At 39.7% G+C, this 72,089-nt stretch overlaps 1 protein-coding gene across 1 annotated transcript; it reads right to left on the reverse strand.

Moving 5' to 3' along the window:
- Positions 1-41,271: 41,271 nt before the first annotated feature.
- Positions 41,272-42,143, reverse strand: LOC142165928 (secreted RxLR effector protein 161-like). The gene is made up of 2 exons (XM_075224318.1): positions 42,060-42,143; positions 41,272-41,718 (listed from the first exon to the last, which is right to left on the reverse strand). Exons 1-2 carry the CDS (start codon positions 42,141-42,143, stop codon positions 41,272-41,274), a joined length of 531 nt encoding a protein of 176 aa, XP_075080419.1.
- Between the last annotated feature and the right edge of the window lie 29,946 nt (positions 42,144-72,089).

Below are 72,089 nucleotides of genomic sequence, written 5' to 3' on the forward strand. Positions count from 1 at the left end.
ATAGAAGGGAGTGGGGGTATCGGAAGTTCATAACAAACAGCAGATGCAAAGAGAGAGTAGCCTATTCAATACAGAACATGAATAGCAAAGTAGATAGGAGTGTAGCAACTGTAAAATAAACACATAAGGATGGTATTGAAATCGAAATTAGGGCATACCAGTTTCAGGGAAACAAATAACTGAAAGCTGAAGTCTTGTAAAACAAATTGCAAGCAAATAGTACTAACGATCTAAGAAGAGAGTAGAGTATTGAAAGAGTATCGTAATTGAGAGGTGTGTGTGTAAAGTATTGAATTAGAAGTTTTGAACTGAAAGTTCAAGGTGTCTAAGTGCATAAGAGTCGTGCCCCTTTTATAGTGCAGAAAACAAGTACGAAAAGGTAAGGGAATAGTTTTCAATCAATCACACAGAATCTCCCTTCAGTTAAGGGATTCTGATTTCAAACGGGTAGAGGACAATTAAGTAAAGAATTGGATTAAAATCTTTTCCAAAGTAGTACAAGAATGACAAATACATAGAAACTATTTAAGGAAAGAGTTTGATAGCAACACGGTTTGTGCAAATAAGGAAAGGCAATCAATCATCAGCCAGTAAAAATCAGAAATTGAGTTTTGGTATGAATGAATCCAACCAGAAAAGGTGAAAAAAGGTTTAATTAAAGAAAATAAGTAACAATCAATCGAACCTTATTAAAAGGAATTCAAAATCAAACACAAATTGGAAAACCCTTTTTGAAAGAAGATTTTCTCATATATAAAGCACACAAATATCACGCAGAAAGGAGTTGTCATGTTGATTAGAAAAGACTATCATAGAAAGAGTTCAGAGTAAAAAAGGGATACAAGTTCAGTGTGTAGACTCATAATGAGTCTGAGAGTCCAGAGTTCCAAAGTAGCCCTAGTCCAAAATAAAACTTGCCAAAACCCAAGGCCTAGGGTTTTCAACATTAATTAAAAGCAGATACGAGAAGACAGATAACAGGCTCAGAGGTCTCTTTCAGAGACTCAAGAGAAACCATCATACATGATAGCAGGTTTGAAGCAACAAAGTAAAAAGTTGATTTGAGGAGCATAACGAACATGTTCAAGAAAAGTCGGAACTTAAGCAAGTTCAGAAGAGAAAAGGGTGATATAAACTTAAGAAATAGTAGTGAGACATCGTTAGAACTCCAACAAGATCCCAATAAAACAAACTAAATTAAAGGACTCAGCAAGAAACAAATACAGTAGAAGAACATTGGAAAGTATAGCAAAGAACATGTAGGAAAACATAACAAACATTAACATGTGAGCCTAATCTTGAGGCACAGTAGAGTACAAAGGTACAGAAGAGTCATGTATAGTAGAAAGAAAATAGAAGAACAACACATGCGTGGTAGAAAAGAAAACACACGAGCATAATACACATAAAGAAAATAAAAGGGAGAATCAAAAAGATGTTTTGAAAACCTTTCAGAAACCCTAAATCGAAGAGAAGCAATTTTTGAAAGAAAGATAGGGGAAAATACTTTAAACATCCAGTAGAACACAAATATATCATAGATCTAAGAGAACAAACAGAGAAAAAAACTCGAATAGCTCAGGATTTCAAAGAAACCCTATAAATGAGAAAGGCTTGGAAGAAAATCCGATTTGGAGTCGGCTGAGTTAAAAAAGGTTTCTAGTGCTTGAATAGGCCGGAAAGTCCATAGATCTGTAGATCTGAGAGGATCTGAAGGAGAACCATCGAGGTCAGGCCTCAAGGCTTTGAACAACCACAGTTTGATTGTGGAGGGGGTTTAGTACCAACCATCAATGGCCTGAGAAGCCACAGATTCCGATGGAAAGATGGTAGAATAAGGTGGGAGATGGCTAGGGTTTCAGGGAGCTTGAGAGTGTTTGAAGATATGAAGGGTTTCAAGGCGGCGGGTAAGGTGAGAATGAGGGAGATTAGGGTAGTCGTTTAGGTTTAATTATGGAAGGGTGAGTCTTGGCCGTCGATCTTGAGTGATCAACGGTCTAGATTTTTATGTGGTTGGTGTGGAACGAGTTAGGTCGTTTGTGATTGGGTCGTGGGTTGGATCCAAATTGAAACTGGGTTGGTTTTAATTTGGGTGGAATTGGAGTCAAATTGAGGTTAAAATTGAAAGGAAATGAGGCTGTAATTGAAATAGAAATAGGCTAAATGTTAAATAGCCAATTTTCCTCTTTTATTTGATAAAAATAGCAAAAAAGACTTCAAAAACAAATTAAAAGTACTGACCCAACTAATAATACATAAATATTGATTTAAAAATATTGAAGTCAATTTTACAATTATAGAAATGCTATTAATCTTAAAATATGCAATAATTGCAATTATATGCAATTTAGTCTTTTAAATACCAAATAAATTTGTAAAAATGTACAAAAATTGTCTTAACTATATTTTGGTATAAATAAGGGAATAAAATAAATTATTCACCAAAATTGATGATTTTGGGAATAATTATGGATTTTGTACTTCTAAAATGGATAGTAAATTGGTTTAAAAACTCTTCAAAAGATTGGAAAAATACTAAAACACTTGGGTATGTTTATGTATGCATATATATGCTATTTTAAATGTATTTTGTATATAACAATACATAGGGAAAAATTGGGTATCAACACCTACTCTCTCAAAGGAGTCATCAAATGTTGAAACCTGATTTCGAAAGAAAAAGGGGGTGCGACACTCGTGAGTGAATGGGTGTTCATAATTGGTAATCTTTTCTTGATTCCGAGCCGTGGTCCAGGGGAGGATTTTTGGTCGTTTTCCTATTTTTTGGACTAGTTGTTTGTAGTTATATTTACGTTATGAAATTGATTTGATTAGATTTGGGCCACTCGGAGTTGGATACTCTTGGCAAAAGCGTGATTTCGGATTGATTTGAGCTTGGTTCGAGGTAAGTGGCTTGCCTAACCATGTGTGGGGGAACTCCTCTTAGGATTTTGGTGTTGTTGTTTTATGAATGCCTTGTACGTGAGGTGACGAGTGCGTACATGTGATAATTGTTCGAAAACCCCATTTTCATTAAATAAATATCTATGTTTTCCTTTAAATTGGACAATACTAGTACATGTAGCCTCATGGTTAGCTTAGGAAAAAATGCTTACATTACTTAACTGTCTTATCTCCTTTATCTGCTTACTTGGATTTTGTGTAGCATGTTTAGGGTAGAAATTACCTATTTCTTTGATACGAACTTGAATAGAACTGTAGGCTTTGTTTTGAGACTGTTGTGTATATTGATATGGTTGTGTGTTTGCTTTGGGACTACAGAATAATATCCCGGGAGATCCCCCTGCACATTTATATTTGGGACTACGAGACGATATCCAAGGATATGCCCTGTACCGAATATTTACTTTGGGACTGCAGAACGGTATTTTGGGAGATCCCTATGTACATTTATGATTTAGACTATGGGACGGTATCCCGGGAGATCCTCTACACATTTACATTTGGGATTACAGGACGTTATCCCTCCCTGTTGCTATCTCTATGTACTGAGTTATTTCTTTTTATGATTTCATTTCTCATTGACTGTTAGTATTTTAACTGTACTACCATATTTCATACTGTTTACCTTGTTATATACACATATCCAGTAGGGCCCTGACCTGATATCGTCACTACTCGATCGAGGTTAGGCTCGACACTTACTTGGTACCACTGTGGTGTATTCATGTCCTTTCCTGCAAATGTTTTTCATGTGAACATCCAGGTTCTTCTTCTCAGCCATAGTTCCAGTGAGGCGAGTCGATCTAGAGACTTCGAGGTATATCTTCCGCGTCCGCAGACCTATAAGTCCCTCTCTATTTTCCCTTCAATTATAGACTTTTTCCTGTATTTTTCTTTGTTATTAGATTTCTGGAGTTAGAAACACTATGTATTTCTTTAGCTTGTGATTCAAGAGATTCCAGGTTATGGGAGTGATATGTTCAGTCGGGAGTGTTATTATTTTGTATGATGAGCGGCATTTTAGACTCTTTTATTATATTTACCTGTAAATTGTTAGTTTTGTATCTTTAATTCATTTTCCGCAAATTGTTATGCTTACCTAGTCGTAAAGACTAGGTGCCATCACAACAGTTCACGGAGGGAGAACTTGCATCATGACAAGTTGGTATCAGATTTTTAGGTTCATAGGAGCCATGAATGACAAGCTGGTTTATTAGAGTCTCAAAGATCATTATGGAGACGTTTGTACTTATCTTCGAGAGGCTATGTAACTGTTAGGAAAACTCCACTTTATTTAATTCATTGTCATACGAGATTACTGATATTGAAATTCTAAACCTCTATCTTCTATTCTCTCATAGATGGTGCGGACACATGCTACCGGAGATGACCAGGCACCTGCGCCCTCTACTAGAGCCATTAGAGGCTGGGGCCGGGGTAGAGGCTGAGGATTTATACGTGGTATATCTACAGCACCTGCGCAAGCTGCTATAGAGGAGCCACCAGCAGCTCCAGCCAGAGTATAGGTGCCTGATATGCCTACTGGTACTACTACTCCAGCTCTTCAAGAGACCCTTGCATAGTTCATGAGCATGTACACAACTATAGCTCAAACAGGGTTGATTCCCCTTGCTGCAGCCACATCTCAGGCTGGGGGAGGAGTAAAGACTCCCACCGCCCACACCCCAGAGCAGCGGGTTCAGGTTAATCGGCTCTCAGAGGTTATACTAGTACTGCCTGTAGCCCCAATTCAGCCTGAGGATAGGGCAGCACCTTCAGAGGAGGAGCAGCGGAAGCATCAGAGGTTCAAGAAGTACAAGCCTCCTACATTCACTGGTCTAGCATCATAGGATTCTCAGGGATTTTTGGAGGAGTGCCACTATATCCTCCGCACAATGGGTGTAGCAGGGTCAAGTGGGGTTTCTTTCGCTGCCTTCCATCTTCCAGTGTCAGCCAATTAGTGGCGGCATACTTTTGAGTTGGACAGTCTGGCTGAGGCAGCTTTAACCCACCTGCTCAGCCAGCTAGAGGTGGAGGTCAGAGAGGTAGAGGTCTCCCTAGAAGGGGAGGCCAATCCAGATACTATGCCCTTCCTACCCGTGTTGAGGATGTTGCCTCCGATTCTATCATCACAAGTATTGTTCCGGTTTGTCATAGAGATGTATTGGTTATATTCGATCCAGGCTCTACTTACTCTTATGTATACTCTTATTTTGCCTCGCATTTGGGTGTATCTTGGGATTCTTGGAGTTTCCCTGTTTATGTTTCTACTCTAGTGGGAGATTCCCTTATTGTAGACGGCGTATATCGGTCGTATTTGATTCCTCTTAGTGGTTTTGAGACCAGAGACGATTTATTATTTCTCAGCATGGTAGATTTTGATGTTATCTTGGGCATGGACTATTGTTGCCCAATTATGTTATTCTTGATTGTCACTCCAAGACCGTGACGCTGGCTATGCCAAGTGTACCGCGATTAGAGTGGAGGGGTACTTTAGATCACACTCCTAGTAGAGTTATTTCATTTCTAAAAGTTAGCGAATGGTTGAGAAGGTGTATGACGCATATCTAGCTTATGTGAGAGATGTCAGTATTGATACCCCTACACTTGATTCAGTCCTAATAGTACGGGATTTCTCTGATGTGTTTCCAGCTGATCTTCCAGGCATGCTGCCCGACAGAGATATTGATTTTGGCATTGATTTGTTGCTGGGCACTCAACCTATTTCTATTCCTCCTTATCAAATGGCTCCTCCTGGGTTGTAGGAGTTGAAGGAACAGTTACAGGAATTGTTTGATAAGGGCTTTATTCGACCCAGTGTGTCATCTTGGGGTGTTTCTTTCTTTGTTTATGAAGAAAAAGGATGGTTCTATGCGTATGTGCATCGATTATTGCCAATTGAATAAAGTTACAGTGAAGAACCGATATCATTTGCCTCGTATTTATGACCTGTTTGATCAGTTACAGGGTGCTCGAGTGTTTTCTAAGATTTACTTGCGTTCAGGTTACCATCAGTTGAAGATTCGGGAGCCAGATATCTCGAAGACTGCTTTTAGGACTTAGTATAGTCATTACGAGTTCCTTGTTATGTAATTTGGCTTGACCAATGCCCTAACAACATTTATGCATTTGATGCACAGTGTATTCCATCCATATCTTGACATGTTCATCATTGTCTTTGTTGATGACATTCTGGTATACTCCCAGAGTGGGGAGGATCATGAGCAGCACCTACGGATAGTGCTTCGGAACTTGAGAGAAATGAAATTATATGCGAAATTGTCGAAATGTGTGTTGTGGTTGGATTCCATGGCATTCTTGGGTCATGTGGTATTGAGTGAAGGGATCAAGGCAGATTCGAAGAAAGTGGAGGCAGTGCAGAGTTGGTCCAGACCATCCTCAGTTATAGAGATTCGTAGGTTTTTTTAGCTTGGCGGTTTATTACCATCTATTTGTTGAGGGAATTTCATCTATTGTAGCACCTATGATAAGGCTGACCTAGAAGGGTGCTCCATTCAGATAGACGGAAGAGTGTGAGGAGAGCTTTTAGAAGATCAAGATAGCTTTGACTATAACCCCATTATTGATATTACCTATAGGTTCGAGGTCTTATACTGTCTATTGTGATGCCTCAAGGATTGGCCTTAGAGCGATATTGATGTAGTATGGTAGGGTGATTGCCTACGCATCGCAACAACTAAAGGTGCATGAGAAGAATTATCATGTCCATGATCTTAAGTTAGCTGCTATTGTTCATGCCTTGAAGAACTGGCATCATTATTTGTACGGTGTTCCTTGTGAGATCTATACTAACCACTAGAGTTTGCAGCATTTGTTTAAGTAGAAGGACCTTAATTTGCGTAAGAGGAGATGGTTAGAGCTGCTGAAGGACTATGATATCACTATTTTGTACCATCCGGGGAAGGCCAATATAGTGGTCGATGCTTTGAGTCTCCAGGCAGAGAGTTTAGGGAGTTTGGCTTACCTACCAGCAGTTGAGAGGCCCATGGCTATGGATGTTCAGGCCTTAGCCACCCAGTTTGTGAGATTGGATATTTCGGAGCCCAATCGGGCCCTAGCTTGTGTGGTTTCTTGGTCTTCGTTGTTTGATCGTATTAGAGAGCGTCAGTATGATGACCCTCATTTACTTGTCCTCAAGGACAAGGTTCTGCATGATGATGCCAGAGATGTGACCATTGGTGATGACGGGGTATTGAGAATGTAGGGTTGGATATGTATACCCAATGTTTATGGGTTTCGGAAGTTGATTTTAGAAGAGGCCCACAGGTTGCAATATTCCATCCATCCAGGTGCCACGAAGATGTACTAGGATTTGAGGCAACACTATTGGTGGAGGAGGAAGCAAAAGGATACATGGAAATATGAGCATCATAGACCGTGTGGCTTGCTTCAGCAGATTGAGATCCTGGAGTGGAAGTGGGAGCGGATTACCATGGACTTCGTAGTTGGACTCCCACAAACTTTGAGGAAGTTCAATTCCATTTGGGTGATTATGGATTGGCTCACCATGTTCGTGCACTTCATTCCTGTGTGTACCACCTATTATACGGAGCGATTGGCAGAGATTTATATCCGAGAGATTGTTCATCTGCATGGTATTCCAGTTTCCATCATTCTGGATAGAGGTACTTAATTTACATCGTAGTTCTGGAGAGCCGTACAACACGAGTTGGGTACTCCAGTGGAGTTGAGCAAAACATTTCACCCTTAGACGGACGGACAGTCCGAGCGTACTATTCAAATTCTTGAGGATATGCTCCGTGCGTGTGTGGTGGAGTTTGGAGGTTCGTGGGATCAGTTCTTGCCACTAGCGGAGTTTTCCTACAATAACAGTTATTAGTTGAGCATTCAGATGGCACCGTATGAGGCTCTGTATAGTAGGCGGTGTAGGTCTCCAGTGGGTTGGTTCGAGCCGGGCGAGGCTAGATTATTGGGTACAAATTTGGTTCAGGATACTCTAGAGAGATGGTTAAGGTGATTCAGGATAGACTTCGCACAGCCCACTCCAGATAGAAGAGTAACGCGGATCGGAGGTTCACGATGTTTCATTTATGGTTAGAGAGCAGGTCTTGCTTCGGGTTTTGCCTATGAAGGGCGTTATGAGATTTGGGAAGAAGGGAAAATTGAGCCCAAGGTTGATTGGACCCTTTGAGGTATTGCCTCGTGTTGGGGAGGCTACTTATGAGCTTGCCTTACCTTCCAGCTTGGTAGGAGCTCATCCGGTATTTCATGTTTCGATGCTCCGAAGATATGACGATGATCTGTCCCACGTCTTCGATTTAAATTCAGTCCAGTTGGACAATGATCTATCTTATGTTGAGGAGCCAGTGGCTATATTGGACAAGCAGGTTCGAAAGCTGAGGTTAAACATCATTGCATCGGTAAAGGTTTAGCAGCGGGGTCAGCCGGTCGAGGAGGCGACTTTGGAGATCGAGCAGTATATGCGTAGCCGTTACCCTTATCTTTTCACCACTTCAGGTATGTCTCTATGCTAGTTCGAGGACAAATGAATGTTTTAAGAGGGGGAAGATGTAACGATCCGGCCGGTCGTTTTGAGAATTAATGCCCCGATCCCCTATTGAATGCTTCCCCTTGTCTAGTTATGTTATTGTGATTTGCCGGGGTGGTTCATCTTGAGTTTCAGAGTGTTTTGGGATACTTAGTCCCTAAATGAGAGCTTAAGTCTTAGAATTTGGACCGTAGTAGGAGCAGTGTGAATACGGACCCGGAATGGAATTTCGTCGATTCTGTTAGCTATGTTGGGTGATTTAAGGCATAAAGGCATGTTCGGATTGTGTTTTGGAGGTCCATAGCTTATTTAGGCTTGAAATGACGAAAGTTAAATCTTTGGAGCCGGTAGTGGAATTTGATATCGGGGTCAGAATCTTATTTTAGAAGTTGGAATAGGTGTGTAGTGTTGAATATGACTAATGTGCAAAATTTTGGGTCAATCGGACATGGTTTGGTTGGTTTCAACATCGATTATAGAATTTTTTAAATTCAAGTTCATTAGGTTTGTATTAGAGGGTAATTCGTAGTTTTAGCATCGTTTGATGTGATTTGAGGGCTCGACTATGTTCGTACAATGTTTTAGGATAGGTTGGTTTATTTGGTTGAGGTCCCAGAGGCCTCGGGTGAGTTTCGGATGCATAACGGATGAGAATTTGGGCTTAGGCAAATTTCTGGAGTGCAGAACCTGTTGTTTTCGTACCTGCGGATTATGGACAGCATGTGCAGTGCCGCAAGAAGCGGCTAAGTGAACCGCAGAAGCGGAATTGGACTTGTGCATCAGGGATTGCAGATGCAGCTGGGGAGCTGCAAATGCGGCCCCAGCCAGGATAAGTGATTTCCGCACCTATGATGGTTTTTCTGCAGATGCGATCTTGCAGATATGGTGGACCCCTTGCAGAAGCGGGATCTCTAGAAGAAAAAGGGCCAAATCGAGGGTTTTATCCCATTTTCAATTGTTGGACCTTTGGAGCTCGGTGGGAAGTGATTTATTGAGAGATTGTGAAGGAGAACTATTGGGTAACGAATTCTAACTCTAATTTGGTTCTAATATAATAATATATTGTTATTTTCCTCATCTAATTAAGGAATTTGAGGGTGGAAGTTTGGAAATTGGGGAAAAAGTTCCCCAATGGAAAATCTGAGTTTTGAATAGGAATTCGATGTCGACTTGGCAAGATTTTTGTACGAGTGAACTCGTGAGTGAATGGGTGTTCATAATTGGTAATGTTTACCCGATATCGAGACGTGGGCCCAGGAAGGATTTTTGGGCGTTTTCCTATTGTGTTGCCTTAGCTTCGATTTTATTAGCTAAACTAGTAGTTTGTAGTTATATTTACGTTATGAAATTGATTTGATTAAATTTGGGCCACTCGGAGTTGGATACTCATGGAAAGAGCGTGATTCAAAATTGATTTGAGCTTGGTTCGAGGTAAGTGGCTTGCCTAACCTTGTGTGGGGAACTCCTATTATGATTTTAGTACTGTTGTTATATGAATGCCGTGTACGTTAGGTGACGAGTGCGTACACGTGCTAATTTTGGAAAACCCATTTTCATTAAGTAAATATCAATGCTTTCCTTTAAGTTGAGCAATACTAGTACATGTAGCCTCCTGTTTAGCTTAGGAAAACATGCTTACATGACTTAACTGTCTTATATGCTTTATCTGCCTACTTGGATTCTGTGTAGTATGTTTAGGGTACAAATTACCTGTTTCTTTGATACAAACTTGAATAGAACTATAGACTTTCTTTTGAGACTGTTGTGTATATTGATTTGGTTGTATGTTTACTTTGGGACTACCGAACAGTATCCTGGGAGATCCCCCTGCACATTTCTATTTGGGACTACGGGACGATATCCCGGTTGATCCCCTGTACTGGATATTTACTTTGGGACTACCGAACGGTATTTCAGGAGATCCCCCTACACATTTATGATTTGGACTATGGGACGGTATCCCAGGAGATCCTTTGTCCCTTCACAAAAGAATCTGCCAACATGGCAAACGAATCCATTGAGTTCGAGGGTAGGTTGTGATACCAAATCATGGCTCCTTTCGACAATGTTTCTCCAACTTTCTTCAGCAAGACAGATTCAATCTCGTCATCCTTTAAGTCATTCCCTTTTACAGCACAAGTATAAGCGGTAATGTGCTAATTAGGGTCCATGGTCCTGTTAGGCTTCGGGGCATCGGGCATTCTGAATTTATTCGGGATGGGCTTCGGAGCCGCACTTGATGGGAATGGTTTTTGCACGATCTTTTTTGAATCTACACCCTTCAAAATATGGGGTGCGCCCAGGATCTGATCGACCCTCAAGTTACAAGTCTCCACCTTTTTATCGTTGGCCTTTATCTTCTTTTCTCCTGACTAGATTCTTTAAGTCAATTCCTCGAGAATTTTCATAATTATGGGGTCAGTCCCCAAGAAGCTTTCATCGAGTCATTCTAGAACTAGTTCGTGCTGCATGTTAACTGTTCGGTGGTGTTAAGTATTCTATTTTGACTTTCAAGTTGAGCGATGGCAAACTTGCTGAGCTTGCGGCATCTCGAATATCACTTGGAGGGAGAAGTGCATTATGTGTTCTAGACATGATTAAGCCTGAAACCAAAGAATCTTTCACAAGAAAAAGTATGAAGAATAACGTGTGTTATCAGAAAACTAGAATAAAAACAATCACTATTATTTTTAGCCCCACGGTGGACGCCAAACTATTTACCTTGAAAACGTTAATAACAATTATATTTGATTTGTGGTTCTAAAAATACGTGATTTTTCATGACTCTAGTTGTTATGTGAATAATGCTAAGTGTAAATGAGCAAGAAATAATAAGCAAACTAGTGTGGTCACAAGGTTGAGGGCCTCAAGCTCAGCAATATAGGACCTCGAGGGTAGCCTTTAACGGTTGGTAATGAACAATAAATGAACACAATAAATTAGGAGCAATAAAGCTGTAAAGTAATTGTTGAGCACGTTTAGGAAAGAAAGCAGAGAATGTTCTATTGTATTTAATATTCATGTGTGTTTCCAAGTAAAAGAAAGTCGCCTTGCAAGAATGTTTGGGTCCCCTTTATATAGGAGGGGTGGATCCCAACACAGTACAAGTCTAATCATGACAGAGAAATTCTATTGGTACAGATGTGTAATAGACTTGTATGGGCTTGTACTATCTTTGCAGACCTTATCAGCTCTAACCACACGTCCTTTGGAGTTTTGCCGCCTTTCCATGACAGTCATCAATTTTCTACTGCCTCGAGGTAGGCTGTGATAAGTCTTCGACATTCTTTTTCGAAGAATCCATTTCGGGGTCGAACTTTAGTATTTACTCCGAGCCTCTAGATATTGGGTCTGACATTCCAATAAGGCCTCGTTATCAAGGCCCATAGTATCGACCGCACACAGATAGTCCCCGGGTTTATTGGAATGAAATAACAAGTAAAAATTTGAATTCTTCAACTATTCATTACGTCAGTCATGTTATGTAACCGACTGGTGCGACAAAAGGGGATGCTCAAAAGTCACGTTTGCACGGTTTTTCAAAAAGCTTCAAATTGATTATGACAATTGGCCATCCTTTGTCTTTCCCCAACACGCAGTACTGGCCCATATAAAACTCCAATCCTTTACGCCTTACACTTGATTATATCTCCGAACTTTGAACAACTCTTCTTACTTATTTCTTGTGTTCATCTCTCAACCGATTTCTTCCTCTCCTTCTGAGATTTTATAGCAAGAATGGCAAAAACCTCTAAAACTGTTCCCCAAAAGGAGGAAGTTCCTTCGTCATCATGCTCGTCTAAGAGCAAAACGGTAGTAACACCTCGTATTGAGGAGTGCATTCCCGGGCCTTGTGAAACATTTTCTAATTTCCAGGTCGAAAAACCATCCTCTGTTCTGGGATGATGCAAACCTATGCCTCGATACATCTTCCTAATAACTGAAACTGAGAAAGTGAAGGACGACAACCGTTGGGGGAGGTGGTGCACGTAGAGATTCCTTCATGTGAAGAAGACATAAACAAACACAAATCCAGTTTCCTTAGTGTATACACATATCCTTTCACCTTGGGCCTAGTAGAAGCCTCTTTCCCACTGATAGACCTAGTGATCCTCGATTTCTGCAGACAATACCGGGTGACGCTGGGAAAAATCTATCCATCATTGTTGCTCATTGTTTACCTGATTAGGCATCTCTCAAACATAGTTAAGGGGGTGCCTTTTACCCTTGATCACCTAATTAGATTGTATAGCCCCCGACTTTATCGAGGTGGCCTGATTAAGTTAAAACGTCGATCCCCGAAGACCTTTGTTGATACCATTGACGAGGATAAGGATTGAGGGTGGATGATCCGCTTTGTCCGATTCAGGACCTCGGATCTGATCTACACCGAGAAAATTCCATTCCCTGAGGAATGGAATATGAAACATAGGTAAACATGTTTATCTAATCGGATATATTTTCTTTCCTTTGAACTAACTCCCTTCGATGATGATACTGTCGAGTGGTACCCCGTTTCTATCAAAGATCTCTTGGGCTGGGTCCGACACATCGATTTGACCTGCCCATATGTGAAGCGTGTGTGGCGTGATCTAGCTAAGACCCATTGGGAGGCCAAAACCCATGGTGAGTTTGTATTTCTACCATACTTGAGCTCTTTATAGAAGGTATCTCTTATTATTAATCCCACCCTTTTGCACTTATGCAGGCCTTGGAGAGGCCGTTTTGATGAGGGAACCCCCACTAAGGGAAGAAGATACCCCGAAGCCTGCTAAGGAGAAAAAGAGAAAGAATAAATCACCAGCTGAGTTCTCGAAGCCGAAGAAGGCTAATGTTCAAAAGCCCAAGGTCGATTGAACAACCTTAACTTCGGAAGTACAGAGAGCTCCCGAGCTGGGGGCGAAGAGAAAGACGACTCCCTACTAGCATACGGGGGAAAAGGAAACGTGACTACTTCAGATCTTGCTGAGCCGATGGCTGTTAAGCCAAAGGCTTCTAACCCAGAAGTTGTTGATGTTATCCCACCTCATGCCGAAGAGGCTCTCGAGGGTGGGTAAAATGGTGTTCCTGAGCCGATCGACGGCCAAAACATTCCTCGAGCCCAGGGGCATTCAGTAGATGAGTTAGAGGAGCCCAGTTCTGAGGCTCCTCGGAGTCAAGAGAAGGCCCCTATCGATCCAGTCGGGGTTATTGATGTGTGTGATTCTCCACCAAGTCTAGCATTTCCTCTGAGAGAGACACGCAATGCCCGTAATAGAGAGACTTCCGATACGGTGGTGTCCCGTGGGAAAATGACGTGTTTGAAGGATTCTTCACTTGGATCGAAAGAAACCCCGAGCTTAATGCCTTGCTCGTTTTCGAGGAAGCCGAGAGGCTCCGCAAACAGGTAACCTTCCATCGATTATACTCTGAGCTTCGATCTTCATCTTTTTAATTTTGTTTTCACGCTTTTAGGCTATATTGCTTTACAATCAGACATTTGCTATGCCCCAAGCTGAGTTGACCCACTATGTGGAAGAATGTAGGAGGCTCTCATCAGAGGTTGACGAGCTCAGAGCTCTTTTTACCAAAACGGAGGAAGAGCTCCATGGCCTTCGGGATTGTTTAGAGACGGTGTCTCGAGAGCGAACCGATCTTGTTGAGTAGGTACCATAGTCTTCATATGTTTTTATCTTTGTGCTTCTCCGACTTTAGCATTTACCACCTTTTGGTTGATTTTTGCAGCTTGAGAAGAAAGATGCCCTAATGAGGGAGGGGTTCATAGCCAGGGATATTGAGATTCTCAGACTCAAGCAATGTGTGGATGAGATAACCTCCGAGAGGGATACCCTCCAAGGGAAGTTGACTTCGGTTGAGCACCATCTTAAGGATGCAAAGGCAGATAGAAGCAAGTATAAGGTTCTTCATGCTGAATCATTCACCGTGCTATCTATAGCCAAGTCTGAAATGGATGCACTCATGACCTCATACCGAGAAGATGTTGCTGCTGCAAATGCTCAATCCAAGAAGGTATCTAAAGAGGCCGAGCTTGAACTAACCCGAGCCCTGAAGCATGCCTTATTAAGATCTCAGAGTCAATGTCTAGAGGATGTACATGCAGGGGCATCGATTTGCCTGCTGAGATCGAGAGGGTGAAAGCTCTAGAGGAAGAATCGACAGGTCTTCTTTCTTCCGACGATGGTTCAGCTAGTAGTACGACCAACGGCTCAGATGATGAAGATGAAGGTGAAGTCCCTGAAGGAGAGGAGGCCATCGATATTTTGGGGGTCGAGGGCCAAGCCGTTGAAGACACAACTTCTAAGGGAGTTCCGTCTGGTCAAATGACCTCGGTGATAGATTAGGTTTTCCTTTGTTTCTGTGTAAGGGCCCCTCATGGGCTTTGTAAACATCTTTTACCAATATAATATTTTCTTCATTTGACCTTCGATTTGTGTTGAGCCTCATTCTGCCTTTGTTTGTGAAAAATTCAAGTGTATGACTCTAACGATTAGTCCGAATACTGGACCCGGAACATAATAAACCCCTATGTTTTTAATTGATTAATATGATGCTTCCTAAAGTCCTTTGTTATCCCTCTGACTAAGCTTGTATTGATTTGATGTGAACTTAGGCCACCAGGACTTCTGAGTCCGAGTTGAGTGAGAGCTAGGCCTCGATTTTTGAAATAAAGCTAGCCTTTTTGGGCCTCGTTGATAGTCCTTGAGTGAGAATTTTCTTGAACTCAGGTAGCCTTTGAAATTAGCAACCGGGAGTGTTTGCTTGATCATCTGAAAATAAGGATAGCCCTTACGCTTTTACAAATAGTCCCCGAGTGAGAGTTTGCTCGAACTCGGGTAGCCCTTGAGTTAAAATTTGTTTGAATTTGAAATAAAGATAGCCCTAAGGCTTTATATACAGTCCCCGAGTGAGAATTTTCTCGAACTCACGTAGCCTTTGGGCATAATAGTTGAGTGAGAGTTAGCTAGAACTCGAAATAAAGATAGCCCTGAGGCTTTTTTTGGGTGGCCCTTAAGCTCTTACGCATTGGCCCGTAGGCTGTTTAGGTTGGCCCTTAGGCTCTTACGCATTGGCCCTTAGGCTCTTATGCATTGGCCCTTAGGCTTTTTTTAGATTGGGTCGATGCCACCTCTAATATGGCTAATTTTTTTCCCTCATTTGGCTAAAGACTTTTGAAGTTTTGATTATGCATTGGCATGTTTTACGTACGTCTAACTCTTCGACGACTCAAAAGAGAACCTTGATTATGAGTCGATATGTGATGATAGATGAGTACCTCGGGAGTTCGCTCGAAGGCTATGTTCTTGAAGCCTTTTCATCAAAGGCTGATTCTTTTTGAAGCCTTATTATTGTTCAGAGCTGATATTATTGAAGCTCCTTTGCTTATACCGAGGATAGCTTGATTAACCAGTTCTTTTCGAAATATTTTCAAAGTATTTGAAGGCCTTTAATTTTATGGCGGCAGTCGGACGTCTTCTAGCCGTGTTAATTCGGCCATAGCCTTTAGTCCCCAGGTACGGTGACCTCGACGTCTATATCGAGGAATATATAGTCTTGGCCTTCATATTGGGGTTATGCCCTTCTAAGGCCTTATAAATTAGAGTACGCCTCATTGAGGTCTTACAAGCTCAGTATTGCCTCATTAAGGTCTTATAAGTTTGGGCATGACTTATTGAGGTCTTATAGATTCAATGTTGCCTCACTAAGGTCTTGCGAGCTCAAGGTTGCCTTATTGAGGTCTTATGAATTCGAGTTTTTTATGGCTTCAATGAGCCGACTATCGATGATAGTCCCCGAGTGTTCGAGGATTTTTTGCCCTTGAGCCGTTTTGCGTGAATGTAGTAAACTTCTTCAAGGCGCAAAGTATTTTGATAAGAAAAGAGGCTTTCTCAATTACTTGATGTATGCACACATGTTTTTTCCTTTGGAGGCTCGACTATTCTACATGGACACAATTTAATTGACCATTTGGCCTAATACAACATTCTCCTATCGAGGTCCTCCTAGGCATAGTTCGATTTCTTTGAAGAGGTGACCCCCCTAGGTGATGCCCCCCAGTATGTGAGGCTGATTGAGAAGAAGCCTTGAATACTTGATGAGTTCTCCTTAGGTAGCATATAAATGTTGCCTCGTTAAAAACCTCACCGGTAAAACCCATTTGGGATAAAAATCAAAGGAAAAAAGAGTGTGACGCATGCTTTAAAACCTAAGGTCTTCGAGTCAAATGGTGCTTTGGCGTCTCCCATCGAACACCTATAATAAATTAGTATGAGACATAAAGCGAAAAGGCAGAAGGTTACACCTTAGCAATAATAGCATTTGAGCATCGATATGTTCCAATTGCTTGGAAGCTGCTCGCCTTCCATGGTGCCAAGTTTGTAGAACCCTTTGCCTACTACTCCGAGGATGGAGTACGGTCCTTCTTAGCTTAGGCCTAGCTTCCCTTCATTTGGGTTTCAAGTGTTGAAGGTGACTTTCCTTAGGACTAAGTCCCTAACTCCGAAGTATCAGTGGTTTGTTCTCTTGTTATAATATCTTTCGATCCTCTATTTTGGGCCGCCGTTGGGACTTGTGCAGCTTCTCGCTATTCATCTAGTAGTTCTAGGGATATAGTCATGGCCTCGCTATTTGATTCCTCGGTGGCATGTCGAAATCTAGTGCTTGGCTCTCCAACCTCAATCGGTATCAACGCCTCAGACCCGTATACCATAGAGAACGGAGTCTCCACTGTGATTGACTTCGAAGTTGTTCGGTATGCCCAGAGTCCTTCGGGCAATGCCTCTCTCCATTTTCCCTTCACATTTTCTAACATTTTTTTTATATTTTGGATGATGGTCTTGTTCGTGGACTTGACCTGTCCATTTGCACACGGGTAATAGGGCATTGATAGGATCCGCTTGATCATATGATCTTCGAGGATTTTCATCATCTTGCTTCCTATGAACTGCTTCCCATTATCACATGTAATCTCGGAGGGGATCCCGAATCAGCATATGATGTGGTCCCATATGAAGTCAATGACTTTTTTTCTCTTATATTCTCTAAGGACTGTGCTTCCACCGATTTCGAGAAATAGTCAGTCATAAACAAAATAAATCTAGCTTTAGCTAGCGCCGTTGGTAGGGGGGCGATGATGTCCATCCCCTATTTCATGAATGGCCATGGTGATAAGATTGAATGTAGCAGTTCATCGAGTTGGTGAATCATTGGCGCAAATATTTGGCATTTGTCACACCTTCGAACGAATTCCTTGGTATCCTTCTCCACGTTATCCCAATAGTAGTTTGCTCTGATCACCTTTCGAACCAAAGAATCGGCACCAGAATGATTTCCACAAGTGCCCTCGGGGATTTCTTGTAGTACATAATTGGTATCCCCCGGTCTCAAGCATACTACCAGAGGTCCGTCGGAGGTCCTTCTATATAGTATTCCATTCTCATCGAGTGAAAATTGAGTTGCTTTGGCTCAAAGGGCCATCGATTCTTTTGGTTCTGTTGGCAGCTTTCCGTTTCTCAAATAGTCTACGTATTTATTCCTCCAGCCCCATGTTAGACTTGTTGAGTTTATCTCAGCGTTGCCTTCTTCAATCACCAAGTTGGATAACTGATGACCCCAGGTTCGCGAGTGCATCCGCCTCACTATTTTGATCATGAGGTATGTGGACCAGAGTACAAACTTTGAAGCGATGCTATGGCCTAAAGTTTGTATAATTATCTTTGCATCATGTTTTCTCGAATCTCGAAGCTCCCATTTACTTGGTTGACTACTAGAAGGGAATCGTATTTTGCTTTGATGACTTTTTCTTCTAGGCCCTTGGCTTGTTCGAGACCTGCAATCATAGCCTCATACTCAGCCTCATTATTAGTAAACTTTAAAGTTTTTATAGATTGCCTAATCGTGCCGCCAGTAGGTGGTTTCAGAACGATGCCGAGGCCGGACCCTTTCACGTTTGAGGAACCGTGAATGAAAAGGGTCCATACTCCCAATGATATACCCGTTTTTAGCAAGAGTTCTTTCTCTACCTCGGGCACGAGAGCAGGCATAAAGTCGGCCACGAAGTCTGCCAAAATTTGGGACTTGATAGCCGTCCGGGGTTGGTACTCGATATCATGCCACCCGAGCTCGATGGCCCATTTGGCCAATATATCTGATAATTCATGTTTGTGCAAGATGTTTTGAAGAGGGTACGTTGTTAAAACACAAATACGATGGCATCAAAAATAGGGTTTCAATTTTCGAGATGCACTTATTAATACAAGAGCTAATTTTTCTAAGTGTGGATACTTGGTTTCAGCATCTCTTAGAGTTCGACTTACGTAATAAACAAGGAATTACGTACCTTGTTCTTCCCGAACCAACATACCACTTACAACTACTTCAGATATAGCCAGATACAAGTATAATGTTTCATCTTCCTTTGGGGTGTGGAGCAAAGGCGGGCTCGAGAGATACCACTTTGATTCCTCTAAAGCATGTTGGCATTCCGGAATTCACTCAAAGATATTTTTCTTCTTGCGCAAGGAGAAGAAATGATGACTCCAATCTAACTATCTCGAGATGAATCGACCTAAGGCCGTTATCCATCCGGTCAGCCGTTGTACGGCTTTCACATTGTTCACCATTGTGATATCTTCAATGGCCTTGATTTTGTTAGGGTTGAACTTGATCCCCATATTCGACACCATGAAGCCTAAAAATTTGCCCGATCCTACTCCGAATGCACATTTCTCAGGGTTGAGCTTAATGTTGTAGCTTCTAAGGATATCTAATGTTTCCTGCAAATGAGTCAAATGTTCCTCCGCATGCAGGGACTTAACTAGCATGCCATCAATGTAAACTTCCATAGATTGGCGTATTTGATGTTCGTACATCTTATTAATTAGGCGTTCGTACGTAGTTCCTACGTTTTTTATCCCGAAGGATATTACATTATAACAGTATGTACCATACTTCGTGATGAACAAAGTTTCTTCCTGTCCTCCGGGTTCATTTGAATTTTATTATACCCGGAGTAGGCGTCGAGAAAAGTGAGGGTCTCGTGGCCGGCCGTTGTATCGATCAAGCGATCGATGTTGGGCAATGGGAATGAGTCTTTGGGGCATGCTATATTCAAGTCTTTATAATCCACGCACATTCTTAATTTGTTTCCCTTTTTGGGAACCACTACTACATTAGCCAAGAATTTGGGGTATTTTACCTCCCTAATTGATCCTATTTTGGGAAGTTTCATTGCCTCATCTTTGATGAACACATGTTTTACCTCGGACTGAGGCCTCCTTTTTTGCTTCACCGATTTGAACGTGGGATCGACACTTAGTCGATGGACAGTTATTTCCGGTAGGATCCTTATCATGTCTAAATGGGATCAAGCAAAACAATCAATGTTGTTAATAAGAAATTGGATGAGTTTTTTCCTGAGTTCGGGGGGTTAATCCCGTTCCCAGGTATACCTTTCGATCTAGAAGATGCTTGATCAAGACATCCTATTCGAGTTCTTCGACCGTCAATTTTGTTGTATCCGACTCCTCGGGGGCAATGAAGGTCCGAGGGGTGAGGAAGTCTTCTTCGTCATCTTCGTTCGAATGTTCACAGACCACCAGTTCCTCAAGGGTCAGCCGGTTTCCTGACTCATCCTAGACGGGGAGAGTCGATGTTGGTGCCGTGTCATTTTCCGCGAACATCTCCTTTGCCGCATGTTGTTCTCTGTACACCATTTTTATATCGTCTTTTATTGGGAACTTCATCATCTCATGAAGCGTTGATGGTACCGCCTTCATGTTGTGTATCCACGAGCTACCTAGTGAGGCATTGTACCTCATGTTACCTTTGATGACATAAAACTTGGTTTCTTGAACTGTACCGAACACGTTGACTGGGAGGATGATTTCTCCCTTTGTTCTTTCAGCTGCCATGTTGAATCCATTGAGGATTCGAGAGGTGGCTATGATCTAATCGAGTAGTCCGAGCTGCTCCCCCACCTTCGACCTAATTATGTTGGCCGAGCTACCTGGATCCACGAGCACACGTTTAATTTGAAATTTATTCAAAAGAAAAGAAATTACCAATGTGTCATTATGAGGTTGAGACAAGGTCTCGGTGTCTTCGCCTAATGTGAGAGCATCCTCTGGTATGTAACCCCGCGTTCATTTTTCCCTAGTGATGGATATTTTCTTTGGTTGACAACGGGTCCCTGTGGGGTCTCGATCCCTCCAATGATCATGTGGATGACATGTTGTGGTTCTTCTGGTTCATTCTTCATGTTTGCCTCTCTTTCCCGAAATTGGTTTTTAGCTCGGTTGTTAAGGAACTCTCGAACATGCCCTTCGCTGATCAGTCAGGCTACCTCTTCTCAAAGCTGCCTACAATCCTCGGTCCTATGACCGTGAGTGCCGTGGTATTCGCACATCAAGTTGGGGTTCCTTTGGGAAGGATCTGACTATGCGGGCTTTGGCCATCTGGTATCTATGATTCTACCCATGGCCGATACGATGCCTGAGATACCAATGTTGAAATTGTATTCTGACAATTGGGTTGCCTCCATTGGCCTCAAATGCCTGACAATCCCGGTCTTGCTCAAAAGTCCTCGGGAATATCGGCCTCAATGTACTCCTCGATCATTTCGGTTATATTCCAATTCCTGGTGTCTCTTCGATCATTGAAGTATGGTTGATACCTTTCTTTGCCCGATCTTGACTCCCTTTTCATAGACCTTGATTCTTTTGCTAGGAGAGTGATTGGATATACTGAGCCAGAGGGGGCTCCCAGTTGATTGTCCTCGACCTTGATCTTCGATTGATATCTGCTGTGTACATCTACCCAAGTCACGGCAGGATACTCAACAAAGTTTTGCTTTAGCTGCTTCGAAGCTATCGAGCTTTGCTCTTTCAAGCCTTGAGAAGCCCTGAGTGAAGGCCTGCACTGCCCATTCATCGGAGACCGGTGGTAATTCCATTCGATCCATCTAGAAGCGAGATACAAATTCCCTCAGCATCTCGTTCTCCCTTTGTTTGATTTTGAAGATGTCGAATATCCTTGTAGCAACCTTGATGGCACCAGCATGTGCCTTCACAAAAGAATCTGCCAACATGGCAAATGAATCCATCGAGTTCGAGGGTAGGTCGTGATACCACATCATGGCTCCCTTCGACAGTATTTCTCCAAATTTCTTTAGCAAGACATATTCAATCTCGTCATCCTTTATGTCATTCCCTTTTACAGCACAAGTATAAGCATAATGTGCTCATTATTGACGCTGGTACCATTATACTTCAGGACATCGGGCATTCTGAATTTCTTCGGGATGGGCTTCGGAGCCGCACTTGATGGGAATGGTTTCTGCACTAACTTCTTTGAATCTACACCCTTCAAAATCGGGGGTGCGCTCAGGATCTGATCGACCCTCGAGTTATAACTCTACACCTTTTTATCGTTGGCCTCTATCTTCTTTTCTCCCGACTCGATTCTTTTAGTCAAATCCTCGAACATTTTCATGATTGTGAGGTCAGCCCCCGAACCGCTTTCATCGGGTCTTTCTAGCACTGGTTCATGTTGCATATTGACTAGTTTGGCAGTGTTAAGGGTTCTATTCTGACTTTAAAGTTGAGCGATGGCGACTTGCTGAGCTTGCAGCATCTCGAATATCACTTGGAGGGTGACTTCTCCTTCTTCCTTTCTAGTGTTTCTTGGCCTCCAGCCTGGGCTCTCCTGCATCAATTCCTTATGAGGTCTGCACCTACTTTCTTGTTTAGAGCGTTATGGGAGCTGATATCAACAGTCTCCATGTTTGGCACTCCCTCAGGGTTTACAGGTGGTACACCAAGCCCTATGTTGTTGTTTTCTCCAAGTCCTTCACTGTTATGAAGAGGTGCATTTTGTGTGCTCGACATGATTAAGCCTGAAATCAAAGAATATTTGACAAGAAAAAGTGTGAAGAATAACGTGTGTTATCAGAAAACTAGCACCAAAACTATCACTATTATTTTTAGCCCCACGGTGGCCGCCAAACTGATTACCTTGAAAATGATAATAACAAATATATTTGATTTGTGGTTCTAAAAATACGTGATTTGTCTTGACTCTAGTTATTATGTGAATAATGCTAAGTGTAAATGAGCAAGAAATGATAAGCAAACCAGTGTGGTCACAAGGTTGAGGTCCCCGAGCTCAGCAAAATAGGACCTCGAGGGCAGCCTTTAACGGTTGGTAATGAACAATAAATAAGGAGCAATAAAGTTGTAGAGTAATTGTTGAGCATTTTTAGGCAAGAACGCAGAGAATGTTCTATTGTATTCAATATTCATGTGTGATGCCAAATTAAAGAATGTTGCCTTGTAAGAATGTTTGGGTCCCCTTTATATAGGAGGGATGAATCCCAACACAGTACAAGTCTAATCATGACAGACAAATGCTATTGGTACAGTTGTGAGACAGACTTGTACGAGCCTGTACTTTCTTTGCAGACCTGATCAACTCTAAGCACGCATCCTTGGGAGTTTTCCCGCCTTTCCATGATGTTCATCAATTTTATGCTACCTCGAGGTAGGCCGCGATGAGCCTTCGACATGCTTTCTCGAAGCATGCATTTCGGGGTCGAACTTCAATATGTACTCCGAGCCCATCAAGATTGGGCCTGACATACCATAAAGGCCTCGATATCGGGGCCCCTGGTATCGACCACACACAAGACTCTTTTATTATATTTACGTGTAAATTGTTTTGTATCCTTACTTCATTTTCTGCAAATTTTTAGGCTTACCCGATCGTAGAGACAAGGTGCCGTCACGACAGTTCACGGAGGGAGAACTTAGGTCGTGACATTATGCAAAATCGAGTTCTTCTGACTTAACTCTTCTATAGCCACATTCAATTTTTTACCAACTGTCTTTCTAGATGTAGGTACCATTGTATTACGAATAAAATAAAAGATAGGAGTTTGAATCTTACAACTAAGGTCTACCACACGATCTAGAATAAGAAAAAAGAGTGACAATTCTAAATGTTCTATAGCCTCCTACTTATAAGTGTGAAGCATAGCACACCCATAAAAAAGACTCTACTAGAGATGACTTGTAGACTCCCTATGGTAGAACTATACAAATAGTGATAACTAGTAAGTATACAGTCTAGCCTCAAAGTAGTGGCGAGGTGTCATCTCTAACACTCACTGGCAGTCAGATAAGCAGGTTAGAGAAATGATCCAATAGAAAGGCAGACATGATATCATCAACAAATATAAAAGCGCAAAATACAAGTCATACAGACTTTAGACATGCTTTACAAAAAACTATAATCAAATAAGATACGCTGATCCCAATTATCGAGTAAAACGGATACCAGTCAATAACACTTACTTCAATTCATAGCATGAGTCTAAATAAATATAATTATGCATGCTCTGGATCTCTTTTTCAATAACTCACAACATAATTCATGCGCCTGACACATGCCACATATCCAACAAGCACCAAAAGAATCACAGGAGCATACACTCACAGGGCTCAAGGTAACATGGGTAATCACTTGACTCCGGAGGGATGGATCCATAATCCAAGTGCCAATCATTTTATATTTAATTATCATCAATCAAATGTTGTGGCGCACAACCCGTCCCAAACCATAACATCATCAATCCAATAATCAATGCCAATATCTGCTCAAGTGCTCAAAGTGCTAAAATCCTTAACTTGCATCAATAGTCACTTTTCACTCATGCATATGTGTGAGAAAGGATATAATAAAGGGTCACAAATTATGATATTATGAATGCGAATGAAAAGCCCAAATGGCTAACTGATATTTATGGTAAATCATATAACTTATATTATCATAACGGATCAATAAGCTATTTATCGTGTTTGTATCTTAATCATATTATTATCATAAGAAAATTAAGCTATAGAAACTGTAGCAATTATGGAGCAAACAAATCAAGCATATGACTACGAATTTATAATAAAGTCCGACATGGCAATATACACCTCATGTCAAATAAAAAAATCATAAGCCTGGACATGCTCTTTAATTATGTTTATAAATTATTGAGTAGTCATAGCATCAATTGAGCGTGGATAGAAACTTCACATAATTCAATAAAGCACAATTAAGTTAATAAATATCTGATACAGTTGAAAACCTAGCAACGCATATACGCTCGTCACTTTGCATATACATGGCTTATAAATCAAGAATCGAATAACAATCAAGTCAGTTATGGGGACAACTACCTCTTCCAAGGATAGACAAGAGATTTACCTCTAATCGACAACCTCAAATCAAGCAAGAATCGCCTAACTGTCCAAATTCAATTCCAAATGACTCAAATGTAATAAAAAACAACTCAATAACATCAAATAAAGCCATAGGAACTAATCCCAAATAATAAATATTCGATTTTTATACAAATACACAAAGTCAACCGGGCTTGCACCATAAAATCTGACAAAACCCACAAATCTTGAATACACATTCCAATACGAGTCCAATAATATATGTTTAATCTAAAACAAACTCCAAATCGGGGTTCAAATCTCAATTTTTTTCTTTCCATAAGGTTTCTAAAAAATCCACAAATTTTACTTTAAAATCCCAGCTTTTAGGTGTAGAAATTCATAGTAAATCATGATATAATGTCAGATCCAAGTGAAATTTGACTACCTTCAGAGTAGTAGTTGACGAGCACAAAACTCACACTTAAATTATAATTGCTAATCAAATATAGTATAGTATAATATCGTATCCACAAGTATTGGATTTAAACAATATTCTCGTAGTTTGTAGTTTGATTATTATCCAAAAGGACCAACAATTGTGATTTATATGATTGCTAACTAAAATTAACTAACAATCTAAATATATCGACTAGTGACTATCGAGGAAAGGATTAAACAAATAGGTTATCAGTGGGAGAACATAGGTTTTTGATAGGATAGGTGCAAGATAGTTGTTCAGGATCTAACTCTAGATAATTTACTTCTAATCTTCAAGTGATTTCCTGAATTCACTCAATTATTATTTCAAACGCTTAGCAGAAACTCCTTTCTCGATTAAGTCTCAACCTCGCAAGATGAACCAATTTAAGCTCAGTTAAGATATTCAAGAATACGTAGTAGGTTGGTCTTTAGGAGAACCTCTCTCGATTATTCTCCTAACAAGGTTTAATCAATTATTCAACTAGCCATTTTTGATGACTAAGAAGAATCTACGAATTCAACCAACAATATTTTGCAAAGATATCACAAGTTCTGCCTCACTCGATTACATGAACTAGTGAATATAGATACAACAATTAAATCATCCAAAATGCTTTAATACATAAAACTAGAGTTATAATCCACAAACAATCTATATGAGGCGAAATCAGAGGGCCCAATTTCTTGCGATTAAGTCACTTCTGAAGAACACCCCGAGGCCTCGAGGACATGAAGCTGTGACTGAGTTCCCTCCCTCGAAGCTCGTCGAGGCCCGACCTGAAGATAATATTGATCGAGGCTAGAGTAAAACAGGGGATTCCCAAGGCATGCGGCTAAGTCTGACAAAGCTGGTCTGCCCGGAGCCTGTATCAAGGTGTCGCATCTAGCCGTCCCATCTCCATGCCTTTACAATTAATGCATTTTGTATTATGTTCGATTTACCCTCCTATATAAAGGGGATCCTCATCACTTTGTAAAAGGCTGCTGTTGCTCCAACTATTCTACACGAAATATACAAGAACTCTTTCTTTTCCCTCTAACATATTCTCTCGAAACTATTGTTATTGCTTGTTATTTTCATACTTGTTATTCATTTTTGCTTGTTATTTGCCATAAAGAGCCTACTTTAATTATAATATGACTGTTAGTCCCTTGCTGGTTAACCATGATAGCTCAAGCCCGAGCCCAGGCATCGACCTCGAGGTCCCTCATCGGTTAGCCCGAGGCCCGGACAACTAACTCCTCGGTTCGATCATAATACTATTTTAGCTTGCATTTCACCTTTTATCTTCATATATCTAGCATCAACTTCTTTAACAACTAGTATAAAAATAGATCACGTATGTTTAGAGTCCTATCAACAAATTTAATTGTTATTACCATTTTCACGGTAAACAGTTTGGCCCCCTAAAACCCCAATTTTAGACCTAGAACAATTACCTACACTACCCAATTACCCTGGCCATATACACCATCTCACATTAAATACCCAATACCCAGACCCATACCCGTTTAAAACCCCGACCTAACTCTATTTTTAAAATCACAGTCGTTGATCTGTGAAGATCAACGACTCAAATCACCTCACCCCTTTTTAATTATTCCCATCCGCCAAAACCCTAATGACTTTACACCCCCGCCATCCTAGAACACTCTCGTCTCTCACCTCTCAAAACCCTAGCACCATCACTCAAATCTCTCCGATTCCAACTCCAAAAATGGAATCAATCTATGATTCCCTTGCAATGTTAGTCCCACCTCCCTACTTGCTACCCGTGTTTGGTATTATATAATGGCTTACCTGGAATGGCAAGCAAATCTGGAAAAAATCGAACCAAAGCTGGTTCAAATCTTTAACCTGTTGTTTATTCTGTCTGTGTTCATCACTTTTGATCCTTGAAAGTATGAATCTTTTCGTATCTCTCACTGATTTGACTTAACCCTAAGGTTATGGTTTTAGATCTTCTTTATTGAACCAAATCTGGTTCAATTTTATATTTCTTATGAATATCCTCCTGTCTATGTTCATTCTATTAAAATATATGATTCTTTGCCTCTCTTTTTTTTAATCAATTTTGTGGTTTACCTAAAATAAGGGTTTCATATCTTTGATTGAACCAAATATGGTTCGATTCTAGTTTTCTTTTTGAATAATCTTCTGTCTACATTCATTGTCTGCATTATGTGATTCATTGCCTTATTTTTCTGTTGATTTTTTGAAGGTTTACCTAAAACTAGGGTTTGAAACTTTTACGGACTTTTCGATACTCTTTACTTTCTCATATTAGACTAATATTTTCCTTTTTTCTGTTCAATTTACAATGTTTCCTTTATTCCTTTACCTTATTTTTCCTTGAAACTGGCTGTTAATTGATTCCATATGATATTTTCCTTATTCTAAGTGTTACTCGCCTAATTACACGCCATTATTCCCTGATAATTTACTAAACTCCGTTTTATTTGTCCTAAAACTAGACTTCAATTGATTATATGATTAATTTGATTCTTTACTTATGTGTGTTTGATTTCTTTCCCTATTTGTTCGCCTAATTGAATACTATTTAAACCCTTCTCCCTTTCCCCTTTAGAGAGACTTGAACTCTATAGACTCTTACTAAATTTTAATGTTTCTGGTTATATACTCTCTCTGTTCTCTCGTTTACAACTGGTCTTGGCCGGCAGAAAGCCAAGGCAAAACATTCTGGACTTTCAATTTCTTGGTATTATTCTGGTTTTTCTCGCTTAACTGGTGAGTGACTATCCTTTGTCATACCAATTTTTATGTGTTCTTGATCTGTGTTTATAATCCAGCATTTCCAAAATCCCTCTCTAAGCATGATTCTGCTTGTCTACATGCTTTTCTTTTAATCCTATGGTCAACACTATTAATTTATATTAATTGTTTTAAATAATATGAATCCTCTTAAGACAATATGCTCAATCTACCTCCTGTGTGTTCTGAACCTGTTCTGAATTTGAGTACCTTTAAGACAATATTAAAAGGTTAAGTAGTCAATCAGTTTTAAGGCTTTGAACTTGTATTGTTATTAGGATTTTGTTCTGTCGTTTATATGCTTTCTAACATGTCTGAAATAAATGTTAGTGTTCTGATTGTTTGGTTGTCCTAAATGCTAGCATTGAATACCTAGCTTAAATAGACTGTTAATGAGACTTCAACTCATTTGAACTGCGTTTGAGCATGAACCTTGCTTGTTTTCTGGGTGCAATTCTGTCTACAAGTTACATGTCTTAACTTTGTTTTCTTCTGAAATCAAAACTGTTTAAATCTGTCTCTCTTTATATGTTGTTGCTCTTTTAAAACTTCCACTCTTAGTCCCTTAGGTTCTATCCTCAACCACCCCAGTGTGACCACTGCTCAGGGTCGATGTGAGACTCATATGAACTCTAACACACATGGAACGGGTTCCTAATCTCTTTTACAACATTTCTAAGTGTGTGGTTCTGGTGTAAGCATTGCCCTGGGTTCCTGAGGCCCTTGGGAACTTTGACACATTGGAAACCAGGTTCTACATGTGTTACATGTGAGACATTCGTATTTGGGCTATGATGTACCTATGAATTGAGCCTCGAAGTTGATTGGTTTTAAGGCCTGGTTCGCAGGTTTATTTGGGCCTAATGAAGGCTCCCTGTAGTGAATCTTATTAGTATTATGTAATTCATTTGCTATTCTGGTTTGTAACAACTCTTTAATAAATAGATTCTTCTTATTTCCTTCTGTTAAACTGAGTAGAAATCCTGCCTATAGGGATTTATCTATGTTATTATTTCTGCTCATTCGTCAAAATTGCTAAGTTTTTCAATGTGTTTTAGAAATCCTTCCTATAGGACTTTCATTGGTGATGTTGATTATGAGTTCTATATTTGTATATTAGAAAGCCTGCCTATAGGATTATATTTGCATATTAGAAATCCTGCCTATAGGTTGCATTAATTTTTCCAATAAATATGTGTTAGCAATCATGCCTACAGGACCTCAATGTTTGATTTAATTGGTTTTTTGGTAATATGCACAACTCTGCTCGTGTTATTGTTCAATGAATATCATACATGTAGGACTAAAAATTAAAATCAGTTTCAAACATAGAGATCATACCTATAGGGTTTAAATCAATTCGACATTAGAAATCATGCATATAGGATTCTATTAATTGGTTCTGAATATAATTGTCGATGTCATTACTTAAACAGTATGCCTATAGGACTTAGTAACAATTCTGGATCTATAACTATGATTCATTACGGTTTGAAGTGCCTAGATGATATTCATTAAAACCAGTAGGCAAACAGTAAGTCCTAACACTCGCCTTAATAAAATTGTTTTTGTACATCCGTCTTCTCGTATAGATATCTTGCCTATAGGATTTTAAGATCGATGAATATTGTAAATTAATTGCGTGCATTTGTTATTTATGTGCGGAGGTTAACATAAGCCCATATTTGCTTTTTGTTTACGAGTCCTAACATGTTTTGTTTGTCTCTTAGTCTTTTACATTTTGAGCAACCTAGGCTTAGTCTAGAACTATCCCAAATAGAGGTCCTAAATACCTCTAGGGCCATAGGTAATGGACGAGTAGTGTACGCTGTGCCCGCTAAATAATATAAGTAACACCCCGACTCGAGGGAGTTACGAGGTATTATTTATGTTGCACGAGGTAATCCTTTAGGCTAAAAAATTCTGGACCCCTCATCCCTATCAAATATTCCTCTCACTTTTTTTATTAGACTAATTCTTGAGTTAAGTTCGGCCGTGACCCACCATTGTAAACCTCGAGGGATGCCTAACACCTTCCCCTCAAGGTAATTTCGAGCCCTTACACGATCTCTAGTGATGGTAATACGAGCCCTTAAAAGAGGGCAGAAATTTATGAAAGATTTAAGCAATTCTAAAGAAAGCAGATAAGGACAGGTAAAGGGAAGGGGGTCCTAGGTTTATGATTAATATGGATCACGTCAATGCAATACCCAGTAATCATTCCTCAAAAGAGGGGTTACACGTAGTATTAGCTCACCGGTCATCATATCCATATCTACCATTCCCACATCGTTAAGGTATTAAGGCGTAGAATGGTGTCGTTACTTATTGCATGCTAGTACCTGCCCCCATCCTATCAGCCTTGGAGGCATTGAGACTACTAGTCCTAAAGGGAATGGAGATTTGGCTTTTATGGTTTAAAGGACAAAATCTAGGGCGACAAACAAAACATAGAGAAGATATGGGAAAACACATAACATTTAAAGGCTCAAACAGGCCTCCCTATTTAAAGAAACAAATTGTTGAGCATGACTTGCATGTACTGGTTATGGTCTGAATTAAATTAAAGCGTAGGATAGGCTGATTCATCACATATTAATCAGATGAGGAGTCCGAATTAGCCTTCCCTGGTTGTAGTTTATCAAAGACTGATGCAGTTAATTAATTACCTAATGGTTTGCCTAAGTGAGACGTATAGGCATGATATCTAACAATGCTTACTCCCATTTTAAAGAAGGCTTACTGATTGTAGAAAACATATAATTCTGCAGATGTTAAAAGACATTACTACTGATTTTAGACTTGTAGATGAAATAAAAGAATCAGATTCAATTGGTTACTCCTATAGGCATGATTTCTAGGCGTTGTTGATTTTAAGACAATTCTAAAAGTGCAGGAGTCTTATAGACATGGTATCTAAAATGAAACTTATTATTACTTAACCAATAACTGTTTGCCTAGTGATATATGTAAAATGCAGAAGTGCCGAAGGCCTATAGTCAAGATTTCTATATGCAGAGGTGCAGAAAAACTTACGGATAGGATTTCTATATAATATGCAGAGGTGTAGAAACTTATGGGCAAGATTTCTATATGATATGCGAAAGTGCAAAAACTATGGGCAGGATTTCTATATGGCGTGCATGAGTGCGGAAAACATATAGGCAGGATTTCTACATGATATATGTAAGTGTAGAGCTTGTAAATAGTAACGCCTATGAGCATGTTGTCAACCCTTTGCATACATAAGTGACCCTCCCCTTTTCACGGCAACCCCATAAGTTATTATAACATATTACAGACCAGAATGAATTAAGAAAAGTAAAATTACATCAGAAATTAAGCTACAACCAAGGAGCCTAATTAAGACTCAAGGTCTAACAATATGAGGTGAACCAAATTCCAGGATCAGGTTCCAAAGCCTTTCTCATATTTGGGATGTATCACAGTTCCCAAGAGTCTCAAAGGGCTCCGGGCAATGCTTACAGCCCAAACACATTGCATGATTAAGAGCATAGTGTAGTGTGGAAATGCCAGCCCTTAGATATCCAAGCTCAGAGGGAACTCAAGGTCCCAAAGCAAGGCTCATAAGAGGGGGGGGGGCATAACTTAGAATCTAAGAGTAAGTGTTAGTGCACAAGGAGGAATTAGGGAGAGCCATGGCATGCTGGTGGTCATGCCCAGCAATCAAGAGTGCTGGCACACCCCTGACTAGCCTATTAGCCATATTTTGAGAGTTGGGATCCATTGAGGATCAGGTTCAGACCTAAGCAGCAATTTGGATGCTGTCAGGCCATGAACCTTAACTCAAACACATAGAAGGGAGTTGGGGTATAGGGAGTTCATAACAAACATCAGATGCAAAGAGAGAGTAGCATATTCAATACAAAACATGAATAGCAAAGTAGACAGGAGTGTAGCAACTGTAAAATAAACACATTGGGATGGTGCTGAAATCGAAATTAAGGCATACCAGCTTCAGGGAAATAAATAAGTGAAAGTTGATGTCTTGTAAACCAAATTGCAAGAAAATAGTACAAAAGATCTCGGAAGAGAGTAGAGTATTGAAAGAGTATCGTAATTGAGAGGTGTGTGTGTTAAGTATTGAATTAGAAGTGTTGAACTGAAGGTTCAAGGTGTCTAAGTGCAAAAGGATCGTGCCCCTTTTATAGTGCAGAAAACAAGTAAGAAAAGGTAAGGGAATAAATTGCAATCAATCACACATAATCTCCCTTCAGTTAAGGGATTCTGATTTCAAATGGGTAGAGGACAATTAAGGAAAGAATTGGATTAAAATCTTTTCCAAAGCAGTACAAGAAGGGAAAATACATAGAAACTATTTAAGGAAAGAGTTTGATAGCAACACGGTTTGTGGAAATAAGGAAAGGTAATCAATCATCTACCAGTAAAAATCAAAAATTGAGTTTTGGTATAAATGAATCCAACCAGAAAAGGTGAAGAAAGGTTTAATTAAAGAAAATCAGTAACAATCAATCGAACCTTATTAAAAGGAATTCTGAATCAATCACAAATTGGCAAAACCCTTTTTGAAAGAAGAATTTCTCATATATAAAGCACACAAATATCAAGCAGAAAGGAATTGTCATGTTGATTAGGAAAGACTATCATAGAAAGAGTTCAGAGTCAAAAAGGGGTACAAGTTCAGTTTGTAGACTCATAATGAGTCTGAGAGTCCAGGCTTTCAAAGCAGCCATAGTCCAAAATAAAACTTGCCAAAACACAAAGCCTAGGTTTTTCAACTTTAATCAGAAGCAGATACGAGAAGACAGATAATAGGCTCAGAGGTTTCTTTCAGAGACTCATGAGAAACCAACATACATGATAGCAGGTTTGAAGCAACAAAGTAAAAAGTTGATTTGAGGAGCATAAAGAACATGTTCAAGAAAAGTTGGAACTTGAGCAGGTTCAGAAGCAAAAAAAGGGTGATATAAGCTTAAGAAATAGTAGTGAGAAATCCTTAGATCTCCAACAAGAGCCCAGTAAAACAAGCAAAGTTAATGAACTCAACAAGAAACACATACAGTAGAAGAATATTGGAAAGTTTAGCAAAGAACATGTAGGAAATCATAAAAAATATTAACATGCGAGCCTAATCTAGAGGCACAGTAGAGTACAAAGGTACAGAAGAGTCATGTATAGTAGAAAGAAAACAGAAGAACAACACATGCGTGGTAGAAAAGAAAACATACGGACATAATACACATAAAGAAAAGAAAAGGATGAATCAAAAAGATGTTTTGAAAACCTTTTAGAAACCCTAAATCGAAGAGAAGCAATTTTTGAAAGAAAGATTGGGGAAAATACTTTAAACATCCAGCATAACACAAATATATCATAAATCTAAGAGAACAAACAGAGAAAAAACCTCGAATAACTCAGGATTTCGAAGAAACCCTAGAAATGAGAAAGTCTTGGAAGAAAATCCGATCTGGAGTCGGCTGAGTTAGAAAAGGTTTCTAGCTTGAATAGGCCGGAGCATGGATGGAGAGGCGATAGAACTGTAGATCTAAGAGGATCTGAAGGAGAACAATCGAGGTCAGGGCTCAAAGCTTCGAACAACCATGGTTTGATGGTGGAGGGTGGTGAGTACCAACCATCCAATGCCTGAGAAGCCACAAACTCCGGTGGAAACATGGTAGAATAAAGTGGGAGATGGCTCGGGTTTCAGGGAGCTTGAGAGTGTTTTGAGAGATGAAGGATTTCAACGCGGCAGGAGGTGAGAATGATGGAGATTAGGGTAGTCTTTTAGGTTTAATTATGGAAGGGGGAGTCTTGGCCGTTGATCTTGAGTGATCAACGGTCCAGATTTAAGTGGTAGGTGGGGAACGTTGGGTCGTGGATTGGATCCAAATTGAAACTGGGTTGGTTTTAATATGGGCAGAATTGGGGTCAAATTGAGAATAAAATTGAAAGGAAATGAGGTTGTAATTGAAATAGAAAATATGCTAAATGTTAAATAGCCAATTTTCCTCTTTTATTTTATAAAATTAGGGAAAAAGACTTTAAATACAAATTAAAAGTACTGACCTAACTAACAATGCATAAATATTGATTTAAAAATATTGAAGCCAATTTTACAATTATAGAAATACTATTAATCTTAAAATATGCTATAATTGTAATTATATACAGTTTAGTCTTTTAAATACCAAATAAATTTGTAAAAATGTACAAAAATTATCTTAACTATATTTTGGTATAAATATGGGAATAAAATAAATTATTCACCAAAATTGATGATTTTGGGAATAATTATGGATTTTGTACTGCTAAAATGTATTGTAAATTGATTTTAAACTCTTCAAAAGATTGGAAAAATACTAAAACACTTGGGTATGCTTATTTATCCATATATATGCTATTTTGAAAGTATTTTGTATATAAGAATACATAGGGAAAAATTGGATATCAACAACTGCCCTCTTTACCCGGGAAGGATGAAAGAGTTGCCAGGTAAAAATATGATGGCCAATTTTGCTCGAATGAAACGATTTGAAGAATATTGACCGAGTTCTGGTTCCTAAGCTACATTAATATCCCTGGTCTTACAGGAATCAAGCCATATGTAGTTTTGGATCCACTGGCGGAATATACAGATGGAGATTTTGCAAAGCGAACACGATGTTTGGGTTGAGAAGGATGGTCGGAGTCTAGTAAGCTGCGGAAACTGGAGAGAGATCGCCCCTGCTGAGAAGGACGTTGCTAGCCGGTTTACCTGCAAATGAGCATATATTGTGCATATTTTTAAACGTGATGCAAGTTCTCATTGGACCATGAATACTATCTGCGGACGGTTAGGATGACGTCCTCGGACTATGACGTCCTGGGCCATGAAGCGTATGATAAAGGATTTGCAGACTATGAAATAATGTTCTCGGGCTATGAGAATGATGCCTCCGAACTATGATGCCTTTGAATAATGATATGCAAGAGATAAAATGGGGTCCTCAGGCCATGGCATGGCATTCTCGGGCTATGCAAATGGTGCCTCCGAAGAATGACGCCATTGGAAAATTTGATAATCTTTCAGCCCATGAAATGCAGAAGGTGGCGATATTTCAGCCGATGCAAGACGTAAATAAAAGGTGGCGATATTTCAGCCGATGCAGGATGGGAACAGAGCTTAGTCTCGGAAGGCAGAAAGGCAGCCTTTTGAAATGCAGAGAAATTCAAATGGAGACAATGCTTAGTCTCGGAAGGCAGAAAGGTAGCCTTATGCAATGCAGGAAATGCAGATGGAGACAACGCTTAGTCTCGGAAGGCAGAAAGGTAGCCTTATGCAATGCAGGAATGCAGATAGAGACAGAGCGTAGTCTCGTAAGACAGAAATGTAGTCTTATGCAATGCAGAGAAATGCAGATGGAGACAATACTTAGTCTCGAAAGGCAGAAAGGTAGCCTTATGCAATGCAAGGAAATGCAGATGGAGGTAGAGCTTAACCTTGGAAGGCATAAACGTAGGCTTATGTAATGCAGGAAATGCAGATGGAGACAATGCTTAGTCTCGGAAGGCAGAAAGGTAGCCTTATGCAATGCAGGAAATGCAGATGGAGGTAGAGCTTGACCTCGGAAGGAAGAAAAGTAGCCTTATGCAAGGAGTAAAAGAGCAAAATGATAATAGAATTTTCTTAGCTGATAGCGGATCGGGATATTGCGACTGTTGGGGATATTGTGTCTGCTGGGAGCACTGTGTGCGGATAGTAGCTGTGAGTAAGTGCAACGCTTCTGAGAGTTATATTCTTGAGCAATGTGAGTCTCGTGAGTGTATAGTATATTTGATGATTTTGCAACTCAAGTGCCTGCATTAAAAGAAAAATCGTGAGTTTTGTAAAGAGGGTAGGTTAGTTCGTATTCCCGCTGGCTCTACTTGACCTGCTCGGCTCCAATGATATTGGGCATGTCATTGGGGTAGCGTTGCTAAATGAAGAAACTTTGATAACAGACATGCATGATTTAGTAAAGAAATGTGATAATAAATACATAATTAAGAATAGTTTTTTTAGATGAACTAACGATTGCGACGTGGTCCAAGATACTGCAACTTCTCTCGCTCCGGAGTTTTGAGGATCCTCCTCAAAATTCTGCCTCAGTTTACCGGGATGCTGCTTCCGACGGCTGCTTGCGTCCAATGGCTGAAATCAGTTCGGAATTTTGAGGGTCCTCCTCAAAATTCTTCCCCAGTTTCCAATAGCGGGGGCAAATTAAAATTTTATTGAATTTTGACCGAACCCATAGGGCTGCCTATGTATCCCCTCTTAAACGAGAATCAAGTCAGGCGTAGTTCAAATTACATCATATGAGGAAAGCATAAAAGTCACACATAGTATCGCTTCACTGCATCTGAATTGATCGGCTTTGGCTTCCTCTTGATGGGGGAAAATCTTCTTTAACACCAGCTGCCCCGGTGTAAACTGTCTCGGCTCGAATCTTTTGTTGAAGGCTTTGGACATTCTGTTCTGATAGAGCTGACCGTGGCAAACTGCATTCATTCTCTTTCCATCTATAAGAGCTAGCTACTCGTAGTGACTCTCTACCCATTCTGCATCATCAAGTTCAGCTTCCTGTATGATTATTAAGGATGGAATTTCTACCTCGGTGGGAATGACTGCTTCTGTGCCATAAAACAACATATAGGGAGTTGCCCCTGTTTATATGCAGACTGTGGTGCGGTATCCCAACAAGGAAATGATAACTTCTTATGACACTTCTTATACTTTTGTATCATCTTCCTAACTATCTTCTTGACATTCTTATTGGCGGCTTCTACAACTCTGTTCATCTGAGGTATGTAAGCTGTAGAATTCTTGTGTTTGATCATGAAGGTTTCACACATGGCTTTCATCAGGTCGCTGTTGAGATTTGAACCATTATTAGTGATGATTGACGCCAGAATTCTGAACCGACAAACAATGCGGTCGCGGACAAAATCTGCTACCACTTTCTTAGTCACTACTATGTACGATGCTGCTTCAACCCATTTGGTGAAATAATCAATTTCCACTAGAATGAACCTGTGCCCCTTTGATACTGTAGGCTCGATAGGTCTAATAATATCCATTCCCCAAGCGGCGAACGACCATGGCGAGCTTGTTTCCGTAAGCTCATTTAGAGGCACCTTTATCATGTCTGCATGTATCTAACATCGATGGCATTTTCGGACATACTGGATGTAGTCTGTTTCCATAGTCATCCAAAAATAACCAGCTCGGAGTATTTTCTTGGCTAAGACAAAGTCGTTCATATACAGATCGCAGGTCCCTGCATGAATTTCCTCCAATGATCTGGATGCTTCCTTTGCGTCGACACACCTTAGTAATCCCAAATCAGGAGTCCTCCTATACAGGGTTCCTCCGCTATGAAAGAAGTTGTTAGATAACCTCCGAAGCGTGCGCTTCTGAATAGTGTTTGCGAGCTCTGGGTATTCCCCTTTTTCCAAGTATTCCTTGATATCATGAAACCAAGGCTTCCATCTACTTCTTCTTCGACATGAGCACAGTAAGCTGGCTGATCATGGATCTTTACCGGAATGGGATCAATAAACTTCTTATCTGGATGCTGTATCATGGAAGATAGGGTAGCCAATGCATCGACAAATCCATTTTGGACCCTGGGAACATGCTGAAATTCTGTCTTTGTGAATCTCTTTCTCAACTCCTGCACATGATGTAGATAAGGGAGTATCTTCGAGTTCTTGGTCACCCATTCTTCTCGAACCATATGTATAAGCAAGTCTGAATCCCCAATTACTAGCAACTCTTGGATGTTCATGTCAATGGCCATCTTGAGCCTTAAGATGTAGGCTTCGTACTCGGCCATGTTGTTGGTGCACGGGAACCTGAGCTTGGCAGATACCGGATAATGTTGACCGATTTCTGATACTAGGATTGCTCTTATGCCAATTCCTTTGAAATTTGCTGCTCCATCGAAAAACATTCTCCAACCGTCATAGGATTCTGCAATGTCTTCTCCTATGAATGATATCTCTTCTTTAGGAAAATATGTATTCAGGGGTTCGTATTCTCCATCCATGGGATTTTCAGCAAGGTGATCTGCTAGTGCCTGTCCTTTGATTACTTTCTAAGTCACGTAGATAATGTCAAATTCACTCAACAGGATTTGCCACTTGGCCACCTTGCTAGTGGGCATGGGCTTCTGAAAGATGTACTTCAAGGGATCCATTCTTGATATTAGATATGTAGTATAGGCACAAAAGTAGTGCCTCAACTTCTGATCTACCCAAGTCAAAGCACAACATGTGCGCTCTAACAGAGAATATCGAGCCTCGTACAGGGTGAACTTCTTACTAAGGTAATAGAATGCCTGCTCCTTACTCCCTGTTTTATCATGTTACCCCAGAACACATCCGAACGCTCCATCCAATACTGCATGGTATAGTAGTAGAGGTCTACCCGGCTCAGGCAGACCTAAGACTGGTGCCGTTTCCAGGTATTCCTTGATTCTGTCGAAGGTTTTCTGACAATCATTAGTCCATTCGGTAGTGGCGTCCTTCTTTAACATCTTAAAGATTGGCTCACAAATGACAGTGGATTGCGCTATGAACCGGCTGATGTAGTTAAGTCTTCCCATGAAACTCATAACTTCTTTCTTATTCTTCGGTGGTGGCAATTCTTGTATAGCTTTGATGTTTGACGGATCCAGGTCTATTCCTCGACGACTCACAATGAACCCAAGTAGTTTTCCGGCAGGAACCCCAAATGCACACTTGTCGGGATTCAGCTTCAAGTTGTACCTCCTTAGTCTGTTGAAGAACTTCCTCAGATCTTCGATGTGGTCAGTGCTCTCTTGGATTTGACGATGACATCGTCTATATATACCTCAATCTCTTTGTGTATCATGTCATGGAAAATAGTAGTCATGGCCCTCATGTAGGTGGCCCCAACATTCTTTAACCCGAAGGGCATTATCTTGTAACAATACATCCCCCTGAAAGTCGTTTTCTCCGTGTCTTCCTCATACATCCATATCTGATGATATCCAGCAAAACAATCAATGAATGACTGCAGTTTATTGTTGGCGTAATTGTCAATTAGAATGTGTATGTTCGGCAAGGGAAAGTCGTCTTTCAGACTGGCCTGGTTGAAATTCCGATAGTCGACACAGACTCTATGGCTAACCATGTTGGATACTCTACTACCCTGAGAACCTTAGCTTTGACTTGTCTGGTGACTTCTTACTTTATTTTCAAACTCATATCAGGTTTGAACTTCCTGAGCTTCTGTTTTACTGGTGGACATGTCGGATCGGTTGGCAGTTTGTAAGCTACAATAGATGTACTGAGACCAGTCATGTCATCATAAGACTAGGCGAATATGTCCTCATATTCCCTTAGAAACTCCGTGTACTCTTTCTTTTCTGATGATGATAGATGAATGCTGATTCATGTTTCTTTGACATTTTCTGCATCTCCCAGGTTGACAATCTTAGTTTCATCCAGGTTAGACTTAGGTTTGTTCTCAAAATCCTCAACCTATTTAACAACCTCTTTTGGTATATCATCTTCTTCTGAGTCCATATCCGTTTGTTTTTTGCCTCGTCGCACGTTACAATCGTCGGTTCATCAAGATAAGTAATAGTAATGATGTGTAAATTAAGTAAATGATAAAAAGTAATAAGAGCAAGATTTATAAGAAACTGAAATGCTTTGGTAAATTTCATAATTTTTTTGAACATTGGAGCTCTTATTTCAATATTAAAAATGCAGAAAGAAAGTCAATTAGCAAAAAATAAAGATAATGCATGGTGTTTTGTTCAGCCCTGCTACCCCAAAACTTTTCGGGCCCTGGTGGTTCTGATAGACCAATTGTTGAGGTGTGCTCTTCGGCTAATAGCTTGTATAGAAGGTCTTTCCTCCCCCTCCTCCTCGAAAATGACACAACAGTCCATATTATCATCTTCCAAAAACAAATTCATCATCGCCGCCAGTGCTTCCTCTTCTCCCGACCCATATATGACATTGGCAGCCTGGAAAGTTTGTTCCAAGCGAGGTATTGGATGCTCCAGTGGGTAGTAGGGACTGTGCCATGGTGGCGACCAATGGTTGAATTCCTCCCAAGTGTATTCATATCCCAAACCAAAAGTGGTACCGTGTTTCTTCAACTTGATAGGCTTAGCGATTCCTTAGAGATTCTTGCTGAGTCCCTTGATAGGTTAGTATCCACACCAATTCAATATACTTTCAATTTTGCTATCCCACCATTTGTCCTTGTCCATGGCGTTGACTCGCTCAATGTGATGGTAGGTTTCTCCGCCTATCTTCCTTCTTCCTTCGATTGCTGGGATGGTCTGGCGACTGCATATGGGATTGTTACCGTCGCTGTGAATAATTACCTCTTGGTTATTCCACTCGAAATTCACTACTTGATGTAGGATTGATGCTACAGCCCCATCGGCATGGATCCAGGGCCGTCCCAATAGCAAGTTTTAAGATGCTGAGACGTCTATTACTTGAAAATCAATTTCGAACCAAGTCGGTCCCATTTTCAGACACAAACTGATTTCCCCAATAGTGGACCTTTGGGATCCATCAAAAGCTTTGACATTGATGGCTCCATTCTTGATCTCATTCAAGCTCTTTCCCAATGTTCTAAGAGTCACCAATGGACAAATATTGAGGCTGGACCCTCTGTCGATCAGGACTCTGGTGAAGAAATAATCTTCGTACTGCACAGTGATATGCAATGACTTGTTGTGGCTTAGCCCCTCAGGTGGCAGCTCATCTTTGTGGAAAGTGATTTTGTGACTCTCCAATACTTGCCCCACCATGTTTGCCATTTCTCCTCCAGTTATGTTGCTGGGTACATATGCCTCACTCAGCACCTTCAATAAGGCATTCTTATATGCGTCAGAGCTTTGTAGCAGAGCCAAGATAGAGATATGGGCTGGCGTTTTGTTCAACTAATCAATGACCGAATACTCTTTGGCTTGTATCTTCCTCTAGAGATCATCAGACCCAGTTTCAGTGACGGTTGGTCATCCAGAGGCCTGCTTACTGGACTCGGCTAGGTGTTCTGGGGTATAAACCCTGCCAGTTCTTGTCATACCCTGGCTGCCACTTTTATTATTCTTAGAAAAGAATACTGCAGCTAAATTGTCACAGAAGATTCTTAATGGCCTTGAAATGGAATCGACAACCCTAAGGCCGGAAATAAAGTTTTTTAACTATAATGCTTGTGATGTAGCTTCATAGCATGCTATAAATTCAGCTTCCATTGTGGATGTTGCAACAATGGTTTGCTTGACACTTTTCCAAGACACAACACCTCCAGCAAGAAGAAAAATTTATCCTGAAGTGGATTTACCAGTGTCTTTGCATCCACCCAAATCAGAGTCTGAATATCCAATCACCTCCAATGAGTCAGAGTATTTGTATGTGAGCTTAAAATCTTTGGTTTCTTGCAAATATCTCAAGACCCTTTTACCAGCTTTCCAATGGTCAAGACCAGGGTTACTTTGATATCTGTTAAGCATTCCTACTGCAAAAGCAATATCAGATCTAGTACAGACTTGTGCATACATAAGGCTCCCAACAAGCGAAGCATATGGAATGTCTTTCATTTGCTCCTTTTCCAATGCATTTTGTGGACATTGATTCAACGAGAATTTGTCACCTTTAATTATGGGTGCTGCTATAGGTGAACAGTTCTTCATCCCAAATCTTTCCAGAATTCTTTCAATGTAGGCCTTTTGAGACAGTCCAAGTAATCTTTGGGATCTGTCTCCATGAATCTTTTGAGACAGTCAATGACATAAGAGGCTTCACCCATATCCTTCATCTCAAAATTCTAGATGGGGAACTGTTTAGTCTCGTGCAACAATCCCAAGTCACTACTTGCAAGGAAAATATCATCCACATATAGGACTAGAAAAATATTTTTGCTCCCACTTATCTTAAGGTATATACACAGATCAATGATGTTCTTCGTAAATCCAAATGAAGAAACAACATTATGAAATTTAATATACCATTGGCGGGAAGCCTATTTTAGCCCATAAATGGATTTATTCAACTTGCAAACAAGGTGACTTTTGTCCTTATCACAAAATCCTTCAGGCTGACACATGTATACCTCCTCTTCAATATCTCCATTCAGGAAAGTTGTTTTCACATCCATTTGATGTAACTCTAAATCAAAATGAGTTACTAATGCCATGATTATTCTCAATGAATCCTTCTTTGATACTGGAGAGAAGGTTTTATGTTAATCAATGACTTCCCTTTGAGTAAAACCTTTGGCTACAAGTTGGCTTTATATCGTTCGATATTACCAGATGAGTCTCTTTTAGTTTTAAAGACCCACTTGGAACCTATGGTAGAGGATCCCTTTGGTAATTCGACGAGATCTCAGACTTTATTTTTAGCCATAGATTTTAACTCTTCTTTCATGGCATCATACCAAAGTATGGAGTTTTCTCCACTCATGGCTTGTGAAAATAGAATGGATCATCTGTTAATCCAATATCATAATCAAACTCTTGGAGATACACAATATAGTCACTAGAAATTGTTGATTTTCGAACTCTTGAGGATTTTCTTACTCCCACTGGTTCATGCACTTCTTCAGCGGGTTCAGGTAAAGCGGGTTGATCTTCACATGGCTCCTCAAGTAGTGGTGGATCTTGAACTTGTTGTTATCTTTAGTTTTTTGATATTCTTCTATATTTTTTTCTAATATTATTTTTGACATATTTATATGTTTTAGAATTTCTAACCAGTACTTAAAATATTTGTAACTATCAATTTTTGATTTGTTCATATTAATACTGAGATGTATACCTGTTGATACATATATCCATGGTTTCTATATTTCTCAGTGTTATTTCTTTTCTGTGTTGATAACTTTCAAGTTTATCTTTATAAAATTCAATTTCATTTTCTATAGTTAATAAAGCTTTATTACGTAATTTATTATATCTAATAATATCTTTGCAGGTTTTAATATTGTATTTAACACAATCTATTTTTCTATTTATGTTACTGAGGTTTTTAAGAAGTTTCCATTTCTGGGTATTATAGAATCTTATATAATGAAAAGTGTTATGTTTCATTTATAAAAAGATTTTATTAACTTGATATTTGATCATTAGTCTGAATATAAATCTAGTATTAACTTGATATGTGATCATTAGTCTGAATATAAATCTAGTTCATGTAGATCTAATATATCTATTTCATGTGATACAATTAGTTCCGTAAATGCTTGTTCCATTACATATATTATTTCAAAAGTAACTAAAATATCGTAAATTTTTCTTTTAACATCGTTATTAAGTCTCTTAAAGATATATAACATAAGTATTTTGTAGTCAATATTTTCTTCTAATAAATACGTGTGGTTGTTCATTTAGATTTATTATTTATCCTTATCATGTGTTTACTAAACATATTCCCTCTAACCTCTTTGTTTATCATAGAGTTTATCATATTTTAATAAGTTATACTGAACATCTTTTCTGGTCACTACCATGTTTTTCATGCTTCAATCATTTACCCTAACAGCGCCTCAACTCTGTGTACTCCCCTAAACGGCTTCCTTGCCTACTGGTTTCCACTTTAGGATGGCATAGTCTGGGCTTAACTACTCTCAGCATTATTAGACAGGCAAACTTTCTCAAGATGTTCTTTATAACAGTACTATAACATGATAAACAATTATGATATTTAAGAGATTATAAGGAATATAAGAGTTTAGTTAAACATGATTATAAATAAACTTACCTGGTTTTGTAACTCGTTTGAATGCTCCATAGCTGTTTTAGATACTTGTAAATAACTCAGATATTTCTTACAAGAGAGAAGATAAGAGAGAATATTAGAGAGAGAAGGTAAGGGTGAGGATGTCTGAGGATGTCCTCCTTCCTCGGATTTACATTCTATATAAAGAAAATTAAAACGACTCTTACTGTTTACAAATGACTCCTACTATTCATGAACGACCTTTACTGTTCATGATTATGACATATACTATTTACTTTATGACTCTTACTATTCATGAACGACCTTTACTGTTCATGATTATGACATATACTATTTACTTTATGACTCTTACTATTCATGAACGACCTTTACTGTTCATGAATGCGACTAGTACTATTTACTTTACATTATATGTTTCCAGTAGCTGTCTTCTTCTTTTGTCTTCTTGTTGATACCTTCATTCTAGTTGGACTTCTGGTACATAGTTATCATCTCCGTTGCACTTTGAACATATGTGGTCTGGATATTTGTGTCCTACTAGTTTGCAGTATCTTGTTAATAACTCGTTTGAAATAAATTCTTTTTTCAATGCTCTGGTAGTTGGTTGCATTTCTGGCTTTAATAATGATAAAATCCATTTCTGGACTTCATCCATATCTCCTTGTCATAGTTCCTTCGAGTTGGCATATATCATCAATTGGTCTCTGGAATAGTAGCTCCAGATAGCATTTCCTTGTAGATAATTGTTAGCTAGTTCTTGAATAATAGTTGCTATACCAATTATTCTTTTATTAGCATAGAAACTTGGTATCTCCATTTTCTGTATCTCCGGTTGTTTCTCTATCTCTTCCGGTATTATCATATCTCGTGTTAGTCCTATTTTTATCACCTGTATTATGGGTTTTATTTCATCATATAGTATTTCCGCTGGTGCTGTATAGAATTTGATGAAGAATAGGTTGCCTTTTGTAATTCTCTTGAAGGTGACAAATGCTTTGTATAGCTCTGGTATTCCAATTATTTCTTCTCCGTCATGGGTATATACTGTGCTGAGTAGTCCGTAGTTGTAACATGTTTTTACTAGGTTTGCTTTTGTTTTTGGCTGGGCTATAAGCCTATTATATCCCTGTAGTTTTTGGGTTACATAATCTTGTGTTGGATCTGTAGTAGTTGTTGATCTAGGGTTTAGGTTCAGAAATGTCTGGATTTTATATATATTCTCAATATATGTTTGAGTAATATGGTTATATACCTTTTTGTTGTGGTGTAGGCTATTAGCATAGGTTGAAGTTTGTGGGGCTATAACTATTGCTTCTCTTGGCTTTTTTGATGTAAATGGCTTATCAAATACGGTATTTAGGTTTACATTGATATGTGGCTTTTTGCTAACTTGTTTGCTTGTACCTGCAGCTGTATATAAAGCAACTGTGTTATGGGTTTTTTGGAGTTTCCCAACGTCTCCTTCTACCTCTGGAAGTTTAGAGTCTTCCGATTGACTTAGCTCCGCATGTTTATAGTCATGCTGCTGACTTTCTAGCTGTTGTAATCTTTTTCCCATACTCTCCATCTGTAAGGATAGAGTAGTAAGGATTGTAAATATGTCTTTTGATTCTTGGCTTTCATCTGTTTGGGTACCTTTGTCTTGATAGGTAGTCTGCAATAACATTCTTGTCAGTTCGTATTACTTCAATTGTAAATGTAAAATTTTGTATATTTAATACAAGTCTCCTTATTTCCTTTGTAGTTACTGAATCCTGTACTTTCCGAGTTATCCACCATTTTACTTGTGTATTATCTGTTCTTACTATAAATTTGTTATAAACAATATATGGCTCAAATGCTAACAAACATTTATATAATCCAAATAGTTCTTTCCTATTTATTTCCCATTTTAATTGTGGTTCCGTGTATGATCCGAAATAATATCTACAATGGTGTTCAATTTTTTCATTATCATATTTATATTTTAGAACTCCTCCGTAGCTGTGATCACTAGAATCAGTTTCTACAATATATGTAAATTGTTTCTTTTAATCTGGAAAATATAGTTTTGGTAATTTTTTACACATATTTTTTATCTTCTGTATATGTATTTTATCTTTTTCGTCAAAATGATATTCTATGTCCTTTTTTAATTTTTTCTGTAATGGTTTTAAGTTTTCTGCTAATTTAGGAATATATTCTCTTACTTGGTTAACCAATCCTAAAAATGATTGTAACTTCTTTTTTGTATCAAGTGTTTCATTCAAGTTAATTATTTTTTGTACTACATGGGTTTGCATTTTTATTCCGTTTTTATCTATTTGTATACCTAAAAATTCTATTTGATTTTTCATTACTTCTGCTTTCTTTTTACTTAAACTTATTCCTGATATTTCTACAATGTGTATGAATTTTTCTAGTAGTTTTATATGTTCGTTCTCTGTTCTAGAATATAGCAATATATCATCTATATATATTATACAATTTTCTAATTGGTTGAAGTAATTATCCATAAAATGTTGATACCTACCTGGTGCATTTTTATATCCAAAAGGTAATACGTTCCATTCGTAAAATCCTTGTGGTACTGTGAATGCTGTTAACTTTTTAGATTCATCTTCTAGTTTTAAATGGTAAAATCCTGATTTACAGTCAAATTTACTAAAATAGTTATATCCTTGTATTTGTCTAATTTTCAGTATTTTATTTGGTATCGGATAATTATATGTTTTTGTTTTTGCATTTAAGTTTCTATAATCTATAACCATACGACTTTTTCCTCTTTTTTGTTCACTATGCTTATTTACTATAAATGCTGGGCTAGTATGTTTACTATTACTTTCTTGTATGTAGTTATTATCTAATAATTCTTTTATGTGCATTTTAAATTCTGTTAAATCATTAAAATTGTATTTTAAAGGTTTTTGTGTTATTATGCTATTTTCATCTATTAGTTCAATCTTTATTTTTGTTTGATGTTTTTCCCATCCTTGGAGTGGATTATCATTATATAGTAATTCTAGTTTATCTTGTAGTGGTTTTATCTTATTTATTGAGAAAATGATTATCTCTATATTATGGTTACTTTGTATTACATTTTCTAATTTTTGGGTAATCTTTTCACTTCCTTTAATCCAGGGTGTTATTTTTCTTACTTTATTATTTACTCTTTTTGCTCCTAATTTTTGTTTACACGGGGTAGTAAACCACCAATGTGTTTTTGTTATAATATGTGGGTATAATTTATCTAAAAATGGCATTCCTAATAATATATCTTTATTTGTGAATTCGTAACTATATATTTCTTCTATGGTTAATATTTTATCCCATATTTGTATTTTTATATTTCTTGCTTTATATGTTATCATACTTCCTTCATTATTAAATCCTGTTACTACTATGGGAGTTTTTAGCTTTTCCCATTTACTTTCTGGTAAACAATTATGTCTACACATATTAGCTTCTGCTCCTGTATCCACCATAGGTGTATAATATCTATTATAATATCCTTCTACTATTATTTTGGAAAGTATGTATATCTTTGGCATTATATCAAAGTTCTTTTTATTATTATTTTCTTATTTTCATAACTTATTGTTAATTGCCTATCTTCTAATTTATATGGTTTGACTTTTTCTAACCATTTTATCCCTAGTGTAATATTTTTATCTCCTTGATATATTTTAAAATTTATTAATATTGGTATTCCTCCAATAATTAATTCTTTTTCAGTTGTTTCTTCGTTTTTTCTTAACGCTTTTGGTAGTTCTGAATTTTGTTGTTCTATTGTTACTATCTCTTGTTCTGGTATTAGTTCTCTTATAACATAATTCTCTTCCTGCCCTGTATTTATTAGTATTAAATATTTTCTTTGGTCCATTATTCCTGTTATATAATAATGATGTGGGTTTATTTCTTCTATTTTTTGTTCTATTAATTTTTGTGGAGTGGTATAATTTATTCTTTTTGATGTACTTCTTGATGTACTTCTTGATGATGTTTCTGGCATTTCATTATTTATTCGTTTTGATGTGCTTAATCTTTCTTTTACTATTTCTAAATCTTCATCCATGTCTATTTCTGTATAACTGTAATCATTGTTGTCTATAACTGATACTATTCTTTCAAATGGATTTTCTATTTTTATTTTATTTATTTTATTTTTAGCTGTTATCTTATGTTTCGTTGTTAAGACATATAGATTTTTACATCTTGCTGTGAATATTTTACTTCCTGGTGCTAATTCTATTCCAGACATTTTCCAGTATAATACTAATGATTTATCTATATTTTTATCATCTACTGCTACTGAATAGTTAGCACTTACTATAAATTTAAATTTTTGGTATATTAAGTTACCTCTTACAGCACTTATTATACTCTTTTCTATAGGTTGTACAATCCTATCATCTGCCAAGTATATTTCTATAGGGGTATCTATTCCTTCCCTAAAACATGCTTTTATTAGGATCTCCGTTCCTCCTAAGTGTACATATTTTATTGGATTTTTTGCTTTTATATCTTGTATTTCTTTATTTAGTAGTCTTTTATTTAAAATTGGTATTTGTGCTTTACCTTTGATGTATTTACAATCTATTATATGTTCTCTTTGGCTTACTACATAGTATTCTTCTTTTTGTCTTTTAAACCAATTCTTTATTGTTGGTACTTCTAATATTTTGTCTATACTTAGATCCAATTCTTTTCCTTTTACTTGTTCAAATATATTAGCGTCAAATATTATTTTTTGTTCTGAAGATTGTTCATCTTGGTGTTCTTCTTGTTGTATAATTTGTATATCTTTTTCAGTCATAATTTTCTTCATCTGACTCTTCTATATCCTTGTTTATTTCATTTTCAGAGAACTCGTTTTCTGATATCTCATATATGCTGTCTTCACTGCTTAATTCATAATCTACATATTCTACTTGTGTATATTTATCATTATCTATCAATATTTCGGTAATTTGTTTCTTCTTTGGGTTTTTTGGTAATTTACAATCTTTGGCTAAGTGTCCTAGCTTTCCACAATTATAGCAAGTACATTCTGTTAGTTTTTTCTTTTTCCTATATGGTTTTTTATGTTTATAATTTTTTACATAATATCTTCTTCTTGGTTTCCTATATTTATACTTTGAATATTTTGATTTAAATTTCTTTTTCTTTCCTTCTTTTTTGTAATATTTATCTGTGCAGCCAAATTGGGGTGCTATTCTACTTTTGCAACATGCCAAATTTTTTACTAATATTTTTTCCATTTTCATGTTTTCTTTATATTTTTCACATAATTCTATAAACCAGTTTTGTAGAAATTTTATCCTTACTCCTAATGTATCTGCTAGTCCTGCTTCGTTCCAACTTTTTATTATTTTTGAGCTAAAGGGTTCTGGTAATTTTGTAAAATATAATTTTCTTATCTCTTTACTTTCATCTGGACTATATGTTCCTTTATAATAATAGTCTCTAAATGCACAAGTATATTCATCTATATAACACATATTACATATTGCTAATTTTGTCATTAAATTTCTATTTGTAATTTTTTCTTTATTTTGTTCTTCTACTTCTGTTGTCATACTACTAAATTCATTTCTTATTGCTATTTCATATTTATTTAATATATCTGTAACTGTTGTTGTAGTTGTACCGTCAAGTTTTTTATTACTCCTTAATGTGTCTAAGCTTTCACTTGATAAATTTTGTAACCATAATTTTACAGTTCCTATTAATGTTCTTTCTATATATCCTGGTGTTTCCGTTATTGTTATTTTATTATCTATTAGTTGTTTTGAGATATATCCTATCCATAATTGTATTGTTTTATTTATATCTGCTACACAATCTAGATCTAAAAAATTATATTGTTCAGTTATCTGTCTCGGTGCCCATTTCTTATTTAACCTTTTATCCCATAATGTTTTGTTTCTGTCATATGCATCATAACTTACTCTGTAATAGGTTGGGTTTAATTGTTTTGGATTTTTTATTCCTGATATGCTTGGTTTATCTTCGTTCATATCTCCTGTATTTATTTCTGGGTTTATTTTTATCTTTTCTGTTTTTTCTATAAGTTCTGTGTATGTTTCACTTGTTTCTGAATAGTTTTCTCCTAGTTCTGTGTCTTTATCACTTTGGTCATTTATTTCGTTTATACTTATTTTTGATGGACTCTCCTGTACTTCTTCTAACTGTAATTTGAATCTTTCTATCTCATTTGTTAGTTTTAGTTCTTCTTCTTCTTCTTTACGTTTTTCCTTTTCTTTTAGTTTATTTGCATACATCTGTTTTAGCATCTCTAATTCTTTTTCTAATTCTGTTATTTTAGTGTTTTTTACTTCCTCTATCTGTTGTATTTTTTCTTTAGCTTGCTGTTGTATTTCTTTAATCTCTCGTTTTCTATCTATTTCTTCGTTTTCTTTTGTTATTCTAACCATGGCGGTTAAACTATCCTCTAGTTTTACAGTTTCTTTTTCTAACATTAAGTTTAGGTTATTGACAATTGTTGTCATGTTTAGACCTTGCCTTGGAGAGTTATCTATATTATTAAACTTGAGAATTATTATGTTTCTTATATTATTGAGCATTTGGTTAAAAGCCGATTAATCTACTTTAGATTTATGATTATTGTTGTGTTTTCTTACCTAGCAAGCGGCTTAGGCATCAACACGACCTTTGGTGGGATTTTGGGCTGTGACATTGGATTTTCATGACTGGAGCGATAGAGTAAGAGTTTTGTGCGACTTGAGGTTGAAGACTATTCGGATGAGGTCAGTGTCTTTCCTAGCTTTGGTTGAGAGAATTTCTCCTAATAATTGATATTGTTTGCTATAGGCGGGGGTGAACCATAAATATTCATGCTCCGGTAGATTCTAGACTTTTTTTTTGCCTTTTTTGGATTGTGTTCCACTTGTTCTATGCTTTACTCGATTGAAATACTGTGTGAGGACCATGAACAATGAGAGAGATAATGTTTAGGTTAATGATACCCTATTTTGAGCATGATGAACTATTCTTTATCACTGTTATACTTTTTTTAGATGTAGTCACTCACATGTATATTATAAACACATACTTATACTTGTTATTAATGTGTTATGCCTCAAATTGATGCATAACTACTTGAGTTTCCTTACACACGTCAAAGACTATGAAATGGCATTTTGTGTCATCTATACCCATGATGATATTTGGATGACATATTACATGTTTGGGAGTGGTCATACATACATATAAGTTGCATCCTACCGAGGGATCATCCCTTGCATATACACATACATCCATGCATGGTTAATTCTCTGTCCATATGTGTTACACCCCATGTTTCCTTACGTAGGAATATGTCTTAAGTCAATGGATGTAAGCTCAGAAACGAGATCATCTTTGAAAGCACATAAAGTAAGTTAATCAAGTTACCATAGAGGTTACAAATAATTAAGAACATGAATAGAGGGTTGGAATACTTAGAAGCTAAACGAATTGAAGAAAATAAGTATTGTTGAAAGTCGACAAGTTGGGAATGTTACAACATGTGCTTTTGGGGTGAGAATAGGGTGCTTAAAATTATAAGAAGATTATGTTATGAGTTATTTTAGTTGTATGATAGACGTGTATTATAATTTGAAGTCAAGTAAGTTATGCAACAAAAGTTGGAAAAGGTCATCACAAGTTACATTATAAATGTGTTGAAACTTAGGTCAAATGTAGTTGAGATTTTCTTCCAATATACTTGGAATTAGGGGATTATTTACCAACTAAATTAAAAATTTACGAGACTAGTTTCTAAAGAATTAAACCGTTCATCAATAGAACATAGGAGTAGAGAGATATTTGCAGTTTCGCGAGACTGCACATACTGCATAGGTGAAAAGTAGGTGTCTCACCAAAGCTTTTTGAGAAATACATTTCGTGTGTTATATGAAGTCATTTTGGAACATAATATATACCAAATTGGAGTTCTTGGAAATTATTTTCTAATGCTCTTAACCGTTCGTTCATACGACATCCAGATAAAAAGATATAAGCGTCGGAAGAAGGGCCAACGCAGGGTGCCAAGCTAGCACCTCTCTCTCTATATATATATGGTTTTAAATCCTCTTTCTCCTCATTTTTCATTGAACACGACCATAGAAACCCCTAAAAACTTACCTTTAAGCTCTCTACAAGTGTTCCAAAGAAGATTAAAATCCCAGATACGAAATCAAGAAGCGATAACTTTAGAACAATCCCTACGATGTAAGTATCGCAATATCGCCTCTTTTTTTCGTTGTAGTTTGAGTTTTGGAAGGTACTTCATAGTTAAGAAAATGCCTACTTTCTGTATTTAAGCATTTAAATGTCAAGCAAGGTTGATAAATTCATTTCCTAATAGTTAGAAAACATGGGACGGTGATCGGAAGTCGTGAATTTGATTTATTTCACTTTTAGTGGATTGTTTTATAGTCCACTTGTATTGGCCCCTTGTACTGATGTTTTATGGAGTTTTGGAGGAGAAAAGGTATGGAGAAACACCACATAATTACGGAATGGTGGGCTGGTCATTCATATTTGAGTCCCAGGTAAGCATATTTTCAAATTGTATTTAACTCCCATGTACTTTCAGTTATTAAATTATCAGTTCAGCTTCAGTTTTCAGTTATTCTGCTGCCTTTCATACTCGGTACATTATTTTGTACTGATATCCCTTTTTCTGGGGACACTACATTTCATGCCTGCATGACCTGATAGATAGCTGGATAGACCTTCTTAGTAGACAAAGTCAAACAGCAGCTTGGTTGGTAAGCTATACTTCCTCGGAGTTACCAGGTCTATACCTTGGAATCAATTTTATATATAAGGGTTTGAAGGGTAGGTCGAGACCTTATCCCGACCATGATACATTTTAGTTATCCCTAGAGGCTTGTAGACGAGTCCAGTGCATCTTTTATATTAGTATTGTGGCTTTACAAGCCCTATGTAGATGTTTAGTTTGGTATTGCCCGTTGTAGACGTTATTTTCAGATGATTCAGAATATGGCCTCATCAACTTATATGGAGGGTTACCCCACCAGAGTTCATAGTTACAGAGTGGTATGTTCGGACCGAGTATGGCACTGGGTGCCGGTCATGCCTCTTCGGGTTTGGGGCGTGACAAACTTGGTATCAGAGCAGTTTTACCCTAGGAAGTCTACAAGTCATCTCTAGTAGAGTATTGTTTATGGGTGTGTTGTGCACCACACTTATAAGTAGGAGGCTATAGGGCATTTAGAATTGTCAGTCTTTCTTCTTACTCTAGATCTTGTGGTAGACCTTAGTTGTAAGATTCAAACTCCTAACTTTAATTTTATTCGTAATACAACGGTACCTACATCTAGAAAAACAGTTGGTAAAAGATTGAATGTGGCTGTAGAAGAGTTGAGTAAGAAGAACTTGATTTTGCATCATGTCACGACCTATGTTCTCCCTCCGTGAACTGTCGGGATGTCACCTAGTCTCTACGATCAGGTAAGCCTAAAAATTTGCAGAAATGAAGTAAGGATACAAAACTAACAATTTACAGGTGAATATAATAAAAGAGTCTTGTGTGAGGTCGATACCAGGGGACCCAATATCGAGGCCTTTATGGCATGTCAGGCCCAATCTCGAAGGGCTCGGAGTAAATATTGAAGTTCGACCCCGAAATGCATGCTTCGAGAAAGCATGTCGAAGGCTCATCGCGGCCTACCTCGAGGAAGTATAAAATTGATGACCATCATGGAAAGGAGGGAAAACTCCTAAGAATACGGTGTTAGAGCTGATCAGGTCTGCAAAGAAAGTAGACGCTCGTACAAGTCTGTTACACAACTGTACCAATAGCATTTCTCTATCATGATTAGACTTGTACTGTGTTGGGATTCATCCCTCCTATATAAAGGGGACCCAAACATTCTTGCAAGGCAACATTCTTTTATTTGGAAGCACACATGAATATTGAATACAATAGAACATTCTCCGCGTTCTTGCCTAAACATGCTCAACAATTACTCTATAGCTTTATTGCTCCTCATTTATTGTTCATTACCAACCGTTAAAGGCTGCGCTCGAGGTCCTATATTGCTGAGCTTGAGCTTGGGGACCTCAACCTAGTGACCACACTGGTTTCCTTATCATTTCTTGCTCATTTACAATTAGCATTATTCACATAACAACTAGAGTCACGACAAATCACGTATTTTTAGAACCACAAATCAAATATATTTGCTATTACCATTTACAAGGTAAACAGTTTGGCGCCCACCGTGGGGCTAAAAATAATAGTGATTGTTTTGGTGCTAGTTTTCTGATAACACACGTTATTAGTCACACATTTTCTTGTCAAATATTCTTTGATATCAGGCTTAATCATGTCTAGCACACAAAATGCACCTCTTCATAATAGTGAAAGACTTGGAGAAAACAACGACATAGGGCTTGGTGTACCGCCTGGAAACCTTGAGGGAGTGCCAAACAGGGAGCCAGTTGATATCAGCTCCCACAACGCTCTAAACACGAAAGTAGGCACAGACCCCATAAGGAATTAATGCAGGGAAGCCCAGGCTGGAGGCCAAGAACCATGAGAATGGAAGAAGGAGAAGTCACCCTCCAAGTGATATTCGAGATGCTGCAAGCTCAGCAAGTCGACATCGCTCAACTTTAAAGTCAGAGTAGAACCCTTAACACCGCCGAACCAGTCAACATGCAGCACGAACCAGTGCTAGAAAGACCCGATGAAAGCGGTTCGGGGGCTGACCTCATAATCATGAAAATGCTTGAGGATTTGACTAAAATAATTAGTCAGGAGAAAAGAAGATAGAGGCCAATGATAAAAAGATGGAGACTTATAACTTTTGAGGGTCGATCAGATCCCGAGCGCACCCCCGATTTTGAAGGGTGTAGATTCAAAGAAGTTAGTGCAGAAACCATTCCCATCAAGTGCGGCTCCGAAGCCCATACCAAAGAAATTTAGAATGGCCGATGTCCCGAAGTATAACGGTACCACGAACAATAATGAGCACATTACCGCTTATACTTGTGCTGTAAAAGGGAATGACTTAAAGGATGACGAGATTGAATCCGTCTTGCTGAAAATATTTGGAGAAAAACTGTCGAAGGGAGCCATGATGTGGTATCACAACCTACCCTCGAACTCGATGGATTCATTTCCATGTTGGCAGATTCTTTTATGAAGGCACATGCCGGTGCCATCAAGGTTGCTACAAGGATGTCCGACATCTTCAAAATCAAACAAAGGGAGAACGAAATGTTGAGGGAATTTGTATATCACTTCCAGATGGAGAGAATGGAATTACCACTAGTCTCCGATGACTAGGCAGTGCAGGCCTTCACTCAAGGCTTGAACGAGGAAAACTCGATAACTTCGAAGCAGCTAAAGCAAAACTTGGTTGATTATCCTCCCGTGACTTGGGTAAATGTACACAACAGATATCAATCGAAGATTAGGGTCGAGGACAATCAACTAGGATCCCCCTCTGGCTCAGTATATCCAAGCACGCTCCTAGCAAAAAGAGTCAAGGTCTATAAAAAGGGAGTCGAGATCGGGAAAAGAAAGGTATCAGCCTTACTTCAAAGATCGAAGAGACACCTGGAAGTGGAATATACCCCGAAATGATCGAGTAGTAGATCGAGGCCGAAATCCCCGGGGACTTTTGAGCAAGATCGGGTTTGTCAGGCATTTGAGACCAATGGAGGCAACCCAATTGTCAGAATACAATTTCAACATTGGTATCTCAGGCATCGTATCGGCCATGGGTAGAATCATAGATACCAGATGGCCAAAGCCCGCATAGTCAGATCCTTCCCAAAGGAACCCCAACTTGATGTGCGAATACCACGGTACTCACGGTCATAGGACCGAGGATTGCAGGCAACTTTGAGAAGAGGTAGCCCGAATGATCAGCGAAGGGCACGTTCGAGAGTTCTTAGCGACCGAGCTAAAAACCAATTTCGAGAAAGAGAGGCAAACATGAAGAACGAACTAGAAGAACCATAACACAATATCCACATGATCATTGGAGGGATCGACACCCTACAGGGACTAGTTGTCAAGCAAAGAAAATATCCATCACTAGGGAAAAACGAACTCGGGGTTACATACCAGAGAATGCTCTCACATTCGCTGAGGAGGACACCGAGACCTTGTATCAGCCTCACAATGACATACTGGTAATTTCTTTTCTTTTCAAAAAATTTCAAATTAAACATGTGCTCGTAGATCCAAGTAGCTTGGCCAGCATAATTAGGTCGAAGGTGGGGGAGCAGCTCGGACTACTCGATCAGATCATTCCCACCTCTCGAATCCTCAATTGATTCAACATGGCAGCTAAGACAACAAAGGGAGAAATCATCCTCCTAGTTAACGTGTTTGGCACTGTTCAAGACACAAAGTTTTATGTCATCTAAGGTAACATGAGGTACAATGCCTCACTAGGAAGGTCGTGGATACACAACATGAAGGCGGTACCATCAAATCTTCATCATATGATGAAGTTCCCAACAAAAGACGGTATAAAAACAGTGTACGGAGAACAACATACGACAAAGGAGATGTTCGCGATAAACGACACGGCACCAACATCGACTCTCCCCGTCCAAGATGAGTCAAGAAACCGGCTGAACCTCGAGGAATTGGTGGTCTATGAACATTTGAACGAAGATGACGAAGAATACTTCCTCAACCCTGGGACCATCATTGCCCCCGAGGAGTCGGATGCAACAAAATTGACGGTCGAAGAACTCGAATAGGTTGTCTTGATCAAGCATCTTCCTGATCTAAAGGTATACCTGGGAACGGGATAAACCCCCCGAACTCAGGAAAAAACTCATCCAATTTCTTATTAACAACATTGATTGCTTTGCTTGATCCTATTTAGACATGATAGTAATCCTGCCGAAAATAACTGCCCATAGACTAAGTGTCGATCCCAGGTTCAAACCGGTGAAGCAAAAAAGGAGGCCTTAGTCCGAGGTAAAACATGTGTTAATCAAAGACGAGGTAACGAAATTTCCCAAAATAGGATCAATTAAGGAGGTAAAATACCCCAAATTCTTGGCTAATGTAGTAGTGGTTCCCAAAAAGGGAAACAAATTAAGAATGTGCGTGGATTATAAAGACTTGAATAAAGCATGCCCCAAAGACTCATTCCGATTGCCCAACATCGATCGCTTGATCGATGCAACGGCCGGCCACGAGACCCTCACTTTTCTCGATGCCTACTCCGGGTATAATCAAATTCAAATGAACCCGGAGGACAGGGAAAAAACTTTGTTCATCACGAAGTATGGTACATACTGTTATAATGTAATAAGATGTTCGAACATCAAATACGCAAATCTATGGAAGTTTACATTGATGACATGTTAGTTAAGTCCCTGCACGCAAATGAGCATTTGACTCATTTGCAGGAAGCATTCGATATCCTTAGAAGATACAACATGAAGCTCAACCCCGAGAAATGTGCATTCGGAGTAGGATCGGGCAAATTTTTAGGCTTCATGGTGTCGAATATGGGGATCAAGATCAACCCTGACAAAATCAAGGCCATTGAAGAAATCACAATGGTGAACAATGTGAAGGACGTACAACGGCTGACCGGATGGATAGCGGCCTTAGGTCGATTCATCTCGAGATCGTTAGATCGGAGTCATCATTTCTTCTCCTTGCTCGAGAAGAAAAATATCTTTGAGTGGATTCCGGAATGCCAACATGCTTTAGAGGAATTAAAGCGGTATCTCTCGAGCCCGCCTTTGCTCCACACCCCAAAGGAAGATGAAACATTGTACATGTATCTGGCCGTATCTGAAGTAGTTGTAAGTGGTGTGTTGGTTCGGGAAGAACAAGGTACGTAATTCCTTGTTTATTACGTAAGTCGGACTCTAAGAGATGCTGAAACTGGGTATCCACACTTAGAAAAATTGGCTCTTGCATTAATAAGTGCATCTCGAAAATTGAAACCCTATTTTTGATGCCATCGTATTTATGTTTAAACAATGTACCCTCTTCGAAACATCTTGCACAAACCTGAATTATCAGATAGATTGGCCAAATGGGACATCGAGCTCGGTGGGCATGATATAGAGTACCAACCCCGGACGACTATCAAGTCCCAGATTTTGGCGGACTCCGTGGCCGACTTTACGCCTGCCCTCCTGCCCGAGGTAGAGAAAGAACTCTTGCTAAAAATGGGTACATCATCAGGAGTATGGACCCTTTTCATTGACGGTGCCTCAAACGTGAAAGGGTCCGTCCTCGACATCGTTCTGAAACCGCCTACTAGCGGTATGATTAGGCAATCTATAAAAACATCAAAGTTTACTAATAATGAGGTTGAGTATGAGGCTATGATTGCAGGTCTCGAAGTAGCCAAGGTCCTAGGAGCAAAAGTCATCAAAGCAAAATGCGACTCCCTTCTGGTAGTCAACCAAGTAAATGGGAGCTTCGATATTCGAGAAAACAGGATGCAAAGATAATTAGACAAACTTTAGTCCATGTTGTGTCACTTCAAAGCATGGACTTTGGTCCACATTCCTCGGGATCAAAACAGTGAGGCCAATGCACTCGCGAACCTGGGGTCGTGAGTTATCCAAGTCAGTGATTGAAGAAGGCCACACTGATATCAACTCAACAAGTCTAACATGGAACTGGAGGAATAAATACATAGACTATTTGAGAAACGGGAAGCCTGCCAACAGAACCAAAAGAATCAAGGGCCCTTCGAGCCAAAACAGCTCGATTTTCACTCGAAGAGAATGGAATACTATATAGAAGGACCTACGACGGACCTCTGGCAGTATGCTTGGGACCGGGGGACACTGATTATGTACTACAAAAAATTCATGAGGGCACTTGTGGAAATCATTCCGGTGCTGATTCTTTGGTTCGAAAGGAGATCAGAGCAGGATACTATTGGGACAGCGTGGAGAAGGATACCAAGGAATTCGTTCGAAGGTGTGACAAATGCCAAAGATTTACGCCAATGATTCACCAACTCGGTGAGCTACTACATTCAATCTTATCACCATGGCCATTCATGAAATAAGGGATGGACATCATCGCCCCCCTACCAATGGCGCTAGCTAAAGATAGATTTATTTTGTTTATGACTGACTATTTCTCGAAATGGGTGGAAGCACAAGCGTTAGAGAATATAAGAGAAAAAAAAGTCATTGACTTCATATGGGACCACATCATATGCTGATTTGGGATCCCCTCCGAGATTACATATGATATCGGGAAGCAGTTTATAGGCAGCAAGATGACAAAATTCCTCGAAGATCATAAGATCAAGAGGATCCTATCAATGCCCTATCACCTGTGTGCAAATGGACAAGCCGAGTCCACGAACAAGACCATCATCCAAAAAATGAAAAAGAGGTTAGAAAATGTGAAGGGAAAGTGGAAAGAGGCATTGCCCGAAGTACTATGGGTATACCGAACAACTTCGAAGTCAAGCACAGTAGAGACTCTGTTCTCCATGGTATACGGGTTTGAGGCATTGATACTGGTTGAGGTTGGAGAGCCAAGCGCTACATTTCGACATGCCACGAGGACTCAAACAACTAGGCCATGACTATATCCCTGGAACTACTAGATGAAAAGCAAGAGGCTGCACTAGTTCGAACGGCCGCCCAAAAATAGAGGATCGAAAAATATTATAACAAGAGAACAAACCACCGGTACTTCGGAGTCGGGGACTTAGTCCTAGGGAAAGTCACCTTCAATACTCGAAACCTAAATGAAGGGAAGCTAGGCCTAAGCTTAGAAGGACCGTACTGCGTCCTTGGAGTAGTAGGCGAAGGGTCCTACAAACTTGGCACCATGGAAGGCGAGTAGCTTCCAAGCAATTGGAACATATCGATGCTCAAATGCTATTATTGCTAAGGTGTAACCTTCTGCCTTTTTGCTTTATGTCTCATACTAATTTATTACAGGTGTTCGATGGGAGATGCCGAAGCACCCTTTGACTCGAAGACCTTAGGTTTTAAAGCATATGTCGCACTCCTTTTCCCTTTGATTTTTATCCCAAATGGGTTTTACTGGTGAGGTCTTTAACGAGGCAACATCTATATGCTACCTAAGGAGAACTCATCAAGTATTCAAGGCTTCTTCTCACTCAGCCTAAAATAATGGGGGGGGGGATCACCCAGGGGGGTCACCTCTTCAAAGAAATCGATTTATGCCTAGGAGGACCTCGATAGGAGAATGTTGTATTAGGCCAAACGGTCCAATGAACCGTGTCCATGTAGAATAGTCGGGCCTCCAAAGGCAAAAAACATGTGTGCATACATCAAGTAATTGAGAAAGCCTCTTTTGTTATCAAAATACTTTGTGCCTTGAAGAAGTTTACTATATTTATGCAAAACGGCTCAAGAGAAAAAAATCCTCGAACACTCGGGGACTATCATCGATAGTCAGCTCATTGAAGCCATCAAAAACTCGAATTTATAAGACCTCAATAAGGCAACCTTGAGCTCGTAATGCCTCAGTGAGGCAACATCGATTATGTAAGACCTCAATAAGGCATGCCCAAACTTATAAGACCTTAATGAGGCAATACTGAGCTCGTAAGACCTCAACTAGGCGTACTCAAATTTATAAGGCCTTAAAAGGGCATAACCCCAATACAAAGGCCAAGGCTATATATTCCTCGATATAGACGTCGAGGTCACCATACCTGGGGACTAAAGGGTATGGACGAATTAACGCGGCTAGGAGACGTTCGACTGCCACCATAAAACTAAAGGCCTTCAAATACTTTGAAAATATTTAAAAAAGAACCAGTTAATCAGGCTACCCTCGGCATAAGCAAAGGAGCTTCAATAATATCAGCTCCGAACAATAATAAGGCTTCAAAAAGAATCATCCTTTGATGAAAAGGCTTCAAAAACTTAGCCTTCGAGCGAGCTCCCGTGGTACTCATCTATCGTCACATATCGACTCATAATCAAGGTTCTCTTTTGAGCCGTCGAAGAGTTGGACGAATGTAAAACATGCGAAGGAATAATCAAAACTTCAAAAGTCTTTAGCCAAAATGAGGGAAAACAATTAGCCATATTAGAGGTTGCATCGACCCAATCTAAAAAAGGCCTAAGGGCCAATGCATAAGAGCCTAAGGGCTAGTCTAAAGAGCATAATGGCCAATGCGTAAGAGCCTAAGGGCCAACCTAAAGAGCCTAAGGGCCAATGCGTAAGAGCTTAAGGGCCACCCTAAAAAGCCTCAGTGCTATCTTTATTTCGAGTTTGAGCGAACGCTCACTCGACTGTTAAGCCCAAAGGCTACGTGTGTTCGAGAAAATTCTCACTCGGGGACTATATATAAAGCCTTAGGGCTATCTTTATTTCAAATTCAAACAAATTTTCACTCAAGGGCTACCTGAGTTCGAGCAAACTCTCACTCGGGGACTATTTGTAAAAGCCTAAGGGCTATCCTTATTTTCAGATGATCGAGCAAATACTCCGGGTTGCTAAGTACAAAGGCTATTTGATTTCGAGAAAATTCTCACTCGAGGACTATCAACGAGGCCCAAAAAGGCTAGCTTTATTTCAAAAATCGAGGCTCAGCTCTCACTCAACTCGCACCTAGAAGTCCTAGTGGCCTAAGTTCGCATCAAATCAATACAAGCTTAGTCAGAGGGATAACAAAGGACTTTAAGAAGCATCATATTAATCAATTAAAAACATAGTGGTTTATTATGTTCCGGGTCTAGTATTCAGACTAATGTTAGAGTCATACATATGATTTTTTCACAAACAAAGGCAGAATGAGGCTCAACACAAATCGAAGGCGAAATGAAGAAATTATTATATTGATAAAAGATGTTTACAAAGCTTATGAGGGGCCCTTACACAGAAACAAAGGAAAACCTAATCTATCACCGAGGTCATTTGACCAGACGGAGCTCCCTTAGAAGTTGTGTCTTCAACGGCTTGGCCCTCGATCCCCAGAACATCAACGGCCTCCTCCCTTTCGGGGACTTTACCTTCATCTTAATTATCTGAGCCGCTGGCCGTACTACTGGCTGAACTATCATCAAAAGAAATAAGACATGTTAATTCTTCCTCTAGAGTTTTCACACTCTCGATCTCAGCAGGAAAATCGATGCCCGTGCATGTACATCTTCGAGAGATTGCCTCTGATATCTTAATCGTGCATGCTTCAGGGCTCGAGTTAGTTCAAGCTTAGCCTCTTCAGATACCTTCATGGATCGATCATTTGCAGCAGCAGCAGCATCTTCTCGGTATGAGGTCATGAGCGCATCCACTTCGTACTTGGCTACAGATAGCACGGTGAATGATTCAACATGGAGATCTTTATACTTGCTACTATCTACCTTTGCATCTTGAAAATGGTGCTCAACTGAGGTCAACTTCCCTTGGAGGGTATCCCTCTCGGAGGTTATCTCATCCACACGCTGCTTGAGTTCGAGAATCTCAACATCCCTGGCTCTGAACCCCTCCCTCATTAGGGCATCTTTCTTCTCAAGCTGCAAAAATCAACCCGAAGGTGGTAAATGCTAAAGTCGGAGAAGCACAAAGATAAAAACATATGAAGACTATGGTACCTGCTCAGCAAGATTGGTCCACTATCGAGACACCGTCTCCAAACAAGCCCGAAGGCCATGGAGTTCTACCTTTTTTTTGGTAAAAAGAGCTCTGAGCTCGTCAACCTCTGATGAGATCCTCCTACACTCTTCCTCACGGTGGGTCAACTCAGCTTGGGACTTAGAAAATGTCTGACTATAAAGCAATATAGACTGAAAGCGTGAAAAAACAAAATTAAGAAGATGAAGATCGAAGCTCAGAGCATAGTCGATGGAAGGTTAACTATTTGCGGAGTCTCTTGGCTTCCTCAAAAACGAGCAAGGCATTAAGATCGGGGTTTCCTTCGATCCAAGTGAAGAATCCTTCAAACACGTCATTTTCCCACGGGACACCCCCGCATCGTAAGTCTCTCTATTACGGGCATCCCATGTCTCCCTCGAAGGAAATGACAGACCCGGCGGAGAATCACCCACATCAATAACCCCAGCTGGATTGATAGGGGCCTTCTCTTGCCTCTGAGGAGCTTCAAAACTAGGATCCTCTAACTCATCTATCGAATGCCCCTGGGCTCGGGGAATGTTTTGGCCGTCAATCGGCTTAGGAACACCATTTGACCCACCCTCGAGAGCCTCTTCGGCACGAGGTGGGACAACATCAGCAACTTCTGGTTTAGAAGCCTTTGGCTCAACAACCATCGGCTTAGCAAGGTCCGAAGCAGTCATGCTTCTTTTTCCCCCGTGTGCTAGCAGGGAGTCATCTTTCTCTTCGCCCCCACCTCGGGAGCTCTCTGCTACTTCCGAAGCTAAGGCTGCTGAATCGACCTTGAGCTTTTGAACTTTAGCCTTCTTCGGCTTCGAGGACTCAGCTGGTGATTGATTCTTTCTCTTTTTCTCCTTAGCAGGCTTCGGGGTATCTGCTTCCCTAGGCGGGGGTTCCCTCATCAAAACGGCCTCTCTAAGGCCTGCATAAGCGCAAAGGGTGGGTTTAATATCAAGAGATACCTTCTCTAAGGAGCTCAAGTATGGTAGAAATAAAAACTCACCATGGTTTTTGGCCTCCCAATGGGTCTTATCCAGATCACGCCACACACGCTTCACATATGGGCAGGTCGAATCAAGTTGTCGGACCTATCCCGAGAGATCCTTGACAGCAACGGGGTACCGCTCGACATCATCATCATCGAAGGGAGTTAGTTCAAAGGCAAGAAAAGATAACCGATTAGATAAACATGTTTACCTACGTTTCATATTCCATTCCTCAAGGAATGGCATTTTCTCGGCGGAGATTAGATCTAAAGTCCTGACTCGGACAAAGCGGATCATCCACCCTCAATCCTTGTCCTCGTCAATGGTAGCAAAAAAGGCCTTCGGAGATCAACGTTTTAACTTAATCAGGCCACCTCGATAAAGTTGGGGGCTATACAATCTAATTAGGTGATCAAGGGTAAAAGACATCCCCTCAACTATGTTCGAGAGATGCCTAATCAGGTAAACAATGAGCCAGAATTATGGATAGATTTGTCCCAACGTCACCCAATATTGTCTACAAAAATCGAGGATCACTAGGTCTATCAGTGGCAAAGAGGTTTCTACTGGGCCTAAGGTGAAAGGATATGTGTATACACTAAGGAAGCCGGATTTGTGTTTGTTTATGTCCTCTTCACGTGAAGGAATCTCTACGTGCACCACCTCCCCCCAACGGCAGTCGACCTTCACTTTCTCAGTTTCAGTTATTAGGATTATGTATCGATACATAGGTTCGCATCATCCCGGAACAGAGGATGGTTTTTTGACCTGGAAATCAGAAGATATTTCATAAGGCCCGGGAATTCACTCCTCAATACGAGGTGTTACTACCGTTTTACTCTTAGACGAGCGTGATGACGAAGGAGCTTTTTTCTCCTTTTTGGGAACAGTTTTAGAGGTTTTTGCCATTCTTGCTATAAAATCTCAAAAGGAGAGGAAGAAATCGGTTGAGAGACGAACACAAGAAAGAGTAAGAAGAGTTGTTGAAAGATCGGAGATATAATGAAGAGTAAGGAGTAAAGGATTGGAGTATTTATATGGGCCAGTAATACGCGTTGGGGAAAGCCAAAGGACGGCCAACTATCATAATAAATTCGAGGCTTTTCGAAAAAACGTGCAAACGTTACTTTTGAACATCCCCTTTTGTCGCACCAGTCAGTTACATAACATGACTGACGTAATGATGGAAGTAATGAATAGTTGAAGAATTCAAATCGTTACTTGTTATTTCATTCCAAGAAACTCAAGGACTATCTATGTGTGGTTGATACCAGGGGCCTCGATATCGAGGCCTTTATGGAATGTTAGGCCCAATCTCAAAAGGCTTAGAGTAAATACTAAAGTTCGACCCCGAAATGCATGCTTCGAGAAAGAATGTTGAAGGCTCATCACAGCCTACCTCGATGCAGTATAAAAACGATGACTGTCATTGAAAGGCGGGAAAACTCCAAAGGACGCGTGGTAGAGCTGATAAGGTCTGCAAAGATAGTACAAGCCCATACAAGTCTGTTACACCATTGTACCATTAGAATTTCTCTGTCATGGTTATACTTGTACTGTGTTGGGATTCACCCCTCCTATATAATGGGGACCTAAACATTTTGGCAAGGCAACTTTCTTTTACTTGGCAACACACATGAATATTGAATATAATAGAACATTCTCCGCTTTCTTTCCTAAACGTGCTCAACAATTACTCTACAGCTTTATTGCTCCTCATTTATTGTGTTCATTTATTATTCATCACTTGTTCATTTATTGTTCATCATTTCTTCATTTATTGTTTATTACCAACCGTTAAAGGCTACCCTCGAGGTCCTATATTGCTGAGCTCTAGGCCCTCAACCTTGTGACCACACTAGTTTTCTTATCATTTGTTGCTCATTTACACTTAGCTTTATTCACATAACAACTAGAGTCATGACAAATCGCGTGTTTTTAGAACCACAAATCAAATATAATTGTTATTAACGTTTTCAAGGTAAATAGTTTGGCGCCCACCGTGGGGCTAAAAATAATAGTGATTGTTTTGGTGCTAGTTTTCTTATAACGCACGTTGTTCTTCACACTTTTTCTTGTCAATGATTCTTTGATTTCAGGCTTAATTATGCATAGCACACAAAATGCACCTCTTCATAATAGTGAAGGACTTGGAGAAAACAGCGGCATAGAGCTCGGTGTACCACCTGTAAACCCTGAGGGAGTACTAAACGTGGAGCCAGTTGATATCAGCTCCCGCAACGCTCTAAACAAGGAAGCAGGCGCAGACACCATAAGGAATGGACGCAAGGAAGCCTAGACTGGAGGCCAAGAAGCACGAGGAATGGAAGAAGGAGGAGTCACCCTCCAAGTGATATTCGAGATGCCGCAAGCTCAGCAAGTTTGCCATTAATCAACTTGAAAGTCAGAATAGAATACTTAACACTGCCGAACAGTTAACATGCAACATGAACCAGTTCTAGAATGAACCGATGAATGCTGCTTGGGGACTGACCCCATAATCATGAAAATGCTTGAGGAATTGACTAAAAGAATTGAGTCAGGAGAAAAGAAGATAGAGGCCAACGATAAAAAGGTGGGGACTTATAACTCGAGGGTCGATCAGATCCTGGGTGCACCCCCAATTTTGAAGGGTGTAGATTCAAAGAAGTTCGTGCAGAAACCATTCCCATCAAGTGCAGCTCCGAAGCCCATCCCGAATAAATTCAGAATGTCGGATGTCCCGAAGTATAAGCACATTACAGCTTATACTTGTGTTGTAAAAGGGAATGACTTAAAGGATGACGAGATTGAATCTGTCTTGCTGAAGAAAGTTGGAGAAACACCGTCGAAAGTAGCCATGATGTGGTATCACAACCTACCCCCGAACTCAATGGATTCATTTTCCATGTTGGCAGATTCTTTTGTGAAGGGACAAAGGATCTCATGGGATACCATCCCATAGTCCAAATCGTGAATGTGCAGGGGGATATGCCGGAATACCATTCTGTAGTCCCAAAGTAAATATCCAGTACAGGGGATCTCCCGAGATACCGTCCCATAGTCCCAAATATAAATGTGCAAGGGGATCTCCCAGGATACTGTTCTGTAGTCGCAAAGTAAACACACAACCAAATCAATATACACAACAGTCTCAAAAAATAGTCTACAGTTCTATTCAAGTTCGTATCAAAGAAATAGGTAATTTGTACCCTAAACATACTACATAGAATCCAAGTAAGCAGTTAAAGCATATAAGACAGTTAAGCCACGTAAGCATGTTTTCCTAAGCAAAACAGGAGGCTACATGTACTAGTATTGCTCAACTTAAAGGAAAACATAAACATTTACTTAATGAAAATGGGTTTTCCAAAAATTAGCACGTGTACGCACTCGTCACCTAACGTACATGGCATTCATATAACAACAGTACCAAAATCTTAATAGGAGTTCCCCACACAAGGTTAGACAAGCCACTTACCTCGAACCAAGCTCAAATCAATTTGGAATCATGCTCTTGCCACGAGTATCCAACTTAGAGTAGCCCAAATCTAATCAAATCAATTTCATAACGTAAATATAACTACAAACTACTAGTTTAGCTAATAAAATTGAAGCTAAGGCTAGACAATAGGAAAACGCCCAAAAATCCTTCCCGGGCCCACGTCTCGAAATCGGGTAAACATTACCAATTATGAACACTTATTCACTCACGAGTTCACTCGTACAAAAATCTTGCCAATTCGACGTCGAATTCCAATTCAAAACTCAGATTTTCCATTGGGGAACTTTTTCCCCCATTTCCAAACTTCCACCCTCAAATTCCTTAATTAGATGAGGAAATTAACAATAGATTATTGTATTAGAACCAAATAGAGTTAGAATTCGTTACCTAATAGTTCTCCTTCACAATCTCTCAATAAATCACTTCCCACCGAGCTCCAAAGGTTCCACAATTGAAAATGGGATAAAACCCTCGATTTGGCCCTTTTTCTGCTAGAGATCCCGCTTCTGCAAGGGGTCCACCATATTTGCAAGACCGCATCTGCAGAAAAACCATCACAGGTGCAGAAATCACTTATTCGGGTTGGGGCCGCATCTGCGGTCACTGTGCCGCATCTGCAGTTCCCCAACTGCATCTGCAATCCCTGATGTACAAGTCCAATTCCGCTTCTGCGGTTCACTCAGCCGCTTCTGCGGCACTGCACATGTGGTCCATAACCCGCAGGTGCAAAAATAATAGGTTCAGCACTTCAGAAATTTGCCTAAATCCAAATTCTCATCCGTTAAGCATCCGAAACTCACCCGAGGCCCCCGGGACCTCAACCAAATAAACCAACCAATCCTAAAACATTATACGAACATAGTCGAGCCCTCAAATCACATCAAACAATGCAAAAACTACGAATCACCCTCTAATACAAACCTAATGAACTTGAATTTCAAAAATTCTACAATCGATGTTGAAACCAACCAAACCATGTCCGATTGACCCCAAATTTTGCACATAAGTCATATTCAACACTACACATCTATTCCAACTCCCGAAATCAGATTCTGACCCTGATATCAAATTCCACTACCGGCCCGAAACTCCAAAAATTCAACTTTCTCCATTTCAAGCCTAAATAAGCTATGGACCTTCAAAACACAATCCGGACACGCATCTAAGCCCTAAATCACCCAAAAGAGCTAACGGGATCGACGAAATTCTATTCCGGGGTCGTCTTCACACAGCTCCTACTACAGTCCAAATTTTAAGACTTAAGCTCTCATTTAGGGACTAACTATCCCAAAACACTCTGAAACTCAAGATGAACCATCCCGGCAAATCACAATAACATAACTATACAAGGGGAAGAATTCAATAGAGGATCGGGGCATTAATTCTCAAAATGATCGGCCGGGTCGTTACATCTTCCCCCTCTTAAAACATTAATTCGTCCTCGAACTAGCATAGAGACATACCTGAAGCGGTGAAAAGATGAGGGTAAATGCTACGCATATCCTGCTCGGTCTCCAAAGTTTCCTCCTCGACCGGCTGACCCCACCGCCAAACCTTACCGATGCAATGCTGTTTAACCTCATCTTTCGAACCTGCTTGTCCAATATAGCCACTGGCTCCTCAACATAAGATAGATCCTTGTCCATCTGGACTGAACTGAAATCAAACACATGGGACGGATCACCGTGATATCTTCGGAGCATCGAAACATGAAATACCGGATGAACTCCTACCAAGCTGGAATGTAAGGCAAGCTCATAAGCAACCTCCCCAACACGCCGTAATACCTCAAAGGGGCCAATAAACCTTGGGCTCAATTTTCCCTTCTTCCCAAACCTCATAACGCCCTTCATAGGCGAAACCAGAAGCAAGACCTGCTCTACAACCATAAATGAAACATCGCGAACCTTTTGGTCCGCATAACTCTTGTATCTGGACTGGGCTGTGCGGAGTCTATCCTGAATCACCTTAACCATCTCCAAAGCGTCCTGAACCAAGTCTGTGCCCAATAATATAGCCTCGCCCGGCTCAAACCAACCCACTGGGGATCTACACCGCCTACCATACAGAGCCTCATACGGTGCCATCTGAAGGCTGGACTGGTAACTGTTTTTGTAGAAAAACTTCGCAGGTGGTAAGAATTGATCCCAAGAACCTCCAAAATCCATCACACACGCACAGAGCATATCCTCAAGAATCTGAATAGTGCGCTCGGACTGTCCGTTCGTCTGGGGGTGAAATGTTTTGCTCAACTCCACCCGAGTACCCAACTCGTGTTGTACGGCTCTCCAAAACCGTGATGTAAATTGAGTACCTCTATCTAAAATGATGGAAACTTGAATACCATGCAGATGAACAATCTTTCGGATATAAATCTCTGCCAACCGCTCCGAAAAATAGGTGGTACACATAGGAATGAAGTGCCCGAACATGGTGAGCCGATCCACAATCACCCAAATGGCATCGAACTTCCTCAAAGTCGTGGGAGTCAAACTACGGAGTCCATGGTGATCCGCTCCCACTTCCACTCTGAGATCTCAATCTGCTGAAGCGAGCCACCTGGTCTTTAATGCTCATATTTCACCTGTGGAAAATTGAGGCATCGAGCTACAAACCCAACTATATCCTTTTGCTTCCTCCTCCACCAATAGTGTTTCCTCAAATCCTAGTACATCTTCACGGCACCCGTATGGATGAAATATTGCAACCTATGGGCCTCTTCAAAAATCAACTCCCGAAGCCCATCAACATTGGGTACACATATTCGGCCATGCATTCTCAATACCCCATCATCACCAATGGTAACATCTCTGGCATAATCATGCAGAACCTTGTCCTTGAGGACAAGCAAATGAGGGTCATCATACTGACGCTCTCTAATATGATCATACAAGGAAGACCGAGAAACCACACAAGCTAGTACCCAACTGGGCTTCGAAATATCCAATCTCACAAACTGGCTGGCTAAGGCCTGAACATCCATCGCCATGGGCCTCTCGGCTTCTGGTAGGTAAGCCAAACTCCCCAAACTCTCCGCCTGGAGAGTCAAAGCATCGGTCACCATATTGTCCTTCCCCAGGTGGTACAAAATAGTGATATCATAGTCCTTCAGCAGCTCTAACCACCTCCTCTCACGTAAATTAAGGTCCTTCTGCTTGAACAGACGCTGCAAACTTTGGTGGTTAGTATAGAGCTCACAAGGAACACCGTACATATAATGATGCCAGATCTTCAAGGCATGAACAATAGCATCTAACTCAAGATCATGGACATGATAATTATTCTCATGCACCTTTAGTTGTCTCGACGCGTAGGCAATCACCCTACCATCCTTCATCAATAGCGCTCCAAGGCCAATCCTTGAGGCATCACAATAGACAGTATAAGACCTCGAACCCATAGGAAATATCAATACTGGGGATGTAGTCAAAGCTATCTTAAGCTTCTGAAAGTTCTCCTCACACTCTTCCGTCTATCTGAATTGAGCACCCTTATGGGTCAGCCTTGTCATAGGTGATGCAATTGATGAAATTCCCTCAACAAATCGATGGTAATAAACTGCCAAGCCAAAAACAACTACGAATATCTATAACTGAGGATGGTCTGGGCCAACTATGCACTGCCTCCACTCTCTTCGGATCTTCCTTGATCCCTTCACTCGATACAACGTGACCCAAGAATGCCACGGAATCCAACCACAACTCACATTTGGACAACTTCGCATATAATTTCATTTCTCTCAAGGTCCGAAGCACTATCCGCCGGTGCTGCTCATGATCCTCCCCACTCTAGGAGTATACCAGAATGTCATCAACAAAGACAATGGCGAACAAGTTAAGATATGGATGGAATACACTGTGCATCAAATGCATAAATGTTGTTGGGGCATTGGTCAGGCCAAATGACATAACAAGGAACTCGTAATGACCATACTAAGTCCTAAAAGCATTCTTTGGGATATCTGGCTCCCGAATCTTCAACTGATGATAAACTGAATGCAAGTCAATCTTAGAAAACACTTGAGCACCCGATAACTGATCAAACAGGTCATAAATACGAGGTAAAGGATATTGGTTCTTCACTATAAAATTGTTCAATTGGCGATAATCAATGCACATACGTATATAACCATCTTTTTTCTTCACAAACAAGAAAGAAGCACCCCAAAATGATACACTGAGCCGAATAAAGCCCTTATCAAACAATTCCTGTAACTGTTCCTTCAACTCCTTCAACTCAGGAGGAGCCATTTGATAAGGAGAAATAGAAATAGGTTGAGTGGCCAGCAACAAATCAATGCCAAAATCAATATCTCTATCGGGCAGTATGCCTGGAAGATCAGCTGGAAACACATTAGAGAAATCCCGTACTATTAGGATTGAATCAAGGGTAGGGGTATCAATACTGACATCTCTCACATAAGCTAGATATGTGTCATACACCTTCTCAACCATTCGCTAAGATTTTAGAAATGAAATAACTCTACTAGGAGTGTGATCTAAAGTACCCCACCACTCTAATCGCGGTACACTTGGCATAGCCAGCGTCACAGTCTTGGAGTGACAATCAAGGATAGCAAAATAGGGCAACAATAGTCCATGCCCAAGATAACATCAAAATCTACCATACTGAGCAATAATAAATCGTCTCTGGTCTCAAAACCACTAAGAGGAATCAAATACGACCGATATACGCGGTCCACAATAAGGGAATCTCCCACTAGAGTAGAAACATGAACATGGAAACTCCAAGAATCCCGAGATACGCCCAAATGCTAGGCAAAATAAGAGGATACATAAGAGTAAGTGGAGCCTAGATCGAATAGAATCGATACATCTGTATGACAAACCGGAACAATACCTGTGATGATAGAATCGGAGGCAACATCCTCAACATAGGTAGGAAGGGCATATTATCTAGCCTGGACTCCCCTTCTAGGGAGACCTCTACCTCCCTTACCTCCACCTCTAGCTGGTTGAGTAGGTGGGTAGCAACTGGTGCTGTAATCATAGCTTGGAAACTCTACGAAGCACGCTGTGGCTGAGAAGTCTGTGGAGGTGCACCCCTCCTAAGTCTAGGGCAATCCCTCACCACATGGCATGTGTTTCCATACTCAAAACAAGATCTAAGAGGATGTGGCAATTGTGACTGGCTCGGACCAGGTGTGCTGGACTGACCACTGAAAGCACCTCGTGTAGGAGGCACAATAGATACTGAAGGCGCATAATAAGGCTCTTGAGGTATAGGAGGAGTTGGAATACCATAACAAACTACAGTTGGGGCACGAGCCCTAGAATAATGGCCCAACTCTCGAGACCTCTTGGCCTGTCGCGCCTCCCTATCCCGAGCAAGCATGCC

This window comes from Nicotiana tabacum, chromosome 11 (genome assembly GCF_000715075.1).
Source record: "Nicotiana tabacum cultivar K326 chromosome 11, ASM71507v2, whole genome shotgun sequence".
Classification (NCBI taxonomy): domain Eukaryota; kingdom Viridiplantae; phylum Streptophyta; class Magnoliopsida; order Solanales; family Solanaceae; genus Nicotiana; species Nicotiana tabacum.

What these genes read in the sequence shown, in the direction of transcription:
- LOC142165928 (XM_075224318.1), bottom strand. Translation starts at nt 42,143, where the DNA reads ATGGCATTAGTAACTCATTTTGATTTAGAGTTACATCAAATGGATGTG. An exon ending in ATGGAGATATTGAAGAGGAG is followed by an intron (nt 41,719 to 42,059) that starts GTATACATGTGT and finishes CTGTCTCAAAAG; the next exon opens with ATTCATGGAGACAGATCCCA.